At 46.3% G+C, this 53,690-nt stretch overlaps 2 protein-coding genes across 4 annotated transcripts; one reads left to right on the forward strand and one right to left on the reverse strand.

The window, feature by feature from the left end:
- The first annotated feature begins 1,432 nt into the window (after nucleotides 1-1,432).
- On the forward strand, nucleotides 1,433-3,579 carry Gpr84 (G protein-coupled receptor 84). 2 transcript variants are annotated; one of them, XM_032890919.1, is made up of 2 exons: nucleotides 1,433-1,539; nucleotides 2,190-3,579. In XM_032890919.1, exon 2 carries the CDS (start codon nucleotides 2,198-2,200, stop codon nucleotides 3,386-3,388), a length of 1,191 nt encoding a protein of 396 aa, XP_032746810.1. In that variant the 5' UTR covers nucleotides 1,433-1,539; nucleotides 2,190-2,197; the 3' UTR covers nucleotides 3,389-3,579. The 2 variants fall into 2 exon arrangements, with proteins under 2 accessions (XP_032746810.1, XP_032746811.1); XM_032890920.1 differs by having other exon boundaries at nucleotides 1,448-1,534.
- Nucleotides 3,580-11,745: 8,166 nt separating this feature from the next.
- On the reverse strand, nucleotides 11,746-37,939 carry Copz1 (COPI coat complex subunit zeta 1). 2 transcript variants are annotated; one of them, XM_032884247.1, is made up of 9 exons: nucleotides 37,842-37,939; nucleotides 21,849-21,917; nucleotides 20,200-20,281; nucleotides 19,527-19,618; nucleotides 16,551-16,606; nucleotides 15,060-15,137; nucleotides 14,852-14,903; nucleotides 13,717-13,755; nucleotides 11,746-12,947 (listed from the first exon to the last, which is right to left on the reverse strand). In XM_032884247.1, the coding sequence occupies exons 1-9, from the start codon at nucleotides 37,857-37,859 to the stop codon at nucleotides 12,900-12,902; spliced, it is 534 nt and encodes a 177-aa protein (XP_032740138.1). In that variant the 5' UTR covers nucleotides 37,860-37,939; the 3' UTR covers nucleotides 11,746-12,899. The 2 variants fall into 2 exon arrangements, with proteins under 2 accessions (XP_032740138.1, XP_032740133.1); XM_032884242.1 differs by lacking the exon at nucleotides 11,746-12,947 and adding an exon at nucleotides 12,988-13,176.
- Between the last annotated feature and the right edge of the window lie 15,751 nt (nucleotides 37,940-53,690).

Here is a 53,690-nt window from a genome sequence, read left to right on the forward strand (position 1 = left end):
TGTAATTTTGTTTTGATCTGGCTTCATGAGACAGGGTTTCTCTATTTAGCCCTGGCTATCCTGGAACTCACTACCTAGAGTAGGCTATCCTTGAAACTCTGAGATCCACCTGCCTCTGGCTCTTAAGTGCTGGGATTAAAGGCATGGACTACTGTGCCAGGACTAATTAATTTATTTAAAGACAGAGTCTAGCCTCAAAACTAATTCATAGCTGAGGATGACCTTGAACTTCTGAATTTTCCATCTTCTGAGTGCTGGTTTTGCAGGTGTGTACCAGCATATTAGTTTACAAATCTAAGAAGTGGAATCTGAGAAGTTAGTTTTGGTAGTTGAACCCAGGACCTTGAGCATGCTGGGCAAGCAGTCTACCACTGACGTGCATCCTCGGCCAAACTTACTTTATTTTTATTTGGAGATAAATTCTCGTTCACTAAAATTACCAAGGCTGGCCTAGAACTCACTATGTGACTCTGACAAGTCTTTTTATTTTTCTTTTTTTAATTTATTTTATGTATGTGAGTACACTGTTGCTCTCTTCAGACACACCAGAAGAGGCATCAGATCCCATTACAGATGGTTCTGAGCCACCATGTGGTTGCTGGGAGTTGAACTCAGGACCTCTAAAAGAGCAGACAGTGCTCTTAACCGCTGAGCCATCTCTCCAGTCTTTTTTTTTTTTTTTTTTTTTTTCCGGAGCTGGGGACCGAACCCAGGGCCTTATGCGCTTGCTAGGCAAGCGCTCTACCACTGAGCTAAATCCCCAACCCCTGATTCTTATTTCTATAAGTCCTGGAATACAACTCGGTCTGAGCCATCTTGCCAGTCTCTTTTTTTCTGACTACTTCTCAGACATACTGAAGTGTCATTTGGGACCCTCTGATGTAAACCATCTCCAGTCTCTGAAGAGAAGAAAGGAAGTACTATTGCAAAACAAGCCTAAGCTCTCTGGAGGTGCTTAGCATTGCGTCTAGCACCTGGTCTGTTTTTGACCTTTTGAGAAGTGGCCCAGTCAGACTTGGTTGGTAGTTTGTGCTTATACTCACAGTGCTCAAGTGGCTGATGCAGAGGAATTTCTGTGAGTTCTATGGCAGACTGGGATAATGAATCAGACCCTATCTCAAGAGGGGGTTGGGGGGACAAAAAACAGAAGTACTCCAGGGGATCTGACACTGTCTCACTGTTCAACAGTTCTCAGCAATGACCTTAGAGAGGTTCTGCCTCAGAGAAAGGAAGGAAATAACACTTGGGTTTCAGGAAGGAGAGAAGAAAGAGTGAGACAATTCTGGAGTAAGTCTGGGGGAATTTCAACAGAGAAGCTCGGACTTTAGTAGCCACGGTAAAATTAGTAGGACTAGCTGGAGGTGGGGAAGGAAGTGACTAAGGTTGGGTAACTAGGGAGTTTTTTTACTTCGGTCTAGCATAGTAGGAGGCATTATATGTCCAGCTGAAAGCCTGGCTGTCCCTCAGAAGGCATGCTCTTTAGGTGAGCTAGATATTGTTTACCGAAGACAAGTGTGAAAACTGGGAACCTCAGGTGAGGTGAGCACATCATTTGTGTGTGTGTGTGTGTGTGTGTGTGTGTGTGTGTGTGTTGTGCATGGTCTTACTTACTTTATCCTCTCATTTCCTAGGTAGTTACAATCAGAAAAGTTGAGGACAGGAGAATAGTGGTATGTGTATGAGGCCTGAGAATCTTTGTGAGTTAAGGCCAGCCTGGGCTACATAACAAGACTCAAGAGAGAAAGAAAGGAAGTGGGGAAAAGGGATGGAAAGGGGGAAAGGAGAGGAGAGAGAGAGAGAGAGAGAGAGAGAGAGAGAGAGAGAGAGAGAGAGAGAGAGACGGGACTGGGCTTCAGGAACTGGGAAGTAATTTCATTGGAAGCTTCCAGGCTTATGGGGAGCATCCCACATGCATTAAAGGGGCCTGAGGTTTGGAGAAACAAAATTAACATATTTCCAGAAAAGACATTTGATAAGAACTTAGAAAAGAAGTCCGAGAATGTGAAAGGAAAGGGTAGAGAGAACCTAAGGAGATAACGGGGAACTTTGAGAGGAAGTGGTATGATAGTGGCTTTACAGCCAAGAATTAAAGTGAGTTCTAGGAGCAGAGCAGGGGACAGTTGTCCCAAGGAGGCAACTGGAGAAGCAAGTTCTCATAACATCTCCCTCTCCTCCTCCTCTCCCTTCAGTCTCCATCATGTGGAACAGCTCAGATGACAACTTCTCCTGCTACCATGAGTCTGTATTGGGCTATCGATACTTTGCAGTTATCTGGGGCGTGGTAGTGGCTGCAACAGGCACCGTGGGCAATGTGCTCACCCTGTTGGCCTTGGCCATCCGTCCCAAACTCCGAACCCGTTTCAACCTGCTCATTGCCAACCTCACCCTGGCTGATCTACTCTACTGCACGCTCCTGCAGCCTTTCTCCGTGGACACATACCTCCACCTCCATTGGCGCACCGGTGCCATCTTCTGTAGAATATTCGGACTCCTCCTCTTTACTTCCAATTCTGTCTCCATTCTTACCCTCTGTCTCATTGCTCTAGGACGTTACCTTCTCATTGCCCACCCTAAGCTCTTTCCCCAGGTTTTCAGTGCCAAGGGGATCGTGCTGGCACTAGTGGGCAGCTGGGTTGTGGGGGTGACCAGCTTTGCCCCCCTCTGGAATGTTTATGTCTTGGTGCCAGTTGTCTGCACCTGCAGCTTTGACCGCGTGCGAGGCCGGCCTTACACCACCATCCTCATGGGCATCTTCTTTGTGGTTGGGCTCAGCAGCGTGGGCGTCTTCTACTGCCTCATCCACCGCCAAGTGAAGCGTGCGGCTCGAGCGCTGGACAAATATGGACTGCAGGAGGCCAGCATGCGCTCTCATCAGGTGGCTGGGACACATGAAGCTGTGCCTGGCCACTTCCAGGAGCTAGACAGCGGGCTTGCATCAAGAGGTCCCAGCGAAGGGATTTCATCTGAGCCAGTCAGTGCTGCGACGACACAGACCCTAGAAGGTGATTCGTCAGAAGCGGGGGACCAGGGCATCAGAAAGGCAGCTCAGCAGATCTCAGAGAGAAGCCTTCCAGAAGTGCATCGCAAGGCGGGAGGAACTGCAGGAGCGCGCAGAGCCACGGATGCACCATCGGAGTTCGGGAAGGTGACCCGTATGTGCTTCGCAGTGTTCCTTTGCTTCGTCCTCAGCTACATCCCTTTCCTGCTGCTCAACATTCTGGACGCCAGGGGCCGCGCTCCACGAGTAGTGCACATGGTTGCTGCCAACCTCACCTGGCTCAACAGCTGCATCAACCCTGTGCTCTATGCAGCCATGAACCGCCAGTTTCGCCAGGCTTATGGCTCCATCCTGAAACGCGGGCCACAGAGTTTCCGACGGTTCCATTAGAGCTAGTAGTCCACTCACCAGGCCTGGTCAAACGGGAACCAGAGTGGCCTGCAGAGGACAGGATAAGAGCCCCTCACATTTCACAGACAACCTCAGTGTTATAGAGGTACACCGTTTCCCCATTCAGGAATCAGTGTGCCAACCCTGTGTGACCCAAGGAATGTGGTTATTAATAAAGACATTGCATTGCATCCCTCTACACTCCGTGTGTGTGTGTGTGTGTGTGTGTGTGTGTGTGTGTGTGTGTGTTTTGTCTTCCTGGGTCTCTTTCCATCTTAGTTTTTGCAACAGTGTTTTTGTGGCTCCGGAATTTGGCTAGATTGACTGACTGGCCAGCAAGCTCCAATGAGTGACCCTACTGACACCACCTCCCTAATGCTAGGATTACAGTCATGCACTGCCTTGACCAATTTTTACATAAGTGTTAAAGATCCAAACACAGATCCCATGTTTGCATAGTAAGCGCTTCCCAGCCTACCTCCCTAACTCCAGATTTCGTGCTTTTAGCGTCTAGGAGTGGCTATGTGAGAAAGAAGGATCTAGACCAGATTCAGAACTGGGATCTAGTAGTTGAGATTTGGGGTGACCTGTGTCAAAGCCATTTAGAGAGTAGCTATCCAGGGATAGACACAGCTTGTGACTGACAGGGTTCCAAGTTACAGGAACTTGGTACTTGGAATTAGCTTTCTCTTTCCCTTTTATTTTTCCTTGGAGACAGTCTTACTATGTAGCCCAACTTGCCCTCAAATTCAAGATCGTCCTGCAACGATGGCCACAGCCTGATTACATGTGTGTGCCTTTTTCCTTAATAAAACAGCCCTAACCGCTCACGCTTACTACTACTTCCCGAATCCCCCATCCAGGCTGGGTTTATTCAACACTACAGGTTATACCCCTGCAGTGAACCCTGCCCATTGTACCCCATGCAAGGGGGCAGTCAAGATGGAGCTGTGCTTCAGGGAAATGGAACCAAGCTTAGAGGGTAGCAGCTGTACATGGAGGCTCTCTTCCTCCACTTTTCCTCTACAGGCCGAAGACAGCCCTGCAAGGCACACCCCTGACTTACGCACCATCTTTCTGTAAATACTGCCTGAAAGCACAATGTCCACCAGGTGGCGCTGGTTCTCTGTGCTTCTTTTTTTACTTCCGGTTGAGTATTGAAAGTGCTAGCAAGAACCCTAACCAGGGGTGGAGACTCAGGCATCAGCACACACACACACACACACACACACACACACACACACACACACACACCACACACCAAGCTTGGTTAGAAAAATGAAGATTGAGGAAGAATATTTCTGTTTTTTGATAGTCTTACCATATAACGAGGTCAGGCATGTAATCTTTGCTGAAACCATTATTTTTCTTTTAATTTCATGGGAAACAGGCTGTCATTATGTAGCTGATGCCGGCCTTGAATATTTGGTCTTCCTTCTTCAGGATCCAGAAACAGGGGTGGGGAGGGTTGTGTATGAGTCTCCATGCTCCTCTATCTTTATCTAAGGAGGGACAGGGTACTGGGTGAGCACTGTGAGAACACTGAGGATGGAATGTTTGAGTTAGGTTGACAAGATGCCCCACTGCACGTGGCCTCTTCCTATCCCCAAATGCCTGGCTTGAAACAACAAAATCTTGAAGAATTGAAATAAGAATAGAAAGACACTCTGACTCTCCCTCCCCCAACCCCCCCACCCTTCAGCCCAGTCAGGACCAGGAGTCTGGTTTGCTAATCCAGAGCCTGTGTTTCTAGATGTTCTTCACAACCCCACAAACAAAAGCAAGCTGAGGCTACCTAGACAAGGTTCAGATAGGCCAGGTGTCTGCAGCCTGGGACCGTGCAGCTGAGACTTACTTGGTCCAAAACCTGAGTGACAGTTCCATGAACTTGAGACCTCTGGACCACAGGACTTCAAGTTTCATGATCTGCAGAAAGCCAAGAGTAAGGGACACTCTTTGTGTAATGCTAAATTCTGCAAAGATATTTCATGTAGACATAACATTCCCATGACAATCAATTATACTTTCTTACAAATGGGAAAACAAACACCAACAGGTTAATTTGTTCAAAGTCAAAGGGCTAGTAAGTGATAAACTGTGGTTTGAGGGCAAAGTCTAACCAGAGCTGTTGCCAGCAATAAGGACTAACCACTACAAAACAGCTGCGTTGTTGAAGCGAGTCATGTGCTCAGGCAAAGCCTAAAAGTCTTTCCTGTTCGGTCCTTCTAAGATTCTGAAGGTTGACAACTCTCTGAAGGCTTGTAAAAGGGCTCGCTTTTCACATTCCTTGAAGGCAATTCAAAATTTTTCTCAGAGTAAAAGGGAACAGCGATAAGGATTGCAGCTAGGCATCAGAGTGGCTTCCTAATCTTCAATTGCTGGGAAAAAACAACCCAGAGAATACAGGAGTCCCAAGACCAAAGGACAGAAATTTAGCAAGCAAGCTGCTTTCTCGCCCTTCAGGGGCCCCTCTGCACACATCTCCGTTCCTAATTTCAATAAAGGCTGAGTTGGGAGAAAGAAAACGAAGAAACGAGGCTTTCTGGGGGATTTTCTCTTGGGGTGTGAGTGTTCGGATGGGAAAATCAATGCCTGTACCCCCACCACTATCTTTGTCAGCCTCCCGCGCGAGCCCGCGCCCTGTCGAGGCCTCTCTTTGTCCCTCTCCATTTGGGCGTCTCTCAGGCAGACTGCAGTCTCTCGTCTGCCCGCGCCCGCCCGCCCGCGCTCGCGCCCGCGCCTGCGCCCGCCCGCCTGACCCAGCTTCGCGCCTCCCCCGCGGCCCCGCCTGCCCGCTCGCTCGCACACTCTCTCTCTTTCGCTGTCTCTCGCGGACAGATTTATGGTCAGCCCAGAGTCTCTCATTGGCCGAACTCTGACAGGACTTGATTTAACGCCGCTTCTCATTGGCTGATCTTGACAGGCCGATTTACGAGTCGCGATGCCATTGGCCCAGCGGCCTCGGCCCTGATTTACAGCCTGGTGGGCGCCGAGGGGGGGGGTGGGGCGCGGCTAGGAACGGGGCCGCGCGCCCCTCCCCCGCGCGCCTTGTCCTCGCGTGCTCGCCGCGCGTGCCCGCCGCGCCGCTTCCGAAGCAGCTCTGCGAGTGACCGGTTGAGACAGCCGGGAAACTGGCAGGTCCGAGGCCGGTGACGCGCAGCCCGTGGGAGCTCTGTCGCGTTTGTTGCGCGGGACCCCTCCCACCACCCCCCACTCCCACCCTCCCGCTTAGATTTACGAGCTCAGGCTCGGCCTTCAGGAATTAGGAATATTTATGCTTCTTTGAGAGTGAGGTTTGGAGGGTGATAAATAAAGGGCCGCTGGGGTACGGTGGGGGCTCCTATTTCGGACGCAGCCACTTTCCCAAGGACCCCACCAGCGGCTCCCTCTCATCTTGAGCCAGACGGAGCTCCGGGGCTGTGGGTGGTGGGCTTCAGAAACCAGTAAGAAAGTTAGAAAGGTACGGCCCTTGAGAACCCCCTCCGATGCCTGCAGAGTTTTGCAGCAGAAAGGATGGAAAGGCAGGTCAGGGAAGAACTTTGTCTGCATCCTGTCGTTCTTGGAGACCTTGGAGGGCAGTTACAGTCTTTCTGCACAGGACCAGGCGAAGTCTGCTCTCTCTTCCTCTAAGTCCAGTTGCTGAGGAATGAATTGGGGAGAGGAGCCAGCAAACTCAAGCAGGTTTCTCAGGACTTTATGTCTCCCTCACAGAGAAGGGATTTGTAATCTCCCACCCAGCCCACAGCCTGGATCCTTGGGAAGGAGACTAGGAGAGTGGTGCCCAATGCATCTCCTAGGATCTTCGGTTTCCGACCTGTCTACCCCCACTGCTGGCTGAGAATTAAAAACAGTCCTTGCCCTGGGTCTCCAGGAAAAGAGGGAAGAAGGATCCACATGTCTTCTCTAGTTCTCAACCCCTGGCCAGCAACGTGTTTGTTCTAGATTTGGGGAGTTAGCAGACAAAGGTAGGGGCCATGACATAGGGAGGTTACAGAGAAATGGGAAAATCACCCTGCCCCCCACCCCATGCCCTCGGTGACACTGGCCTCAGCAAGAAGGACCACAGTATACATGTATATGCACAAGCTCCAGCTTGCTGCCCCCACTCCTTCCACTGAGAGGAGGGAAAGAGAAGGGTCTATCTAGACTGGCCCTTTAAGAGCCACTTAGGGTCAGAAAGCCTGGCCTACACAGAGAGGAAGGAGCTGATGTCAGAAGACGGATGGGCAGCAAGATGGGGATTGATGCTAATGGGGGAGTTAAAGCTAAGTACCCAGACACTCAGAGGGCAAAACTGCAGATCTGTCTTCCTTATGCTCACCTCCCCCCAACACCAAGGCTGTAAATCTGCCTCCTCAATCGGGGGAAGAGAGAGTAAGGGAAAAAGACAGGATCTCCTCTCCCTTTTCCTGCCCCCCCCTCCATTCTTTTGTTTTCTCTCAATCTACTACCCTTCCCAGTAAAATTTCCAACTTCTAGCATTTCATCAGAAATTGAGTCAATGATTGCTCCTTGTAGAGCAGTCTGAGAGCAGCCCCTGTTTTTCCTTACCCGCCCTGAGTAGGAATGGGTTGGGGGGCCTGAGGTGAGGGCTCAATGACTCTCCCACCTAGCTCTTGCCCGGAGTTCACTCTAGTGTCTACCCTCTGGAAATAGTAAGATAAGGCGAGAATCAGAGCACTGGATGCCAGGATCCCGGGGCTCTGGAGATGTCTCTAAGGACAGCTGGAGGTGAACCTCAGGATCCATCCACAGAAGATATACAGTCTGGTTTCTCAGAACCTCCTTGGATCATACTGGCCTCTCTTCCAGCACATGTCTTGCCTCCTGAGCAAGATCTTAGGCCAACTATGTTTGCTTCAAAGGCAGCTTTAACCTGTCTCTTGAGTGCCACCTCAGGGAGGGAACTGACTCTCAGGAGTAGGAGCTTGTAACCCCTAACCAGTTCTGCTGTTTTATCTCCAGGTGGGACTTGCCTCCTGTCTTTCAAGACCCCTATTTCCCTTCCTGCTAGTGACCTGACAGGTTTGCCCTGAGACCCTTCTCTATATTAGAACGCAGTTCCCTGTACCGCATCTAGCAGCATCTTCCTAGCCCCAGAAACAGCTGAAGGCCTGGTTGCCTCTGGTTTCCAGTCATGAATGACCCTGTGACATGGATTTCATCTGTTCCCCTCTCAAATTTTCCTTTAGAGACCCAAAATTGCCTCAGGGGCATCTTCTCTGTTTTCAGGGAAAAAAGGGGGAGCCAGGCTGAGTAAGAACACTGGGGGTTATGGGCAGGAACCAGGACAGCCCTGTCTTCTAGCCTCTTGCATCCGGCCCAGTGTCTCCTCCCATCCCAGGGAGGTCAGCCCTTGCCCTCAGCCCTGGTCTCTAGCTGCTTCTTTACACTGGTGATAAATCCTGTCTTTGTCTCCCCTCTGACCCAGGCCCCAGGCAGGCTGGGGGTCAGAGTCTGGGGGAGGGGAACGGACAAGAAGAGTGGGAGGAGAAGATGGACAGGAGCAGCTGGTGGGCAGCCATGGGGCTATGCACTGAGGGGATGGGACCTTTGGATTATTCTGTGGGTCCTGAACATTCCAGCAGGCTTATATTTCAAGTGAGAAAGCCAGGGTTCCTGAAATGTAGAGGTACCTTCCAAATAGTCCCCAGAGCAGCAAGAATACTGGGACATGGTGTGAGGTACCTCAAAAGAGGCTGCTAAAGGGATAATATTGTGGATACTGTCCTTTTCAGCACCTCAGACTCCTACATGCATGTGTCATGTGCACATGTGCACACACAATGATTTACGACCTGTCAGCATAAAACAGCCCAGGAGAGCCAGCCTGCCCCTCGCCTGGCCCCTCCCCAGCAGCCCTTTCTTGCTGTGTCTTTCCTGTCTCCACCTCCATTTTTTTCCCTGCTTGCTTTCTTTGTAAGATTTCTCTCTTAGCTTGTCATTTTCACTTACTTCTCTCCACTTGTGCTTCTGGGCCTTCACTGCTTCCCTTCCCTTCTTAGCCCCCTCCTCCCCTTCCCTTACTTTCTTGTGCTATCCATGTGTGCAGACTCTGACACTAAGTCCTGTCATCCCTGTCTCAGTTCCACCCTGAGACCTGTTCCAACCCAGCGGAGACTTTTGGGTGCTAGGTTACAAGGACAATAGGAGGAGACAGGCTCTACATGCGTCCAGTGGGTTCTGCTATGGCCAGGAAGCAGAGGGTTAGGTTAGGGTTAGGGTTAGGGTTAGGGTTAGGGTTAGGGTTAGGGTTAGGGTTAGGGTTAGGGTTAGGGTTAGGGTGCCTGCGAGGTGAACTGCCTCTAAAGGAGAGCTGAAGTGACCTAGGCAGACCCAGGAAGACATAGGGCGAGGACACTGAATCCCTGAGTGTTTGGGGTTCGACTAAAGGGGCACCTGTGGGGTTATTTAAAACACAGATCCAGGAACAAGGCCTGGAGACCAGAGAGAGATGTGAAACAGCAATATGCACAACACAGTCCCAAACACGGTCTCTGGTCTGCCTAGTAACTCGTCAGAGGCTCAGCCTATCCCTGGAATGTTGGTTCAGCATTCTGGTTCTGTTAGCCTCTCCACTCCAGTCCTCCCTGATTGAGAATGACATCAGCTCTTGTCTGCAGCTGATTTCTCTCCTAAGGGCACAGCAGGGCATCACCCTTCGCCCGCCGATTCTGGTTCCTTCTTTGGTCAGAGAGGGAGCTAGAGCTCACCCAGCAAAGGGTCCTGCAGTCAGAATGGGGTGAGGCTGCCTGGCCTTGGTGGGAAAAGAGGGAGCGTGGGCACCAGGAGAGAAGCCTGAAGGGGCGCTTGAGGAAGAGACTGAAGCAGTAAATCACTCTGTGGGGGGGCTCCCTCTGCCTGAGCTCAGTGGGGTGGGGAAAAGAGAGACAGTGGGGTAGGGGCAGCATGGGGAATCGCCACATCTGGCAGGCAGGTGTCTGGCACTGTTCAGGCTGTAGTCTCTTTCCCAGCCAAAGGGGAAGAAGGGAGGAGGGCCTCCCAAGCATCCCCAGGGGAAGAGGGAAAGGTTCACAAGCAGGAGGGGGAGGCAAACCAGACAGTCCAAGCCACTGCTGTGTCTGTTTTAGTTAGTGCTAAGGATGGGTTTGCAGAGTCCCATATCAAAGTTGCTTGCCAGAGGACAGCATAGGCTGGGGCACCAAAACTTCAGTCTTGGTGGGAAACAGAAGGCTGGAGAAACAAGCATAGAGGATTCGGAATTTGAAAATTGAACAGAAAGAACTACATTCTTCTTGATATGTCTGCTCATGAGCCCAACTCCGTCCTAATCCTGCTGTCCCAAGCCAAAGGCTATATAGGCCATGAGAAGCAGGTTGGGCACTGCTTCTCACAGATCAGACAGCCAAAGACAGAGGGCATCATAGCTCTTCTCCCACCAGTCCCCCAGCTTCCGGTACCAGGGCCCCAAGCAGGAGTGGCCCAGCATATAGCTTTCTATCAGCTTAGAGGGATCCTGGGCCCAGGTGTTTCACAGCTGCTGTGCCTAAGGTTTCCATAAGAGGTCTGTTCAAACCACAGGCTTCGTGCTGTGCTGCAGAGGCTCTTCCCATTCTGCTTCCTTCCTTCCCCTTTTCCTTGTCAGTCCTGGGTTTGCAGACCCATGTCAGAACAGTAGAGGTGACTGAGGAGACCCTTCAAATCTTAGGGGAGAGGAGTCCCGCACTGCTCCCTCCTTAAAATCCTGCAGAGGAAGGGGCAACAAAACCAAAGCATTCTCCTGTCGCCGCAGCAACCATAAAACCCCCAGCTAAATCCATCTTGTGAGCTCACCGCCCCATTAAGATGCAGGGCCAGGCTCTGCGCCAGCCCAGCCACATTCATTTGTGCGAATAAAGGTAGAGGAGGGGGAGGGGAGCAGGCTCTGGAGGGATGGGGAAATGGCGAGAAGAGGTTATTTACACCACCGTCCTGACCTTCTGGAGCAGCACAGGCTCCGATAAATAACCCGCTCAGCGCCGTTTCAGAGGAGTGGGAGGTGCGGGAAGGGAGCAGGGGCTGGAGGAGAGCCTCCACGCAGGTGCGCGTCTCCGGGTTACTAATGGCTGAGGCGGGAGCAGGCAGCTGGCTTTGGGGGGGTGTGGGGGAGAACTCAGTTCCCTGAGTCTCCCACTGAGAAAATACCATCCCCACCCCACCCCTGGCGCCAATTTCCAGGCGAAGGGACTAGAGATGCCAAGGAGGCAAACAGCCCTGTAAATTAGGGGTAGGGGGGGACTGCTGGGGAGTCTCTGAGGTAGAAAGAAAGAAATATTATAAGAGGTGGGGCGGGGGGGTGTGCTGGAGGAACAGGAATAGCTGCCAAAAAAGGGAGGAACAGAACCATCACACAAAAGCAGTTTGGAAGAGATTCACTTTATTCCTCTGCTGCACAGCAGTGTACAAGGTGGACTTCGCCTGACTCCATTTCTTGCAGAGGCCGCCTTCAGTCTGCCCACTTCAGCCAATGCATGAACCAGAATGCTTGCTCAGAAACGTTTTTTTTTTTTCCCCCAAGTCATTTTCACAGGGATGTGGGGTCAAGGGGCAACATTACACCCAAGAACAGGAATCCAAGCCTCAGAGGAAAGGCACTGCACCAGACCCTCTGCTTCTAGGGAAGACTGATGCAGAGAGGGGGAACTCAACAGCAGATTGTAGAACCAAGGCAGAGGAATGTGAGTGTGACGCTGAGTAGAAGGAACACAGCAAGGCAGACACCATTAGGCCCTTTCCTTCCTCAGTTCTGAGCAGAAACTTTTCTAGGGACTAAAGTAGTTTTAGTTCCAAGGTCTGGTTTTGCTCCAGGGTGAGAGGCCACACCAGGCAAAGATCTCACAGGTGATACAGGCAGAGAGGTGTGGTACAGACCTAGAGAGATGTTCTCAGGACCACGTGCAAGTATAGCAGCTTGGAGGCTGAAGGCCAGATCAGGGTAGAGGATGCACTTCATAAACTCCAAGAGCCTTTAAATCACTGTTCCTCTGCAGCTCTGTCCCCTCCCTATAGGCTGTTCCCATTTCTTCTAAGGCAGAGGATAGGGCAGCAGGAAGGAGAGAAGCTGCGGCAAAGAACGTATGGCCTCTGCCACTCCAAACCCACTTGTGCTGAAGATAGGAGTCCTCCCTTTGCTGGATACATGGGCTGCTGGGATGGGGGCCCTTAGGGCACAGGGAAGAAAACACTCAGCACATTCTTTCTCTTACTTTGTTGATCTAAAGTACAGCCACAGTAAAGGGCCAAGAAACCAAGGAGAGAATGGGGGATTTGAGGGGGGGACTGGGGGGACGAGACCAGTGTAAGTAGGAAGAGGGTGTTTTCTCTGACTCACTCAAATATGCTGGGGACTTTACTCTCATGAGAGGGAGGGGAAAGAACCCCAGAAAGTATGAGACACAAGAATCCATTGCAATTCTCCAAGATGACCCAAAGGACGTAAGTTGGGGGGCCTGGATAAGAAGTCACAGCAGATGTGGGCTTTGAGGGGCAAGGAACTGGGCTCAGAACACCTTCACCGAAGGAGGGACCATTTGATCTGCTCTTTGGCTGACTGCAGCACCTGTGGAGACAAAGGCAGCACTGAGGGGGGCTTGCAAACCACAGGGAGTGAGCAGGCTGAGGCTCTCCTTCCCCACACTTGCCTTCCCTCTCCTTAGAAGAACAGGGGATAGAAAATCCCAGGGGTGGAAGAATAGGAGGAAGCTCTCTAAGGCCCTAGAGGATTGTCAGTTTGGGGAATTCCCCCCGAATTCAAATCCACTGGGGGGATGAAGAGAGAAGAGATATACCTGGGAGGAAAGAAAAAAAAAGCTGGGAGTTACTGGACACATGTTATAAAGAGGGGGTTACACATCCAGATGGTGAGGATTCCTACTGGGCAAAACCAGAACCACTTCCATGTAGGCCTCCAGGTCAAGCAGACAATCTATCTGCAGTCAAGGTAGAAGGATGGACCTGCGCAGCCTGCATATTCCGGAATATGCATTTTCAGCACAGCCCTCATTTGAATAATAAGAGAGAGAGAACTGTGTGCTCACACACACACAGACCATCTGCTTAAGGCAAGCCTCTGCTGGGGAATAAATCACTGACTGAGGTACCAGGCAGGGAAGGTCTGAAGGGTACAGAGCAAGGCTGACAGTCCTGATCACAGTAAAGGGCGACAGGGTGGGGGCGGGGTAGGAGGACACTGCAATGAGCCCCAGTGCTCTGGAGTAAGAGGGAGCCAAGGAAGCTAAGTGTGAGATCTCAATTTAGACTTGGCAGGTTGGAGGCTCCTGCTAGTTAGTCTCTGTCCATGTGGAGAGGAAGAAGGAAGAAAGTCATACCTGAGACACGGTCTGCTCTGTAAGGGGGACGTCTTCACCCTGTATACAGAGATAAGCACTTAGACTGGAGCCTGGTAGAGGAAGAAGTGTTCTTTTAAACTGAAGCAAAGGCAAATGCCCTAAACTTCTTGGCCCCTTCCAAAGACTGAGCCACAATTTACTCGGCCAGAGGGACTGTGAACACAAAGGGTCATTTTATCCATCCTCCACTTAAAGGCAGGATGACTTCTTAAAAGATTTATTTCATTCCAAGTAATCAGCAGGATATCTGATCCTCACCTCCCTCAACTCTGGGGTGGGGGACCTGATTCCCTAGTCGGGAGAAGACCTTCCCTGAATATCAATATGGGGGGGGGGCGCCAGGGGTAGTTAATGGATCCCGCAAGGCCTGACGGGTAACGACTGCATGTTAATTTGAAGAAATAAACTGCTGCAACAGCAGCCTGAGAAGGGAAAGGGGGAGCCAGAGGGGGGGCCTCTCTCTTGCCACACAGAGACATATGTTAGAGGAGAAGATTAAACTATGCAAATGGAGCCCACGGCAGTTAAGAAGACTTCCCATTACCCAGCACTGGCAGCTTTCACTCTGTGGAGGTCAGAGCTGGGACATTCTGGAACTGGTAACGCTCCTCTGCTCAGACATCTCTGCATCATACAATTTACAGGTGGCTTCTCTGCACTGTCATCTCCCAGCAGACATGCGGACTCCTACCGTTCTCTCAGTGACTGCCTTTCTGGTATCACTAGTATCAAGGAGGGCTGAGGTGCAGGCAATCAAGTGCTCTCTGAGGATTCCATCAGACTCAGAACTCCTCTGCCTCTATGACTGGATCTATCTTCAAAGAGGCAACTAGTCAACCTCAAGTTCCTTTACAGTTTTAGAACCATGAATATTAAGGTTTCTTTTACTTCATTGTTCCTTAACATATTAATGTGTCCATTTTGTGGAAAGACCATATAAAATGCTAGGCACCACGTTAGAAACAAACGAGTAGTTCCTTTGCTTCTCTGGGACACTGAGATGAAGAAGCCACGAGAAGGTAGGACGTACAACATGAGCTGGACCCTCAGCCATACCCAGCAAGCCTGGCTTGGGAGGACCTGTGGAGAGATGGGGATGCACATTCCTGCTTACCCTCAAAGCTACCCGGTGCACCACTTGCTGGGGGTCGCTCTCTAGGATCACCCTACAAACACAAAGAAGACGGTTGCTTACTTGGTCCAGCTCCAAGGGATCAATTTGCTGTGAGATCAGGATCACTGGCTGGTCAGCCCAGTTGACTTGGAAGAGGGGCAGCCACTTCCCCTCCCCACTCCAAATCAAGGCAGGGCAGAGAACTCACCCTCCATCTACAATTTCATCCACAGCCAAGAAGAGCCCCTCCATGTTCTCCAGCAAAGCTCGCTTTTCTACGTTTTTTCTGAATCCCCAAAAGAAGAGAAAAATCAGGTTGTGTGTGAAAGGAATCCTGGGCCACTGTCTGAATAGGGGATCCTAAGTCTGACCAATAACTGTCTCCACTAACCACACCTAGAAGGGAGTGAGGTGAATGAAGCAGAGCCTTTTGCACTGCTGAATGGTGATCAGAATCTTGACATTCTGGGGGATCGCAAACAGCTAACTTCTGACTCCTATGCTACTTATCCAGAGTACTGCTGCTGGTGAAGGTAAAAAGACATAGAAAGTAGAAAATATTCCCATCTCACAATCTGGAGCTGGTGATGGTGCAAAGGTAGGAGGAGTGGAATGCAAACCCTCTGCATTCAAGCTCTGACAAAGTTCTGAAGTCTCTTTGCTTCTCCCCTCCCCCCAGGTCTGCTCAAGCCCTAAAACAAAGGCCAAGGAGGGGCTGGGAACAGTCAGGGGCTGCATCTACCAGCCACAGATCCGGTGGTTGGTGCATGTGGCCTGTCACATCCGTCAGTATGACTCTTTCTCTAGATTACCCGAAATGAAGTCTATTCATTCACCTGGCTGGGAAATAAATCATCCCCCCTTCCTGAGGAAACCTGAGCCTCTGGCCTGCTGGTTTGAGGGCTGAGAGCGCCCGCTGTTCTCCTCCAGATGGATTTCTAAAATGTGTTCACTTTTAGGAGCTGCTGCGGCTGAAGTTCAGAGAAAAGTATCTCATATCTTCTCTTGCTGTGTGCATGGGAACAGAGGGCTACTGGGAGGTAAAGCGGGCAAAGAGCACAGTGGGCCCATTCTGTGTCCAAGGAGAGACTAGGAGGGCTGGAAATGGAAAACTGGTAGGGAAGTTTCACCTGGGACATTTTCCTGTCCTTCCCATCCTTCAAACCCAGAGGACAAGCCTAGGAAAGCACCCAGGGCTCAGAACACCATCACAGTTACTGGACACGACGGGAGTAGGTACAGGCATACAGACTAGGTCCACTTCTGTACTCTGAACTACTCCTGAAGCTGAAGCAGGGGTTACATGTTCAAGGGTTGCCTGGGTTACAAAGAGAATCTTAAGACAGCCTGGGCAACTTAGTAAGACTTTGTCTTAAATTAAAAGAAAAAGTTTGGGTGAGAAGCTCAGTGGTAGAACAGTTGCCTACCCTTGGTTTCAATCATCAGTATAGCCAAAGGAAACAGAGAATAGAATATTTATTCTTCCTTTAGGACTCTCTTTCCTCCCTTAGTCAGAGAATGATCCCATGTGAGAACCACACTCTCCACCTAACCCTCCCCTCAGTTAGTTATCCCCAAACAGCAAGTCTAATTCCTCACACTGAACCAATTCCCCAGTGTGGCTCTGATTTCCCACTAATCGCTGGGTTTAAGGGATAGGTGCTTCCCTTCCAAATTTAAAGTGAGAATGGCTGCTCACCTCAGCATCTGGCTCAGGGAGTCGAAGAGGCAGTTCAGAACAGCCATGAGCATCAGCTGTTGAGAAAACAGAAGGAAGGTTCAAGGCCCCAGACTGCTACCCCAAAGCAGACATTCCACTTCATTCCTCAGCAAAAAGCACAAGCTTTTACAAATGGCCAGAGAGTGATGTGAACACAATGCAAACACAACAGCAGAACAACTCTGGTTTCTCGAGAAGTTAGTTCTGTAAGCAGTTCCACAAGTGGAGGCTTCTTTAAGGAAGAAATTGAGAAAGAACTTTGCTGGTACAGTCCTCTATACTGTCTATAGCCCTCTGTGTATTTACTTTTTTTTTATTGAAGATTTACTTTCATTTCTGTGTGTTTTACATGCACGTGTACAGGAGTGCCCATGGATTCCAGCAGAGGGCACTGAATCTCCCTGAAGCAGGAGTTACAGAGGGTATGAGCTGCAAAGCATGGATGCTAGGAACCAAATTCAAGTCCTCTGAAAGAATAGCAGGCATTCTTAATGCTAAGCAATATGTCCAGCTGCGTTTTGCTTTTTGAGGTAATCTGTCACATAGCCCCAGTCGGTCTTGAACCACCTATATAACTGAGGTTAAGCCTAAATTCCTGATTTTCCTGCCTTGTACTTCCCAAGTATTGGATAATAGGTGTGTGTGCACTGCCATGCCTCTCTACCTCAATGTCTTTTTAATAATTATTTTAATGTATACACATGTCTGTCTAAAACTATGTCTGTATACCACATATGAGTAGTACCCAAAGATGCCAGAAGGCACTAGATTCCCTGAGATTGAGTGATGGTTGTGAGCTCCTATGTGGGTGCTGGGAATCAAACCCAGGTCCTCTGAAAGAGCAGTCAGTGCTCTTAAAAAAAAAAAAAAAGAAGATTTATTTTTATTTTATCTATATCCACACCAGAAGAGGCATCAAATCCCATTACAGATGGTTGTAAGCCACCATGTGGTTGCTGGGAATTGAACTCAGGACCTCTGGAAGAGCAGTCAGTGCTCTTAACCTCTGAGCCATCTCTCCAGCAGCCAGCACTCTTAATAGCTGAACTATCTCTCCAGTCCCTGACCCTATGCCTTTATCAAGCTACCTGATGGATCAGTAAAGAGAGAAACTATTAATTAAGAGCTGAGATCAGAGGAAGGTTAAGTTCTTTTTTTTTTTTTTTTTTTTTTTTTTTTGAGCTGGGGACCAACCCAGGGCCTTGCGCTTGCTAAGCAAGTGCTCTACCACTGAGCTAAATCCCCAACCTGGAAAGTTCTTTTAAAAAAAAAAAAAAAAAAAAACCGTACTCAAGAGTAAGGTGTGGTCATGCATGCTTTTTATCTCCGCATTCGGAAAGCAGAGGCAGTGGATCTCTTTGAGTTCAAGGCCAGCCTGGTCTACAAAGCAAGTTTCTTGACAGCCAAGGCTACACAGAGAAACCCTGTCTAGAAGAAAACAAACAAACAAACAAACAAAACAATGAAACAGTACCAAGGATCAAATCTGAGACTTGAAATTTGCGATGGGCACACTTCACTACTGAACTACACGTCCAGCCCCAGCTTGGGCTCTCGAGTCAGAACTCGGTCTGAACCTCAGCTTGTTCTACATAGGTAACCTCCAGGGAATTAGTGAGCTGAGTCACACATACAGCTGCTTTTATAGTTTGACAAAAGCCAAATACAAGTAATTTTATATGGTTCTTTGTGGTTTGGTTTCCTCGTTGGCAAAACAAAGACAGTAATGCTTCCCACCCACAGAAATGCTGCCAAGCTTAAACAATGCACTTCACAGAGCACACACACAGCAGTAAGGGCTCAGCAGGACCTGGTCTCTCAAAAGTCTTAGCTGTGATGGGAAATTATCTGGTGGCTTAAGTGCCTTCTACTCTCCCAGAAGTTGTTTCCTACATACAAGAAGGTTAGGGATACACTCACAGACCCACTTATACCGTGAGAGCTCATCAAGTGACCCTTTCCTACTGTATGGTTCATGAACTTCACACTTACACACGCACACCCTTGATTACACCTCAGAAATCTACCTTTAAAAAACACTGTGGGTAGAGGGCTAGAGAAGTGGTTTGGAGGTTAAGAGCATTGGCTGCTCTTCCAGGGGACCTGGGTTCAATTCCTAGCACCCACATGGCAGTTGATAACTGTCTATTAACTCGTGTTCCTGGGGACCCAATACCTTCACACAAAAACACCAATGCACATAAAATAAAATTTAAAAAGTTAAAAAACAAACAAACAAACAAAGCACCATGGGTTAGCAGGGTAGTGGTGGCACATCCCTTTGACCCAGTATCCAGGAGGCAGAGGCAGGTAGATCCCTGAGACGTTCAAGGCCAGCCTGGTCTACAGAGTGAGTTCCAGGACAGCCGGGGCTACACATAGACTCCCTGTCTCAAACTCCCTCCTCGAGCACACACACACACACACAAACAAAAAATGCCATGGGAACTTGGCACAGTGGCTCACACCTACAATCTCAGCACTGGAGAGGCGAAGCCTGGAGGATTGCATTGAGTTTGAGACCAGTCTGGGCTACAGTGTGACACTGTCTCAAAAATAAAACAGAAACAAAGAAGCAAACAAAATCTAAAATGCCACTGTGTAGGAAAGAACATTAATACTGTATAGATGTATATTCTAATTGGAGATGGTGGTTCCTGTCTGTAATTCTAGCACCTGGGAAAGAGATGTGATTTGAAAACAGCCTGTGTTATACAGTAAGATCCTGCCCCTTACTAAAAAAAGAAAAAAAAAAGACCCAGGAAACTTCCTTTCTGGACTGATTCTTTGGCTGGGCCATTTCTTCTGTAAGGCTGACAGGGATTTCTGACAGACCTCTTTATGACCTTGCCAGACAGCAGAGGAATGTAGCTCTGTAAGCCCCAAGCCAGTGGCTGTGTCCCACTGGGGTTTCAGAAGTGGCGTCAGAGGTAGCACACGCACAGTGAGTCTCACCTCGTTTTCATAGGAGCTGCCGATCACATAGAAATAGAGATCAATGCTGCTTTTATAGACCACCGTCAGCCCTTCCAACAGGGCGATTTCACCTGGGGGAAGAAAGCAGAAACTGAATGGTGGGAGAAGAGGTGGCGGAACAGGAGTTCCCGTGAAATCCCGGGGCCAGCTGCCTGGGCCAAGGAAAGGCCAACTGTAAGGACCTCCAAGCACTGAAGCCATTTATTGTTTCGAGGGGTAGGCAGAAGGGACTCAGAAACTCAGGGGAGTCTCTGTTCTCTGGTTCTCCCTCCCCCACTGCACCTACTTCCCTCCCTGCATATGAGGCAGGGTAGCAGCCGATCCTTCGGAGGTAAAAACGCAGAGCGGTCACCTTTACAGGCTTCCATTTACCTGCCCTAATGGATGCGGTACAATAAGCAGAGCTGCAGTTAAATTTGTCAAGTGAGGCTCATAAATCCAGGGACTAGACAGGTAGCTAACAGCCAAGCTTCTACCACGGTATTCCCGTGTGAGGTACACTCACCTCCCCATTACATTTCTGAAGAGTTTATTATATGAGGGGAGGAGGAAAAAAAGAGGAGGCCGAGTCATTTTATCTTTTTTTCTAGTCCTGCTGACACCCCCTTCCTGTGGTTCCCTGAAACACAGAGAATGGTGAAGAATGACCTACTATCCGTCCGATGGGTCTTGTTGAAAATGTTCTTCTCAAAGGCCTTTTGCTCCTTGACACTGGGGTAGGTGTCGTCATAGTACTAGTGGGAGGGAAGGAGACATGGTTGGGTCACCATAGCTGTGAGCCCACAATGATTAGTGAGTGTTCTACTCTGGGATCTTGTATGACCCCTTCAAGGCAGGAGGTAACAGGGGAATACTGAGACAGAGAAGCATGGACTACAGAGGCAGGGAATGGGAAGGGGGCGGGAGAGAGGGGGGAGACAGAGAGAGACAGAAAGAGACAGAGAGATAGATTGCTGCCAAGCCTCAGAACCAGAACCCACATGGCAGAGAGAGAGAGAGAGGGGGGGAGAGAGAGAGAGAGAGAGAGAGAGAGAGAGAGAGAGAGAGAGAGAGAGAGAGAGAGCCAACTCCTGCTAGTTATTCTCTGGCCTCTCCAACAAGTTCACACATATACACCCAGAAAAGAAATAAATTAAAAAACAAAACAAACAAACAAGAACCAGGAAAGGACTGTGCTATAATCAATCCTACAATTCTATGAGCTGTTTTTAAAACTCTGAGGGCACAGACCCAGAAGCTCTCAAGGATACTTCCACCACATGCTTCCTAGGAGCCATTCCTGTCAGGGACAGTGCTGAAGAAACAAGGAACACTAGATGCAGAGAGGCTTCCTCAGATTCTCCCTCACTGCAGGAAGACCAGTACATTTTTTTTAGTTTGGTTTTTCGAGATGGTTTCTCTGTGTAGTCCTGGCTGTCCTGCCTCTGCCTCCCTGAGTGCACAAGGGCTAGGATTAGAGATGTGCACACGACCAGTTGGCTGGAAGACCATCTCTCCCACAGCAAGGCAAGTCCATGCCCTATGCTCTGCACATCTTGGCCCTTTCTGCTGGCTGAGAGAAGTGGGCAGTCAGTACTTTACTGAGCCCACTCCCAAGCACTCCCAGCAAGGGGGTGGGAATGCAGGCTGCTAAACCGCCTGCTCTTTAGGGGCTAATCCGTCGCAGTCAGCTGAAGACCTATGACAGGTCTGGCATTTAGTAACTGGATAACTGTTTCCAAAGGTGTCCTGTATAGTTACATCCAATTACAGGGAGGAACAGCTGGTGAATTCTAACTAATCTCCACCTGCTGATTGATTTATGCTCTGCTCACCCAGAGTTAATACACCAGGGACAGAAGATATTTCTACAGGAGGGGGAGAATGGGGGAAAAGGGTGTCCTTTCTCCTCTCAATCCACCCAAAGTTAGCAGCAGCTCACGGGGCATGCAGCTTGGTGAGGTCAGAAACTGGAGGACTCCCTGAAAAACTCAGGCCAGTGACAAGGTAATAGGGTCTAGGGCAGAAGAGAGAAGTAAAACAGACATAAATACAGGCCTCTAGCATTGAGATAGTTTTTGCTCTGGAATTAAGACTCTAAAGCTCTTCCTTGCCCTGATGAGAGTAATCATAGCAGGCAGAAAACACTCTAAGGAACAGAAGATTGCCAACTTGGATTTACCTGGAGTAGTCAAGGTAAGGTGAAAGAATTATCAAAAATCACCCCACCCCTGGAGAATCTGAGTTAGCACAGTCAATCCCAATATTTAAGTCTCCAATGTTTCTGTCCTGCTCCTAAATTAAAATGAAAGCAAATCTTACCTTGGCGAAGAGTCGGTCTCCGTCATTGTCCAGAATCAGGATGGCTTTGACAGTGTACAGGGAGGGCTCCTGAAGAAATATGAACACACCTTCAGTTCTGAGGGCAGCACTACTAGCAAGCCTAATACCTTCTTTTTTTTTTTTTTTTTTGGAGCTGGGGACCGAGCCCAGGGCCTTGCGCTTCCTAGGCAAGCGCTCTACCACTGAGCTAAATCCCCAACCCCAATACCTTCTTTTCCTGGCCCCGCTGGGCTGCAAAGGGTCACATAGGGGTTTGTGTGTTCCCTGCTTCACCATGATTAGGTCTAATACCTTCCCCTGAGACTACCCGAGGCCCAGAGAGACAGTCTCAAGCTCACAGGCCTTCACCATGCTATTTCCAGGTCCTAAGGCCAAGTCATTTTCTAAATCACCCATTCTCCCTGGCCTCCTGAACACAGGTGGGCATGGGATGTGACCATGCTAATGAACAGGAATTTAAAAGAGGGCTGGATGCCCTTGGAAGTCATTGCAGTCTCAAAGCAGAAGCTTAAAGCAAGCCACACACACAGCAGGTCTGTGTGTGCATAAACACACACACACACAAACACACACACACACACACTGGTTCTGAGACAGACATCATCCAAAGTTCACATATGAAACCCTTCCTCGATATATATGAACCATTACCACTTAATCTGCTAGGATAAAAATCAACTTGAATCTTAAGTGTGGTAAACAGAAAAATATTTGAGACATCCAGGGTCTAGGAGGTAGCTAAAATAATAGGAGGGGAATTTTCTTCCAGTACCAAGAATGGAGCTAAGTGCTCAGAGCCATAGTGCATGTTTGTGTGCAGGGAGCCCTGGGTTTCATCCCTAGCCCCTCCCCCTGTAAAACAGAACAAAGCCCCAGAATGACAGAGTTGCTGATACTGGGTCACACAAAGCCATCACAGCTCAGCCAGCTATAATGGTTACATTTTAACACCTTTCTTCAATTGCAAACAGATGATCTGGGAAAAGCTATCGAGCCTGGTGGTCTCTGTGCCCTCACAACTTTCAGAAGGAAAAAGGAAAGTGAGAGGAGTTGGCCTTGGGCACAGAAGGCCTCCGCCATTCATAGTATTTGAGGTCTCACCAAGACTGTTTCTCACTATCTCTTGTCCAAGACAAGACTATCTGCTTTGCTCTCCTGGTCTTTAAAAACTCACCCATCTTCAAAATACATGTTTAACAAAGACATGAGGCAAAAGAAAGAATTACTGCTAAGGATCCAGAGACTATTCAGCCTGACAGAGGTAGAGGGAGGTTCCTGGAGAGGTGGAGTTTCATGCAAAAGAAGCAATCCTAGCTCAAGAGAAGTGGGTATTAACCTAGCCTTTTTTCTTTTTTTCTTTAACATTTATCTATCTATTTAGATAGGGTTTCTCAATATGTAGCCCAGATGGCCTTGAACCCACAAGACTGCCTCCAAAGTGCCATCACTCCACCCATCCCCCCACCCCCCATGTGTATGAGTGCTTTGTCTACGTGGGTACCACTTGCATGCCCTTGGAGGCCATGAAGAGAGTGTCAGAATCCCTTACAGCTGGGATTAAAGATGCCATGTGGGTGCTAGAAATTGAACCTGGGTTTTCTAGAAGAGAAGTCAGTGGATTTTGTTGGTGGTGCTGGGTTTTGTTTTGTTTTGTTTTTGAGACAGGGTCTTACTATGAAGCTCTGGCTGTCCTGGAACTCATTTTGTAGACCAGGTTGTCCTTGAACTCACAGAGATCTGCCAGCCTTTTGCTTTGCTATTGCTGATATTAAAGGTATATACCACCAGACCCAGCTTAAAAGTCCGTGTCCTATTTCTCTGTATGGCTGTGGCTGCACTGAAACTCTATGTAGACCAGGCTGTCCTCAAACTCAGAGACTTGACTGGCTCTGTACCTGAAGTTGCTGTGATTAGAGGTAAGTGCCATCACCACTAGACAGAAGCCAGGACTCACTCTTACCTGCTGGCCTATCTCTCTAGCTCACTAATCCAGTCTTTTTTTTTTTTTTTTTTTTTTTTTTTTTTTTTTAAGATTTATTTATTTTATTTATATGTTATTACACTGTAGTTCTCTTCAGAAGAGAGCATCCCATTACAGATGGTTGTGAGCCACCATGTGGTAGCTGGGAATTGAACTCAGGACCCCTGGAAGAGCAGACAATGCTCTTAACCGCTGAGCCATCTCTCCAGCCCCACTAATCCAGTCTTTAGAAAACAGTATAAGAGTCCAGCAGTTCTGGCTCAGAATTTGGGAGGCAGAGACAGGCAGATCTCTGAATTCAAGGCTACAAAATGAGTCCCAGAACAGCCACAGATACACAGGTACTGTCTCAAGAAAAAAAAAAAAAAAAAAAAGAAAGAAAAGAAAAAAAAAAAAAGAAATGCCCTAAGAAATGTAAGCTTTGTTTTCCCAACTTACTTTTTTTTTTTTTAATGAGGCAGGTTATGCTATGTAGTCCCAGTATATAGCCAAAGATAACCTTAAACTTAATCCACCTACTTCTTCCTAATTACAGATGTGTGTCTTTATGTCCATCTGACTTGAATTCTTAAGAATGGTAATTTTTGATAAGGTCCTATCTCAAAAAGCAAAAAGAAACCAGCCAAAACATTCACCAATTTTTGTACTTCATTCATTAATTCACCTCAAGTATACAGAGCAATGCCTGGCACATTTCGAACTCTCAATATTTGTTCAAGATTGAGAATAAAGTTTAAAAAGAAACCTCTTGGCATGATGATGTATTATAACTGGATTTTGCATCTGAGTGGATTTCGTGGTGAGACTGTTGTGGGATGATATTATTGCCAGCCCACCCTCTCCTCTGACACATTGAAAACTGCCCACCCTAGCCACACTGCCCTCTGGAATAAAGAACAAATGCATTTCCTCTGCAGCTGGGGAACTGTGCTGTATGGCAGAGGGACGTCTTCTCAAGTAGAGTCTAAGAGCCACAAACAGAAGTTGTTCTTCTAACTCCTAGCTCCATATAGAAAGATCATCCACAGAGCAGGTTCTGTTCTATAGCCACTTGGCCGGCCATTCAAGTACCAAAATGGAGCCCTCAATGGGACTGAGTTCCCTTAATGGACAAAACGTCCTAAAAGAAGGAAATGGTTGTGCTCCTCCATGCACACTCACAGCAACCACACAGGGCTAGTTGCCCACAAGCTGAAACTGGACCTTAATCTGGCATTGGTGACTGTTCTTGCAGCCAGAGTCTGGCATTCCTGGAAGGAATGGGAGCACACACCCCATCCTCACAGAAGCCAAAATCCCTAATGGCTACCTGCCAAGCGGGAGAGCCAATGCTCTTGTGGCCAGCACAGTTTAAGCACCCACAGGGTCATGCTAACAACAGAAAAACAGCCCGGGGTTCTGCTCCTGGCTCTCTTCACTGGCTGCCTAGAAGACAGGATCAAAGAAACCTTAAAACAGAAACACTGAGTCTTCCTGGGAAAGGTAAAAGACAGGCTGAGGGAGAAAAGAGAGACCAGACCAGCTTTCAGGCACTAAAGGTCTGGAAGAAGAGGGAAGGCAGAATGAAGTCTGAACATTTCAGACTTGCAAAGGAAGACCCACAGCAAGGAGAGCTGGGGTATTCGGCAGGAAATGCCACCCGACAGCATCACCATGCTGCAGTAGCGCCTGCCCTCCTCTCATCTGTTGTAGCTGACCCCACTCTGCCCTACGCCTTTACATCTCAGGAGAGGGGTCGCCAGAGAGCTCCCCTCATGTCATAACGCCAGCCAGTTCAAAGGTTCCAGAAGCCATTACTAATAATGTAATTTCACTCCGAGTTTTGCAAAGGACATGTTTATAAATAACTCCCAGTACTAAAAAATGAGCTTCCTGGACAATGGACTAGGCTTTGACCTTGTAATGCATTAAATACTGACTCTTTTTTTTTTTCTTTTTTTTTGGGGGGGGGGGCTGGGGATTGAACCCAGGACCTTGCGCTTCCTAGGCAAGGGCTCTACCACTGAGCCAAATCCCCAACTCTGACTCTTTTTTTTAAAATACATCTTTTTTAAAAAAGATTTATTTTAGTTATATGAATATACTGTTGCTGTCTTCAGACACACCAGAAGAGGGCATCAGATCCCATTACAGATGGTTGTGAGCCACCATGGGGTTGCTGGGAATTGAACTCGGGACCTCTGGAAGAGCAATCAGTGCTCTTACCACTGAGTCATCCCTCCAGCCCTAAATATTGACTCTTGAAAAAGACCCTACAATCTTAGGGTCTTTCAAGGGATTGAAAAGATCTATTCTTCCTCTCACTCCCCAAATGGGCAGCTGCTAGAAAGCTTTCGAGACAAAGTTCTGTGATGCACTGACTTTCAGAGCCACAGCCTGAGTGTATAACAGAACTTCACCTCAAATGCTAAGAGTGCCTGTAAATGATGGATAGGCAGACTGGCTTGTAGGAGGAGGAGTGGCAGGGATAGATTTTCATGTCTGTTTTCACTATCAAGAAAACTAGAAAGCTGTCCTCGGGACAGCTGAAATATCATCCAACAAGCACCTCGGCTGCGGCAACCAATTCTCTGATCTCAATCGGAGTCTCCAGGAACCTGGTGGGAGTGACAAGTCTGGAGCCCCAAGGCCTACACTGGGAAGGCCAGAGGAAGAAGAGTCCTTCCCAGTGCTGCCCCCTGTGGGCCTCCTGCCTGACACACAGCTTCCTCAGGGTCATAGCCCAGGCAAACAGTGCTACAAAGGCACTGGTTTGGGCGCAGTGCTCACCTAAGGTGTGAGACCCCAAGTTCAATCCACACACAAAACAAAACCAAACCCCACCAAACTCTATTTGTATTTTGTATTTTAAATAAAGCTAATAGAAACAGATTTGTAAGAGAAAACATGGAAAGCTAAGAGTAGTGGCACATGATTGTAACTCTAGATGCAGGAGGATCACAAGTTCAAGGTCATCCTCAGCAGCTTGTCAAATTTTAGGACAGGCCTGGACAAATGACCGTCTCAAAACAAGTACAAACAAAACGATGGGATTAAGTCTACAGGGTTGAGGATTTAGCTCAGTGGTAGAGTACTTGCCTAGCAAGCACAAGGCCCTGGGTTCGGTCCCCAGCTCCGAAAAAAAGAAAAACAAAAAAACCAAACAACAACAACAACAAAAACGATGGGATTAAGTCTATTGGCAATATATATGGAATAGTAAGGGAATACTTGGGTAAGATCATTGTATGAGACTAAAAATCTTGGAGAAACTGTGTAGAGCAGAGAGACAGAATATTTTAGAACTATGAGTAACTATTTGATTCACTTAGGTCACAAAACCAAAAGGCCTAAGAATCTGTAGAGATAGATAGCTCGGAGGTTAAGAGCATTTGCTGCTCTTGCAGAGGCCTCAGGTTCAGATCCCAGCTCCCAGTTCCAGGGGGTTCTGACACCCTCTTCTGGCCTCTGATGGTACTGCATGCACATAGTGCCCATTTATGTATAAAGACAAAACACTTGTACGTGTAAGGGGAAAGGGGTTGTTGGGGAAGGGGAACACCCTTACAGGAGAAGGAGGAGAGAGATGGGATAGGGGCTTATGGATGTGAAACCAGGAAAGGGAATAACATTTGAAATATCCAACAAAAAAAAAAAATAAATCAGAACTAAAAACAAACAAATACATTCGTACATACATACATACATTCATACATACAGACAATCTGGCTGAGATTCCTGGAAAGTTCTGTGTTCCCTACTTACAAAGATATTCTTGGGGCCACAGTAAAAGGGCTAAGCTTAGCAAATTATCCACCAATTAAAAATTGTAACAAGATGGTCTCCTTCAGGGCTGGAGAGATGGCTCAGCAGTTAAGAGCACTGACTTCTCTTCCAGAGGTCCTGAGTTCAATTCCCAGCAACCACATGGTGGTTCACCCATCTATAATGGGATCTGATGCCCTCTTCTGGTGTGTCTGAGAATAGCTATAGTATACTCATATAAATAAAATAAATAAATCTTAAAAAAAAAAGATGGTCTCCTTCAACCGTACTTATAAAGCGAAACCTAGAGTTAGAACTAAGAGAGCCCTTCATAGTGAACACATCTGTAACCCTAGAACTTAGAAGGCTGAGCAAGGGGGCTGGAGAGATGGCTCAGTGGTTAAGAGCGCCAACTGCTTTTCCAAAGGTCCTGAGTTCAATTCCCAGCAACCACATGGTGGCTCGCAACCCTCTGTAATGGGATCCGATGCCCTCTTCTGGTGTGTTTGAAGATATCAAAAGTATATGTGTATGTAAAATAAGTAAATAAATTTAAAAAAAAAAAAAAGAAAAAAAAGAAAAGAAGGCTGAGCAAGATCAGAGTTAAGAGGCCAATCTAGACTACAGAGTAAGCTCTAGGCCAGCCTAGGATAGAGTGGAACCTTGTCTCAAAAGCAGAACAAAATTAGAAGGAGAAATTCTTATATACCAGCACCACATGAATACGCAGATATTCTGTTGCCTAACCCTGTGTTAACATTTTTTAAATTAAAAGCTGTGCTGGGACTGAGAGCTCTAATTTACTACAGAAGCCTATAGACTTCAGATAAAAAGAAAATTTAGCTAAGTTTTGACAAGGACAGCATTTAGATTTGGAAGACACAGCTCAGGGGTTTCAGTGGTGGATTCTGTGCTCAGAATATGCTTTAGCATGCACTGTGCCACATTTCCCCAGCACCAAAGACAAAATAATAAACACATTAAAAACCAAAAACTCAGCAGAGCTGAGCAGGTGGGTCAGCAGTTAAGAGTGCCTCCTGCTCCTTCCAGGTCTGGGTTTGGTTCCCAGCAGGGGATCTGACACCCTCTTCTGGCCTCCACAGGTGCTCACACATAAGGCGCTCACACACAGAGACATTAAAACCCAAAACAACCAAAAGCTCCGAGGAAATAAGACCCAAGAGGTAGAAAAAGGGAGTTCTCTGTAAGTTCAGGGCCAGTCTAGTCTACATAAAGTTCCAGGACTGCTGGGGCTGTATAACGAGACCCTATCTTTAAAAAAAAAATCAAAAAACCAAAAAAAAAAAAAACATGGGTCCTGGAGAAATTATCTAGTCTACATGAGATCAAATTTTGGTTAAAAAAGAGGAATCAGAACACATATTCAGGAGGTATTGATGGCAGAAAGACAGGTTTTAAAAAATCATTTTAGGAACTGAGACTACAGCTCAGTTATAGTATTTCCTCAGCATGCATGAAGCCCTGGGTTCAATCCTTAGTGTTACATAAAACCAGACATGGCCTTAAAGCCTGTAATCAACCACTCAAGAGGCAGAGGTACAAGACTCAAAGTTCAAGATCATCAGCTACATAAGTTCACAAGCCTCTGTCTCAAAAACAAACAAACAAACAAACAAACTGGAGTGATAGTTCAGTTGGTGAAGTACTTGCGCATTTAATCACATGCACTGTCAATCCCAGCACTCAGGTAGCAAAGAGCAGAGGATCCCTTGGGTTCACTAGCCAGCCAGCCAAATTAAAAAGGTAAACAACAATAATAATAACTTAGCTGGGCAGTGGTGGCACACATCTTTAATCTCAGCACTGGGGAGGCAGAGGCAGGTGGATCTCTGGGGTTCAAGGCCAGCTTCGTCTATAGAGCAAGTTCTAGGACAGCTAGGGCTACACAGAAAAACCTTGTCTCAAAACAGTAACAACAACAAAACACAAAACAAATGAACAAACAAAAACCAACTAGGTGACTGGCTGCTGGGTAGAAATGGCACCCGAGGTTAGTCTCCACCCTCCACACAACATGTGCAGGTGTGGGAGTCACACACACACACACACACACACACACACACACACACACACACACACACACCCCTTCCTATAGCATATGATAGGGCAAAATTTCTGCCACTTGGAGGAGCTGACATCTCTGAATTCTGGGTAAGCTATTAACTCAAAATTTCCCCTCCCTTTTTCTGATACTCAATTTCCTCATAGAAGTGAAAGGCTGGACCTAGATCAGCTAGGGTTGGTACCTTTAAATATCTGAACTTTGTTCCTAGCAAGCAAACAACAACAAAAACCCCACATCACACAATTATGAGACTGAACTAGGTTTAAAATCCAATCCTCTTTAGATTATGTGAAGAGCCTGGGTTGGTGGCCCACATCTTTAGTCCCAACACTTGGAAGGCAGAGGCAGACTGATCTCTGTCAGTCTGAGGACACCCCAGTCGATGTAGTGAGATCCAGGCTAGCCACAGCTACATAGTGAGACCCTGTTCAAAAAAAGCCAAACAGGGGTTGGGGATTTAGCTCAGTGGTAGAGCGCTTGCCTAGCAAGCGCAAGGCCCTGGGTTCGGTCCCCAGCTCTGGGGAAAAAAAAAAAAAAGTCAAACATTCTTTTGAATGTGAAGAGGAAAAATTGAGGAAATGAATGGCTTTCTGCCTTCAACCAGTTAACAATTTAATAAAAGTATGTGGCCTTTGTAAGTTAATATGACCAAGGATCTCGCACTGCCAGCAGGGGGAGTGAGGGTCAGCACCATATCCCTCCAGCTCTCAATGGCCGGATTTAGTGACCAAATCGCACAAGTTAACCAAGCCTCAAGCTCTTAGGCAACGCAAAATATCAAGTTTTTGCTTTTCTTCCCTTTTTTAATTGTATTTTATTGTAAAACATATTTATTTTACATGTATGAGTTAGTGAAGGGTGTGATCTACTGTGGGTGCTGGGAATCAAACCTGGGTTCTCTATAAAAGCAACAAGAGCTCTTATGTGCTCAGTCATCTCTCCAGATCCCCAGGCATCTCTTTCCTTCCTTCCCTCCCTCCCTCCTTCCTTCTCTCCTCTCCCCTCCCTCCTCTTTCTTTATCTTACACCCCCCCCACACACACACACACAGGGTTTCTTTTTGCCTCTGCCTCCCAAGTGGTGGGATTAAGGACATGTACTAGTATAGCCCAGCTCCCCAAGTAATTTCTGAAAACTCAGGACACCTAGCTGCTGAAGAACTCCCCCAGCCAAGGGGTCACACAACTCCTAACTTCTCAGCCATTACCAGTGAAAAGATTTCACACAAATGAGGTGGCAATGCTGACAACCAGGTGAACTGAAATCAGATGCATTCCTCAACCAGGCCTGAGGCTACACCAGAATACCCTGCCACCTGAATCGGGTACTTCAGAAACCCACACTCAAATCATTCAGCAAAGGGAAGAAAAATCAAAAGGGACTAGGGACATCTTTTGCCCTTTTTCTTTCCAATGCTATCATTGTGCGATATCCCCAACCCTGTCTCAGCATACAGCCCAAATAAGCTGGCATTTGCCATCCTCCAGCTAAGCCTCCCTGGTGCTAGAATGGGTCTGTGCCCATGCCTGACCGGACATCTAGATTTAAAGCACCCCAAAGTCTTAATTTCTTTCTTTCTCTCCCCCCCCTTCAAGATTTATTATGTATACAATGTTCTGCCTGCAGTCAGAAGAGGGCGCCAGATCTCATTATGAGCCACCACCATGTGGTTGCTGGGAATTGAACTAGGACCTCTGAGCCATCTCTCCAGCCCTCTTAATTTTTTTTTTTTTTTTTTTTTTTTTTTTTTGTTTTTTTCTTTTTTGGTGTTTTTTTTTTTTTGGTTCTTTTTTTTTTTTTCAGAGCTGGGGACCTAACCCAGGGCCTTGGCGCTTCCCAGGCAAGCGCCTACCACTGAGCTAAATCCCAACCCCCACATCTTAATTCCTTAATGTGGATTTCTTTTCACATTTTTCCAAGGCAGGATTATACTACAATTTTCAGCCTGGCCTCAAACTCTCAGCTTCCCACGTGCTGGGAGTTACAGACATCCACCATCAGCTTGCATCCACTTATGGTTCATTCTTGGCCCTAGTTTATATCATGATCAACCCTGCTGCCCTCTGCTCCAGACACAAGGATCTACAGACAAAGTAAAGAGTGTCTGTGTTCTTCAGTCTAACCACATAGCAGAGAAGACGGAAGCTGGGTTTGGTGGCACACACCTGCAATTCCTGTGCAGGAAAATGAGACAAGAGGATCATAAATTAAGGCTAGCCTAGACTATATAGTTAATCCCCCCAACACACACACACACACACACACACACACACACACACACACAAGTTGGGGATAATCGGCTGACAGAGCAATTTGGTGCAAGTGGAGTTATGTGCACTGATTGTGAAGAAAAGATAAAAAGTCAGTGAAGAGGCAGACTTTCTAGTCTTTGATTGTTTTGTTTTGTTTTGTTTTTTTGGAGGGGGAGGTCCTCAGGTATTCCAGGCTGGCTTCAAGTTGCCATGTAGCTGAGGATGACCTTAAATTTCTGGTCTTTTTGATTCTATCTACTGAGTACTGAGACTACAGTGTGTACCATCATGTCCAGTTTATGGAGTGCCAGGTATGCACTCTACCAGCTGAGGTACGTTCCTAGCACCAAGACAAGCTTTCGTCTGCAGCACATGAATTAAAAGGATTTCCTGAAGGTACAAAGGTGACAGAGGCTAGGCAATGTCAGGACAGAAGAAACCTAACTGTAGATTAGAGTCTGCTGTAGAGGCAAATCTGGAAGGCCTTTGCCAACACTGGCATCTCACAGTGGACATGGACTTAAGACTCCCAGGGCATCTTCATCATTCCAGTGTAAGTGGCTGCACCGGCCCCGATGACGCCTGTTCGTCTTTACTGCTCCCTCCAGCAGCTCCTCTCTCCTCTAGTTTTTCTGTCAGCCCTACCAATACCAGCCACGCCACGCCAGTGGAGTAAGAAACAGCAGCAAGGACACAGATGAGAGAGAGCCCAGCCTGCCTGAGGCCCCCTCACACAGGTGGGCAACTGCACTCACACTGCCTCCCAGGGAGGACCTGGCTCTCTTTATGTAGAGGCCTCCTCCTCCCTCTCAGACCATGTGATGGCTCCTCTAGACCTTTGATGTAATTTATACCTTGCCAGGGACCAACCCTTTCCCACCACTGTGAAGGAGAGGAAAAAATATATAAATAAATACGTCGGAAATCTATAACGAGGTCTTCTTAGAGGGCAAGACATGGGGAGAGTAAGAAGCAGCGTCAATTACTCTTTTGGGGTTTTAGTTCAAGCCAAGGTCTGCTTCCAGCAATCAACCATTAAAACAAGCCGGCCAGAGTAACAGCACAGTTTATTCTGATCATTTAATTTGAAGTGTCAATAAATTAAACTTCAATCAATTAAACTAGGTGTGCAATAACCCAGATGGACACCCCGACACCAACATAATCACAATAAAAATTTTTATGGCTGCCAGGGACCTCACCGGGGGTAGTGCTGGCACTGCTCAAGCCCTGGCTGAGAAATATATCTCCTCAGCGCAGGAATGAGGAGATTGCTTCTCCTAACGAAATGGAGGGGCCAAGCACCAGCAAGGACGCAGCTGGGAGAGGGGCACAGGGGACTGCCAGGAACGAGATGGGAGTGCTTTGGGGGCTTAATGTAATTGATACCTTTGCCCAAAGCCGGGGGAGGGGGCACTCAGGCCAAGTACCTCTACTGTTAGTGCCAAAGGAATTTAACAAAAGCCCCATTAAGATGATTCAGGAAGCAAAGGCCACTGAAACAATGTCAACCTTTGAGTCACCAACGTGTCCTGCAGCTTCCTCCTCTAGATACATATACATCCTGGTGCACTTTAGATGGCCTGGTATTTGAATGAGACGTGGAAATCAGGGTTTTGTCAGTTTTAGGATTAAAAAGGGAGATGGTGGATGGAATCGAGGTCTAATCTGTAAAACACTGGAAATGCACTCAGAAATTAAAACCCGGAAATAGGAAGAAATAATATCTCTGAACAACGTTTTTACCCATCTGAACTGCTACAGTAACTCAGCTTTGGGAGTGGGGAAAAAGTAAAGGCAGAAGGAAAGTGTAAGTTATTAAGATTCCAGATGGTAAGTGGAGAACGGCAACCTGCAGATTCCTCTCCACCAACACCTGAGAACAGGGGAGCCAGAAAAGAGCAGCAGAGGGGGCTGAGGCCAGAAACAAGCTGGAAACTGAGAGACAAAGGACTGGAAGATTCGGTAAATCCAAATATGAGCTAAGGCCACGTTGCTTTTTTTCAGTATTTACTTTACGACTGTTTTGCCTGCCTACGTGCGTGTGCCTTACAAGCTTGCCTGAGGCCCAAGGTCAGAAGATGGCGTCGGATCCCCTGAAACTGGGGCTGCAGATGGTTATGAACCACCACACAGATGCTGGGGCTAAAGCTGGCCCAGGTTCTCTGCAAGAAAGCAAGTGCTCTTCTTAACCACTGAGCCATCTCTCCATTCCCCCAGGCTGGCTGCTCAATTCCAGAAGGATCCACTGTAAAGTCCTCAATGAAGGAATCTATTGTTACCTAGAAATGCCCACACTGGGGCAGATTTTGACCCATTTCCTGGCCCTCTAGATCTCCCCTTCCCTCTTCTCAACATTGTACAGTCCTGTGCCTTGTATAGGTGAGGCCAGAAAATGTTTGATTAGGCTTCCCCAGAGGTTCTGCCAAACCAGCAAACAGAAACGCAAGAGGAGGAAACCTGGAGGCAGCTTAGTAGCATGTCCTCTCTAAGAGTAGTTTCTTCAGTGCTGTCCAGGTACAGGGAACTCTTTTCTTGAATTTTTGCTTGCTGCTTTCTTTTCTTTTCTTCCTTCCTTTTTTTTTTTTTTTTTTTTGGCACAGGGTCTTGCCATGTGCTTAAGCTAGTGTTAAACTCAAAATCCTCCTGCCTCTTGCAGATGACTTGAGTTCAGTTCCTAATACCCTCATGAAGAAGCAATTGCCTGGGGGTTGGGGATTTAGCTCGGCGGTAGAGCGCTTGCCTAGCAAGGCCCTGGGTTCGGTCCCCAGCTCCGAAAAAAAAAAAAAAAAAAAAAAAAGCAACTGCCTGTAACTCCAGTTCCAGAGGACCCAATACCCTTTTCTGACCTCTGCAAGCACCCACCTATATATACACATAAGATAATAAAATAAAATTTAAAGACCCTGCCTCAAAACAACATAGGATATGGTTTATGGTGGTTCAAACCTATAATCTCTTCACTTTAGAAGTTGGAATCAGAAGGGTCAAGAGTTCAAAGCCAGATTTGACTACATGAGCCCTATTCTCAAAAATAGTATTAATAGGCTAGGTGTGGTGGTACATGCCCTTAATCCCAGGACTTGTGAGGCAGAAGCAGGTGGATTTCTGTGAGTTAGAGGAGAGCCTAGTCTACACAGTGAGTTCCAGGACAGCCAGGACTATATAGAAAGACTCTATCTCAAAAGACAAATAAATGTAATGATGATGGTATAGGTGGGCACAGAAAAAAACACTGTTAATCCTGGTACTCAGGAGCCAGAGGAGAATCTTTGAGTTTAAACCAGCATGGTCTATACAGCAAGATCCAAGCCAGGCAGGACTACATAATGAATGAATGAATGAATGAATGAATAAAGTTGGAAAGAACACAGAAGTAGAAAAGAAAGACACTAGTTTAATCCCCAAGAACTCTAAAAATCAGCACAAAAACTAATACTTGTAAGTTTGGGATTTATTTATTTATTTATAGACAGGATCTCTCTGCATAGTTTTGACTGTCTGGGAACTCACTAAGTAGACCAGGCTGGCTTCAGACTCTCAGACATCCTCCAGCCTGTGCCTGCCAAGTACTGAGATTAAAGGTGGGAGCCACATTCTATAGCTTCCTGTAAGTATTTTATCAACAAAAACTTTATACAACCCACGGCTGAAAGGAAAATCCTGCAAACTAAAGAGGTGTAAGAACCTACAGAAACTTCAGAAACCTAGTGAGGCCGGGAAGTGACAAATTCAGGCCCAGTCCAGGCTACATAATGAGACTCTATCAAAAAGAAAAAAAAAAAAAATTTGTTCTGAGAGAACAAGGAAAGTAAAATGGAATGGAGTTTTGGCACTGCCCTTCCTTAGGAAGAGTCTTTTCCTACAGCTCTGCATCCCTAAACCCAATACATAAGGTGCTTGTGACAAAGACCTGGTACAGTTTTTAAAGTAAAAGTATGGGGTTTCCAAGCAAGTTAGCAAGGGTCTGTTACTACATGCAGCTGGTGAGCTCAGCCGAAAGGTAAGAATGAGGAAGAGGCAGGGTGAGACAGACTACCCAGTGTAAGAAGAGACAGAAAAGGGAGGGAAAATGACACAGAGATTACCCCATACAACTTCAGCTCTCCCAGGGCTAGGGGCCGAACACAGGGCCTTTAAAGTCGGCTAGACCATGTGCTCTTGGCATAGCATTACACCCAGCCCAACAGAACCAACGGTAAAGGAGCTCCCCAAGTATCACCTTCCTCACTCTTTAAGCTGGTTCAACTAAATTACATTAATTTTGGTTTTATGAGACAAGGTCTTATTTTGTAACCCAGGCTGGCCTCAAACTAGCAACAATATGGCCTCAACCTGAGTGCTGGGGTTACATATGTGAGCCATCACATCTGATTAAAAAGGCTAAAAACATCCAAGAAAATCAATTTCACAAACTCTATCCACATCTGTCACAAGATTTTAAAAAACAGTAAAAATACAGTAAATACTTGAACTACTCAAGACATTTTGCTTCAACTTATCCAACTCACATGATGAGAATAAATTCTCTTTGACATTTGAAAGAAAGAAGGTTTGGACAGATAGGCCAGTGGTTAAAGTGCTTGTCATACAAATAAGAAAACCAAAGTTCAAATTCCCACATAAACACCAGGTGAGAATGGAGGAGGTCTGTCCTTGGCTACATGGCAAAGTTGATTCCAGTCAGACCTTATGAAACCTTCAGTCAAAAAACTAAAACGAGCTGGAGTGGTGTCACATTCCTCTAGTCTCAGCACTTGGGAGGTAGAGGCAGGTGGATCTCTGTGAGTTTGAGGCCAACCTGGTTTCATAATGAGTAGCCAGGGCACCAGAAAAGGGAAAGGGAGGTGGAGAGGGAGAGAGGGACTCTGTCTCAAAAAACTTTTTTCCTTTAAAAAAGAGAAGGAAAAACTTGGTTGTTTTTTTTTGTTTGTTTGTTTGTTTGTTTTTTACTGACAAAGAGTTTGACATGTACACTTACAAGGAATAGAAAGGAAAACAGAAGCTAAGGAAGACTCTTGGAAACAGTCCTGGAATACAACTGAAAGGAAGAAGCTGAAAGTTAAGTTCCTATACTAACATTCAGACACAGGTAGGCCTCCAAACTGCCAGCCAGTGCCTTGACAGGCGGAAATGCTCTGGTTCTGTTCTAAAGAGGCAGTGTTTTATTTGAACAAGCAGAAGGATCAGGGGAGAAGAGACCTAATGCACTGCTGGTATCAATCACCACAGTTCTCATGTAACCAAGCAGGAGAAGGCAGACAAGGGGTCTTACAGTATGAGTTCCTAAAATCTGAAGGAGGAGGGAATAGGACAGCAGAATAAGGAGTCAGAAAAAAATATTCCAAAATCTAGACTAGCTCTACCAAGTACTCCTGAACCTGGATGGAATGCTGACTTACTCTCAATCATGACCGGATTAAATACTAAAGATTAACAGGAAAACGAAAACAAGTTTTGTGAAGGAACAGGACATGGAACTGCCAATATGCAGTCGAATTCTGACCACCATCAGGAGAATCTGGGGCTGACAAAACACCTCTATTCTGCCGTTGCAACTTGGGGGGAAATATGGAGGTTTGGGGAAACTCAAGTAGGTATGATCCACAATGCTAACCATCAGGGAGAACTTGAACTCCCCCCCAGCCCCCGATCCAGTGCACTCAGAATTCTCCTAAGGTCCCTGCATGTTCTCTTCAACTTTGCCACCGGCTCTTGCCTCTTCCCGGTCAGGCTTCCTACTCTAAACCGCGGCTCTGGCTCCCATGTAGGCCACACTTGCATTGCTCAGACAGCGGGAGCTTCGGCCCCGAGGCCTGCCCAGAACCCTCTCCCGGCTCCAGTTGATGAACCCCACCTCCCGGACCCCCTGGACACCACGGCGGAGCCACCGGCCCTCCAGCTCCTACCAAAATCAGCGCCTCCATCTTGCCCGCAGCTGCTGCCGACGTGGAGTCGCACAAGCGACGTCGCCGCTGATTGGCCCTGAGTCTTCGCTAGATCCCGCCCCAAAGAAGCAACATTGGGTGAAAATAAGCCAGCCTTCGCATCTGGACCAGTCAGCGTAGTCACTCTCTTCACGGAAGCCAACTGTCCAGCCAGAAGAAGCGGATGTTTGATTGTCATCCGGAATTTTCAATGAAAGACCAAAACCTCAGCGCTGAAGGGGCGGGAGGATCATTGAGGGCCGTGTTGTTTCCATGGGGAACAGAGGAAGCGATTGTTACTTTGCTATTGGTAGGAGGAAGCCACGTGATTCTGTCAGCCTCTAATTCGCACTCGCTGTAGGGGGTGCTATGTGTCTCTAACCCTTAGCATTAGCCTTGCTGTAAAGCCCTACCTGAGTCCAGATTCCCAGCGCCACCACTAGGTCCTGCGGGTTATCCGCAGCTGTAGTGTCCCTTGGGTCATTTCAACAACATTGAGAGTTCACCAAGTTAGCTATGGACAGTCAAGCGTTGCCTACACAAACCAAGGTCTGGAGAAGTATATCCCAGGATGTGCACATGTCACGTATACATACCCAATAAATATTTTAAATTTTTTTTTCTTTTTTTTCGGATCTGGGGACCGAACCCAGGGCCTTGCGCTTGCTAGGCAAGCGCTCTACCACTGAGCTAAATCCCCAACCCCAATATTTTAAATTTAAGAGCTCATGCTCTTCTTGTGGAAGACCTGAGTTCAGTTCCCAGCTCCCACATTCCGTTGCTCAGCTCCAGACAATCTGCCTCCCACTTTCGGTCTGGGAGTCGATGCAGGAGACCTGCACTTTGATGGACAACGTCCTCCCCACTTCCCCCCATTCCCTTTGGTTCAACAGGAAATAAGATATTAGGGCATTGGAGACAAGAGAGAATGAAAGAATAAGGACCAAGGCAGAAAGGGATGAGAATGGTACATTCTGAGTGGATAAAGTAGGTTTGTAGCTGGGCATGGTGGTGCCACCTTTAATCCCAGGACTAGGGAGGCAGATCTGAGTTTGAGGCCAGCCTGGTCTACAGGCAACACAGGACTACACAGTAAGACGGTGGTTAAGAGCATTCGCTGCGCTTCCAGAGGACCTGAGTTCAATTCTCATCACGTGGGGCAGGCGTGGGGAACAAAGAGGAGGAGGAGGAGAAGGAGGGGGAGGGAGAAGGGGAGGGGTAGGGAGGGGGAGGGGGAGAAGGGGGAGGAAGAGAGAGAGAGAGAAAGAGAGGGGGAGAGAGAGAGAGAAGAGAAGAGAAGAAAGAGAAGAGAAGAGAAGAGAAGAGAGATTGAAATTTCCAGGTTTCCATAATAGGGAAAGGTTTTGTTGCAACTGAAGGAGCACAGGCTGCTCTGGTTGCTCTTTTTTTTTTTTTTTTTTTTTTTTTTTGTTTTTCTTTTAAAGGTCCTTTGTTCATTCCCCGCAGCTACATGGTGGCTGGTAACCATTTATAATGAGATCTGGTGTCCTCTTCTGGTGTGCAGGCATACATGTAGGCCAAACACTGTATACATGATAAATAAATAATTTTTTTTAATGGAAAGATTTTGTTGAAGTTTGATTTCCCCATGCCTCTGTTCCTGCCCCGAGTAAAAGCCAAACCCACTATCCTCTGAAATCTTCCTCTAGGAGATTTCTAAAAGAGCGTTCAAATTTAACAAAGTTTCTCATAATTTCAGAACAAAGCTGAGAAAAAAATTTTAATATAAAATGAATTTCATAGTTAATATATTCTAGGAAGTAATGGTTTTTCTGGTGAAGTCCCACTTTATAAGGCTCAAATTTAAGCAAGATAAAATTTTGGCTTTTTTTTTGTTGTCGTTGTTGGGGTTTTTTTGTTTGTTTGTTTGTTTTAGGACAGGGTCTTGCTATGTAACCCTTACTGACAGACATTCACCTGCCTCTGACTCATAAGTACTGGGATTAAAGGTGTGTGCCATCACACCTTCACACCCAATCAGGTTTGGCCTTTTCCACTGATGGACAGTTATCCAAGCTAAACACACTAGTATCACTCAGTGGAGTGGCTCTATCATCATCATCATCATCATCATCATCATTATTATTATTATTATTATTTGGGTGTTTTGCCTTAATGTATGTGCACTAGCCTGTCTTATGTCAAGTTCACACAAACTAGAGTATGTGAAAGAAGGGAACTTCAGTTGAGAGAATGACCGGTTTGGGAGACCTGGCTGAATGCACCAAGAAGATCAGAATTGTCAGGAAATAGGGGACCCACTATGGTGCTCCCCTCCAGAAAATGGTGAAGGAAAATGAAATCAGGCAGCAGGCCAAGTACATTTGATCTTTCTATGGTGAGACCAAGATAAAGAGACGAGCCATTAGCGTCTGGCACTGTTGTTCCATTGCTGCGTGAAAACAGCATGAAGCCGGGCTTGCACCTACAAACCGCTCTGCTGCCACTGTCAAGTCCGTTCTCAGAAGACTGAAGGAACTGAAGAAGGACTAGTAGAAGCACTGCCGTTTGAGACTCGCCTTGCCTGCAATTAAATGGGTTCGTTTAGATGGTTTAATTTATGGAGGGGGGCGGTCCATAAGATTCAGCTATAAGACATAGTGATTCGATGAGGCGCCAGCTCATTGTGGATGATGCCATCCGTGGGCTGGTGATCCTGTGAACTATAAGAAAGCAGGCTGGGCAAATCATGGAGAGCAAGCCAGTAAGCAGCTCCCCTCTGACAGAAGCCATCTAGGAAAGCCTATGGAAAGTGGGTTTCCTGGAGATGACCCACCATTTTGCATAGGTGCAATGGGTGCACTCTGGAAAGGCACAGCCCAGAGTCTTCATCCCAGGATTGCTTCTTGCTGCTGATATATGTCCTTTCCTGTCACTATTACATTGCCTAGTGATTACTGGGCATCAGCCCACCCTACTAGGCAAATCTCCTACAGGTCAACATGAAGATGAGCCTTCATGAATTAACACTATTTAGATGAATTAATTACTTTATAGCATTCCTGATTTGGTTCAAATAATTTTAAGAAGAAAGTTTAAGGAGATGGTTTTAGTTGTTTTGCCAGAGAGATGTAATAAAGTCAGAATCAAGAATAGAATGTGGGGCTGGAGAGATGGCTCAGCGGTTAAGAGCACTGCCTGCTCCTCTAGAGGTCCTGAGTTCAAATCCCAGCAACCACATGGTGGCTCACAACCATCTGTAATGGGATCCGATGTCCCTTTCTGATGTGTCTGAAGACAGTGACAGTGTATGCACATACATGAAATAAATAAAATCTTAAAAAAAAAAAAAAATAGAATGTGCCGGGCTGGGGATTTAGCTCAGTGGTAGAGCGCTTGCCTAGGAAGTGCAAGGCCCTGGGTTCGGTCCCCAGCTCTGAAAAAAAAACAAAAAAAAAAAATAGAATGTGCCTCATCCTCAGAGAATAGTAAGTAAAGACTACATAATAAGGAATGCAGTGAACTTCCATAAATTACACGAAGAAGAGAAAAGGGCTTGGGGCAGATTTGTGATCAAGGAAAAATATTCATTCAATGTCAGATCCGAGGATGAAGCCACAGGTATGCGTTATGATAAAGCAAGACCATATGAAACTGTTGTTTTGAGCTTATAATGAGCTTAGAAAATAAAACACTGCATTGAACTTACTATCAACATCCTTCTGTAACTCCTCTTTTGTGCAACATTTCATCTACGAAGTAATTTTATAAGGAACTTTGTCTAAGAAGGTATAACAAAGTCAAAGAGAAGAAATAAAGTGTAGCCTTTGGGGCTCAGCCCCATCCACCAAATGTATATGTCTGTCTGCCTACATATATGTGTAAATGTACGTGTGTGTATGCATGAATACTTGTGGGATTGCTGAGACAGGTGGTTGGTCCCAGCCATGGGTGTGCTTGAACTCTCCATTTCTTCTTCTTCTTTTCTCTGGCTCATGAAGAGCTAACGAACTCCAAGCTTCTCCTCTGGCCAGAGAGGGGCTCTTGAGCCAGACAGAAACTAAGCCTTTTTTCTTAATTCCTTGCTGCTATCAGCAGGAGTTAATTGCCAGAAACCAGTGGCTTTTAGCCAAGGAATAACAAGAAAGTTAGATTGCTAGAAGCCCTCAGCTTCTGGCCCCCAGAATAGGAAGAGAGCATTACGAGGCCAGAGATCATCTGCCTTTGACTGGCCCCTGGCACCCCTCCATGATCTCTGCATCAGCCCCTGCCTCCAGGTTCCTGCCCTGCTTGAGTTCCTGTCCTGACTTCCTTCAATGATGAAAAGTGATGTGGAAGTGTGAGCTGACTAAACCCTGTTCTCCCCCACTCGCTTTATGGCCATGGTGCGTCATCACAGCCATAGAAACCCTTAGTTGGCATGTCTGTGCACCCCTTGCATGCCTGGTACCTGTAGAGGCCAGAAAATGATAGCAGATCCCTTTGAATTGGAGTTACAATGGGAGTGTGAGCTGCTATGTGGGAATCAAACCTGAAAGAGCAGCCAGAATTGTTAAAGGATGAACCCAGTGGCGTTGTTTTTGCTTTGGAAAATTAATGATAATACTAACATTTTCTGTTCATTTATTAGATGCCAAGCATAACGCTCAGCCATTCAATTATGTATTGTTTAATATATCTGGCAGGGTTGTTTGTTACAATGAATTTTGATCACGTTCAGAACCTCCAACTCCTCAATTCCTCCTAGATCTACCTCTGTACACCCCAACTTCATGCTTTTGTTTTTTAAAGACAGGGTCTCCCTTTGTATCCCTGACTTGCCTAGAACTTGAACTCACAGAGATTTTCCTGCCTCCGTCTCTAGGTTACAGAGATTAAAGGTGTGCACCACCTTGTCCAGTTCCTTTGTTGTAGTTTTGGTTTCGTTTTTTTGAGGCAGGATCTCTTTCTAGCTCTAGCTGTGGGGAGTTTGTAAATCAGGCTGTCCTTGAACTCACAGAGATCTGTCTGCCTCTGCCTCCCAAGTGCTGGGATTAAAGTCACGGGCCACTGCCACTAGTTGCTTAACTTGAAGTTAATAAGCCATTAGCTTCAGTTCGTGCTGTTCTTTATATTTCTGGATGTGGAGCCCTCTATTAGAGCATAGTGTTGCTTTTTTTTTTTTTAAAGATTTATTCATTTATTATATATAAGTACCCTGTCTTCAGATGTACCAGAAGAGGGCATCGGATCTCTTTACAGATGGTTGTGAGCCACCATGTGGTTGCTGGGAATTGGACTCATGACCTCTGGAAGAGCAGTGGGTGCTCTTAACCGCTGAGCCATCTCTCCAGTCCCCATAGTGTTGCTTTTTGAGACAAAGTTTCACTCTAGCCCAGACTGGCTCAAACTCTCAAACTCCCCACAACCCTCCTACCTCAGCTTCCTGAGAGCTGGGGTTACAGGTGTGAGCCAAGAAGCCTGATTTGTTGATACATTTTTCTAAGAATCTCATAAGGGTTTTGATGATGATGATGAAGATGATGATGAAGATGATGAAGATGATGATGATGATGATGATGATGATGATGATGATGATGATTGACCAGGCTGTCCTGCACCTCTTCTAATTCTATTTGAAAGGCTGAAACAGGAGAATTACTTGAATCCAGGAGTTTAAGAGTAGTCTGGACAATAGAGTAGGACCCTGCCTCTTGAGAAAAAGAAAGGAGGGTCGTTTAGACTATAGCTTACTTTGGTAATGCGTTTGCCTATCGTGCACAAAGCCCTGGGTTCCGTCCTTGTGGACGCACAGACCTCTAATCTTATCACCCTGGAGTTGGATTCAAGAGGATCAGAAGTTCAAGTTAGTCCTTGGGTACACATTGAGCTTGAGGCCAGTCTGAGGCACCTTGTCTCAAAAAAAAAAAACAAAACAAAACAGGCTGGGCCTGGGCATGGTGCCCATATCTGTAATCTCAACACTTGGGTGGCAGAGGCAGAAAGATCAGGTGCTGAAGACCAGCTTCAGCTACTGACCTGTGTAGCAAGTTTCATGCCAGTCTGGGCTAAATGAAACCCTTTAGAGCAGTGGTCCTCAACCTTCCTAATGCTTGCTGGGATTAAAGGTATGTGCCACCAACCCCTGGGAAGGGGATTTTTCTTTTAAATGCTAATAAAAATATTCTCAAGGTGAGAAAGAGGAAGGGAGAGAGAGAGAGAGAGAGAGAGAGAGAGAGAGAGAGAGAGAGAGAGAACAACCAACCAACAAAAAAGGAAAGCACTTTTTAAAAAAAAGTTTGAAGTATGTGGTCATTACACCCATTTTTCAGATGAGAAATAGAGTCCAGAGAAGCTGTTAGTTGGCAGCATACATTTGAGGTCTGAAGAACTAGTCCTAAAACCATGTTCTTGACCAGTCCACAGCCCTCTAATCCCTGTGAGCACTCTGCTGCCCCAAGTGTGTGTGTGTGTGTGTGTGTGTGTGTGTGTGTGCACGTGCACACATGCACGTGCACACATGCACGTGTATGTCCATTTCTCAGGGAAGAATACCATGACTTTATCTTTTCTGTTTGTTTCTTCGAGACACAGAGTCTCTGGTAGCATAGGATGACCTTGACTTTGCCTATGATGGAGACTGCGTTTGAACTTCTGATCCTGCCTGAGCTTCCTGAGTGAGGGGATGATAGCCATCAGCCACCACACACCACAGCACACTTCCCTCATTTTTTAAAATTACTGTCTGCCGGGTGTACACCTTTAACTCTAGCATTTAAGAGGCAGAGGCAAGTGGATCTCTGTGAGTTCGAGGCCAGGTTGGTCTACAGAGTGAGTTCCCAGACAGCTAGAGCCATAAAATGGGATCTTGTCAACAAGAAAGAAAGAAAGAAAGAAAGAAAGAAAGAAAGAAAGAAAGAAAGAAAGAAAGGAAGGAAGGAAGGAAGAAAGAAAGAAAGGAAGGAAGGAAGGAAGGAAGAAGAGGGGGCACAACAAAGTTAGTAAAGGTGTTTATGGTACAAGCCTTATTACCTGAGTTTACCTCCAGAACTCACAGGAAGAAGAGAATTAACCCCAAAAGTTTGACCTATCTTTCTTTCTCTGCTCTCTCTCCTCTCCTCCTCTCCTCTCCCTCCCTCCCTCCTCCTCCTCCTCTCCTCCCTCTCCCCCTCCCTCCCTCCCTCCTCCCTCCTCCTCCTCCTCCTCCTCCTCCTCCTCCTCCTCCTCCTCCTCCTCCTCTCTCTCTCCCTCTCTCACACACACACACACACACTTTTGGAGAAAATGTTTCACTTGGTAGCACAGACTGTCCTGAAACTGACTATGTAAACTAGGCTAGCCTTGAACTCACAGAGATCCACCTGCCTCTGCCTCCTGAGTGTTGGGATTAAAGATGTGCACCACCACGTCTGGCCATAAAAATAATTGAACAAAATTTTTTTAAATGTGGATAAGCCAACCATGGCAGCTCATGCCTAAATCCCAACATTTGGAACACTGAAGCAGAGGATTGCCTTTGCTTTTTTTTTTTTTTTTTTTTTTTTTAAAGATTTATTTTATTTATACAAGTACACTGTCATTCTCTTCAGACACACCAGAAGAGGGCATCAGATCCCATTACAGATGGTTGTGAGCCACCATGTGGTTGCTGGGAATTGAACTCAGGACCTCCGGAAGAGCAGTCAGTGCTCTTAACCTCTGAGCCATCTCTCCAGCCCCGATTGCCTTGCTTTTGAGGCTAGCCTGAACTATACAGTATGCTGACCTAAAAGGGGGGGGAGGCTGAGGATTAAATGAGATAACATACTTGAAAAGTATGTGAAGTATGGTTAAATGTTATACTATAGCTATTTCTTGCAAATAATTGAACCCTCTTAAGATATACTGGGTGTGTAGCACAAGTCTGTGATCCCAGCTCACCCAGGAAGTGGAAGCAGGAGGATCAGGAGTACAAGGTCAGTCATTCTGTGATACATAGTGAGTTTGAGGCCAGCCTGGGCTACATGAGAGGCTGTTTTTAAAAAATTATGTTATTGAGATAAAATTTTTAAATTAAGATGAAATCCACATAAAAATTAACCATTTTAGGGTCTGGAGATGGTTCAGCAGTCCAGAGCCCTAGTTGCTCTTTCAGAGGACCCGTATTTCATTCCCAGCACCCACATAGCTGCTCTTAACCACAAATAACCCCAGTTCTAGCAGATCTGATGCCCTGTTCTAGCCTCTGAGAGCAACAGGCACACACATAGTACACAGACTTAATGTAGGCAAAACACACACACACACACACACACACACACACACATATATATATGGATTTACTTTCATGTGCATTTGGTGTTTTGCCTTCATGTATGTCTGTATGAGGGTATTGAATTCCCTGGAACAGATCCTTACACGTTTATTTTTAAATTAGCTACATTTTAGGGTTAGAGAGATGCCACAGTGATTAAGAGCATTTGCTGCTCTTCCAGAGGACCTGAGTTCAGTTTCTAGAACTCATATTGATAGTTCTAGGGTATCTGATGCCCTCTTCTGGCCTCCAAGAGCATGTGCTCACCTGCACACACACACACACACACACACACACACACACACACACACACACACACACACTGTTTTTTCTCTTTTGGGGGTGTTATAATATAGTCTCCTTCCCTTTCCTCTCTTCAAACTATTCTATATACCCCTCCCTGTTACCTTTAAAAACTTTAGCATTTTTTTTATTAATTGGTATTATTAAATGAGATTAAATGAGGATTAAATGAGATTACATACTTGAAAAGTATGTGAATGGTTAAATGTTATACTATAGTTATATATAACTATAACTATATATATATTCCTAAGTACAACTTGTTCAATCTATATAATGTTACCTGTATGTATGCTTTCAAGGCTGATCATTTGGTATTAGATAAACAGATGGTATACTCTTCCTTGGGGAAGACTATTTCTCCTGATTCCAGTATGTCTTAGTTGCTGTAGTTCTTTGTGTAGGAACACAAAAATTTTTTTAAAAAATACATTTTTAAAGATTTATTTATTTTGTTTATATGAGTACACTGTAGGTGTTTTCAGATACACCAGAAGAGGGCATTAGATCCCATTACAGGTGATTGGGAGATACCATGTGGTTGCTGGGAATTGAACTCAGGACCTCTGGAAGAGCAGTCAGTGCTCTTAACTGCTGAGCCATCTCTCCAGCTCTAAAAATATATTTTTACAGAAGTGGAGAGCTGGCTCAGCAGTTAAGATCATTCACTGCTTGTACAGAGGACCTGGGTTCACTTTCCAGCACCTACATGCTACATACATACACTTAGCTATACATACAAGCATGTAAAATAAAACAAATTTTTAAAAATAGTTTTGGATTCAGGAGAGACGGTTCCACAGTTAAGAGTACTTGTTCTTGGGGTTGGGGGTTTAGCTCAGTGGTAGAGCGCTTGCCTAGCAAGCGCAAGGCCCTGGGTTCGGTCCCCAGCTCCGAAAAAAAAGAGAGAGAAAAAAAAAGAGTACTTGTTCTTTCCAGAGAATCTGGGGTCGATTCCCAGATGGTTCACAACTGTCTGTAATTACAGTTCCAGGATGCACATGACACCCAGGCATACATGGGAGCAAAAGAATCACACACATATAATAAACAAACAAACAAACAAATAAATAAGCAAGCAAACCTAATATAAATATTTAGAAATCATTTTAAAATGTTCAATTCAGAAGTTGTTGATATTTGTGGTGTTGTGCAACCATTCCTCTCTATTTCCAAAATGCTTTTATCATTCCCAAAGAAAATCAGTTGTTCCTGAGTCCCCCTCTCCAGTAAGCACCACCAACCACCAAACTGCTTCCTCTCTGCATTTAAAGGCAATTAAACAAGTCTTCTTTTACACTTTGTGTGCATGTACGTGCATGGATATACATGTGACAGAGCATCTTCAGCACGTGGGCTGACCTAGAACTGACTCTATAGCTCCAATTGGCTTTTTAACTTATGATCCTCTTAGCTGGGAGGACTTGAAAGAAGTTGTGGGAGGTCTCCCAGTTTCTCTGCATCGCCACATACTCTTAGTCACTGCAGTTTCTGATGTTTGTTTGTTTTTGTATTTTGTACAACAGTTCTCACGGGGATAAAGTGGTGTCTCATTGTGGTTTGATCTGCATTTTCCACATGACTAATGCTTTAGCATCTTCTCTGTATTCTTGTTGTTCACTCACATATCTTCCGGAAGAACAGCGTACACAAGTCCTTAGCTCATTTTTAGGTTAAGTTGTTTTTTTCTTGTTGTGTTATAAGAATTGGAGTGAACTGAGTGGTCACCCTCAGTTGGGGGGGGGTAGAGGAGGACCTGGACAGACGATTAAGAGCACATAATACGGGGTTGGGGATTTAGCTCAGTGGTAGAGTGCTTGCCTAGGAAGCGCAAGGCCCTGGGTTCGATCCCCAGCTCTGGAAAAAAAGAACCAAAAAAAAAAAAAAAAGCACATAATACTCTTGAAGAGGACTCCAGTGAGTTCGATTCCAGGTACCTATATCTATGGCTTACAACTACCTCAAACTCAACTACAGCTTCAGGGGATGCAACACTTCCGGACTCTGCAGACACTTGCATTCACCTGCATAGACACACAGACATCACATACATACGTACACACACACACACACACACACACGCACACACACACCCCTTTTTTAAAAGTTTGTTTTGAAACAGGATCTTTCTTTGTAGTTCTGTCTGGCCTGAATTTGCTATACATCAGACTGGCCTTGAACTCGCAGAGATCCACCTGTCTGTCTCTCAAGTCACCAAGCCCAGCAAGTTATAGGCGATGTCAATGTATTATAGATTTCTGGATGCTAAACCATTACTTGACATATAAATCAGATGCATTTTCTCCTACTTTACAGAGGCTATTATTATTATTATTTTGATATGGGATCTTGTTATATTGCCTAGACAAATTTTTAATTTTCAGTTTTCCTGTCTGTCAGCCTTCCAAATAGCTGGAATTGCACCACAGCACAGTTTTTTTCTGGGAGGGGGTTTGTTTGTTTTTTTTTGAGACAGTTTCTTTGTGTAGCTTTGACTGTCCTGCAACTCACTCAATACACCAGACTGGCTTGAACTCATGGAGATGCATCTGCCTCGGCCTCCCAAGTGCTGGGATTAACGGTGTGCACCACCACAGCTTGGGTCACGGCAGTGGTTTTTAAGGTGGTGAATGTGACATTCGTACGCAGAAAGGATTGCAAGAGATGTAGAATACAGAAAGGCCATGGTTTTTCGGTTTACAGTCAGAATAATGCAGTCAGAAAACATACAATTAAACACAATATAGTCAGAAAACGCCCCCAGAGAACAGTGCACTGCGGATAAAACTGGAAGAGCAAATGGTGCTAGGTTAGGTCAGCCGTTAGTGGAAATGGCAGGTGATCTAATGTAGTTCCAGGAAAGCATAATTCCGTCAATGTATCTGTACTCTAGCAACCTAATCACTTAAAGTGAAATAGCTACAGCCTAAATGCAACCAAGTTCTAACACAGTCAATTACAGTAGCATGGCTGAAGGGGATATAAACAGAAGCAATTACATTAACTTGGCTAGAGCTGAAACCCAATCAACTGAATTGTGCCTTGTCTTCACAGAAAGGGGAGTCGCTGCCTTCAAAGAATCCACACCACCATGATCTATTCTTCCAGTGATGTTTTGAGAAAAAAAAAGTTCTCTGCTTGGCCAACATGAATGAATGTCTGCTATCTTTACTAAGGTAACAGACGCAGGCTCATTACTCATGAAAATTATAGCCAGTTCTTCTTGTTCACAGAGCAACCTTTCTAATTATCATTTGCCTTCTGAAGTAGCCAACTACTAGAATTAGGCAATAGAATTGTCCTCTATGGGCACTAGCACATACCTGAACATACACACACAGAGGCACACACACACACACACACACACACACACACACACACACACACACACACACAAACGCACGCACACACACACACACACACAACTAAAAATAATAAAAATAAATCTTTAAAAATAAAGCTTACGGGCTGGAGAGATGGTCCTCAGCTCCGGGGGGTGGGGAGGGTGGGGGGAAGGAGTGAAACCCGGGTCACAAAGATATGAATCTCTTAAAGGGGTTGACCCCAAGTTCCTGAGGAACATGTACTTTGCCAAGAAGCACAACAAGAAAGAACTGAAAAAGATGCAGGCCAGCAATGCAAAGGCAGTAAATGCTAGAACAGAGGCCATCAAGGCCCTGGTGAAGCCTCAGGCCATCAAGCCCAAGATGCCAAAGGGCCCCAGCGGCAAACTCAGCTGTCTGGCTTTCATTGCTCACCCCAAGTTTGGGAAGAGGATTCGAAGCTACATGACCAAGGGTTGTAGGCTCTGCCAACCAAAGCCTAAGGCTCAAACCAAGGCAGAGGCCACAGCTCCAGCTAAGGCCCAGGCTTCAGCTCCAACCCAGGCTCCCAAGGATGCCCAGGCCCCTGTAAGGGCCCCATAGAAAAGGTTCCTGCCAATGTGAGGACAGAGGGACAGCTGTGACACACCTACCCACACACTATTTGCAGATGACCAGCGTCCTATGCTGTTTTTACAAATAAATCTGAGACAAGGGGAAAAAAAGGAAAACAAAACAAACAAACAAACAAGCTGTCTTCAGACATACCAGAAGAGGCCATCAGATCTCATTACAGATGGTTGTGAGCCACCATGTGGTTGCTGGGATTTGAACTCAGGACCTCGGGAAGAACAGTCGATGCTCTTAACCACTGAGCCATCTCTCCAGCCCACAAACAAACAAGCAACCCTAATTGGATTCCCAGAACGGCCATCAGGTTGCTCAGAAACCACCTGTACCTCCAGTTCCAGGATATTTGGCATCTCTAGCATCTATGGGCACTAGCACATACCTGAACATACACACACAGAGGCACACACACACACACACACACACACACACACACACACACACACACAAACGCACGCACACACACACACACACAACTAAAAATAATAAAAATAAATCTTTAAAAATAAAGCTTACGGGCTGGAGAGATGGCTCAGCGGTTAAGAGCACCCGACTGCTCTACCAGAGGTCATGAGTTCAATTCCCAGCAACCACATGGTGGCTCACAACCATCTGTAAAGAGTTCCGCCGGTTGTGGTGGCGCACACCGGTAGGATTTGCTGAAGGAGGCAGAGGCAGGAGGATCACGAGTTCGAGGCCAGCCTGGGCTACACATTTTAGGGGTTGGGGATTTGGCTCAGTGGTAGAGCGCTTGCCTAGAAAGCGCAAGGTCCTGGGTTCGGTCCCCAGCCCCGAAAAAAAGAGAAAAAAAAAGAGTTCCGATGCCCTCTTCTGGTGTATCTGAAGACAGCTACAGTGTACTTATATATAATAAATAAATAAATCTTTAAAAAAAATAAAATAAAGCTTACAGGGGCTAGAGAGATGGCTCAGCAGTTAAGAGCACTGACTGTTCTTCCAGAGGTTCTGAGTTCAAATCCCAGCAACCACATGGTGGCTCACAACCACCTGTAGTGAGATCGGATACCCTCTTCTGGTGTGTCTGAAAATAGCTACAGTTATAAATAAAATAAAATAATAAAAAAAATAAAGCTTACATATCAAATCACTAAATTTAAAGGTGTGTGTGTGTGTGTGTGTATGTGTGTATGAGAGAGAGAGAGAGAGAGAGAGAGAGAGAGAGAGAGAGAGAGAGAGAGGAGAGAACCTAGGTTCTCAAGCATAATAAGCAAGTAAGTACCCTGCCAATGAGTTACTCCCAAATCCTCTTCCTACCTTCCACTTTTTATTTTGAGATAGGGTCTGCCCAGGCTAGGCTTATATCATTCTATAGTCAAAAAGACCAATGGATATATATGACCAAACTGAAATAGCCAGGAAACGTGGCTTGACACAGGCACTTGACACAGGCCTTGGGGAGTAGATCACGGGACCAGCGTTACTAGACTTTCAGTAATAGACACTGTACATTGCCTCATCTGATCCCACACATCCTCTGACGGAAGCTTAGTGCTCCCCATTTACCGAGAAGAAACTGAAACTCGGGGAAGTCAAACAATTTGCTCAGGTTCACTCTGCCGGCCAGGAGTTAGGCTGAGGCTCAAACCCAGATTTTTCATCTGTTCTGACTGGAACAGCCAAGGAGGGCATTCTGAGTTAGATAAGCAGCAGGGGCAATCATAGGAGGCTGGGATGCAGGATGCTTCTGAAAGGAGTAAGTAAATAGCTCGGCACCCACCCTTCCAATCTGAGGGTGGGATGTCCTCAGTGGTTCTACCCCTTGAAGAGGATTGCAACAGTTGGGTAGTGTAGGAATTCTGGGGTTGCTAGAAGGTGACTGAAGCCCATAAGACATTGTGGCCAGCATGAGCTCCTCCCAACAGTGTTGGTACGGGAGAGCCATGGCCTAAGGCTAGTTCCTGGAAGTCTAGCTACCAACACTGTATCTGGGTTCCTTGCAGAACCAAGCTGCCTCCTGGCTTCAGCTGTCTCAAATATTTTTTTACCAGTGTGGCCTCCAGACAGGGAATTCTGATGCCCCAAAAGGCTATGACCTCCTGATACTTAAGCGCTCATTAGGAAATAGATAGTAATCAGCTATTTTGTTTATTTTTTTTTACTAATTAGCTTAATTAATTTAAGGAAGGAAGACAGCAAAAGCACGAGGCTGTTGGACACATTGGGTCTGTGGTCAGGAAGCAGAGATGAACTATTTTATTTTATTAATATATTTATTTTATTTTATTTGCAGTACTGTGGCTCACACCTACGGCTTTGAACATGCTAGGCAAGAGCTTTGCTACTGAGCTAATACACACTTAGCCCTACACTCATTTAATACTCACCCTGCTAAAGAATATTTTAATGACAATATCTCCATTTTTTTTTTCAGGTAAAATGTAAGGCTCAGAAAGGTTGTGTTCCCCCCCCCGGGGGCCACACAGCTAATAATAAACTCCAATAATAAACGCCAAGACTGAAACACAGGTTAGAATAAGATTCAATATCTAGGAGAAAAGCAAAGGAGGGGGGAGGGGATGGCAGAATCAAGATTTGGTCCTCAACTAGGCGTGGTAAGTGAAGCCAGCAATCCTAGCACTGAGAAAGCTGAGGCAGGAACAGTACTGAGAGTTCATGGCCAGCCTGGGCTACATAGTGAGTTCCAGGTCAAGGCTACAAAGTAAGACAATGTGTTTTTTTTGTTTTTTTGTTTGTTTGTATGTTGTTTTAAAGGAAGAAGGAGAAAGGAAGGAAGTAAAGAAGAAAAAAGAAAGAAAAAAGGAAAGGTAACGAAAGAAAGCAGCAAGCAAGCAAGAAGAAAAGCTAATCCTTGATGTATTAGGTGCTAGGACACTTAACGTTTTTCTCCTAGATCTATTTGGAGTGGAGCTCGAAAGTGTTTTTGTTTTGTTTTGTTTTGTTCTGTTTTGTTTTGTTTCTGGGATTTTCTAACTCTGGGCTCCGTGAGCAAGACTCAACTCTTAGCCGCCAGAGTCCAGGGAAACTGACGCCCACTCAATTCGCTGGGAAGCCTCCCGCTGTTTTAGCCTTAGCGTGTAGCATGCCTTCCCCTTCACAGTCCTCTGAGAATTCTTATTTGAGGGAAAGGGACCTCCTCTCGAAATTGGGAAAATCCTATCCTCTCTTAAACTGGAACACAAGGAAAAGAACCGATGACTCTGGAGACCTGACTCCACTATCTAGTATCAGTTTATATTTTATACCCAACTCCCGACTTCATAAGGGGAGCGTGAGTATTCCCGGGTCCCTGGCGTCCTTCACCACCTCCCCCATCCGGGGCAACCGCCCAGCTCTGCTGCTTAGGATAACACCCAGCCCTCC

Source organism: Rattus rattus, chromosome 1 (assembly GCF_011064425.1).
Source record: "Rattus rattus isolate New Zealand chromosome 1, Rrattus_CSIRO_v1, whole genome shotgun sequence".
NCBI lineage: Eukaryota > Metazoa > Chordata > Mammalia > Rodentia > Muridae > Rattus > Rattus rattus.

Excerpts from the sequence above, each read along its gene's own strand:
- Gpr84 (XM_032890919.1), top strand. The coding sequence starts at position 2,198 with ATGTGGAACAGCTCAGATGACAACTTCTCCTGCTACCATGAGTCTGTA.
- Copz1 (XM_032884242.1), bottom strand. Across the intron at positions 13,756-14,851 it reads TGCACCGGGTAGCTTTGAGG|GGTGAAGACGTCCCCCTTAC; the intron begins GTAAGCAGGAAT and ends CTCTGTATACAG. Across the intron at positions 13,177-13,716 it reads CAGAGCAGACCGTGTCTCAG|GTATATCTCTTCTCTCTTCA; the intron begins GTATGACTTTCT and ends CTTTCCTCCCAG.